A 72,089-nucleotide genomic window follows, 5' to 3' on the forward strand; every position below is an offset into this window, starting at 1 on the left:
TTCCGAGAAATACTTAACATGAAAGTCTTGAAAAGTTTTTTTTTGTGTTTGACTCGGTTTGACTCGTTGTTGGAGTCGGGATTTGAATTTTGAGTCGGTTTTTAATCTGGTATCGGTTTCTAGTTAGTGTCATTGCGACCCGTCGCCATGCATTAAACACTCCATGTACTTTTAAAAAGTTTTGAAATGTTTTGTTTTCGAAATCGTATTAAGTTTTCTGACGTATAGTTTTACAAAACTTTCGATCAAACGTTGAGATTCCTAAGCATGTTGTAGTCCGATAATCATCGGGTGTTTGTTGGAGACTAGATAGATACTGGGTATCTACAGTAACCTAGCTAAGAAAAGAGAGCATCAGAATCTATTTTCATTCTTGTCATTTGCACACCTCCTTTAAAAAAAAAAAGACAAATAAATCTCTAAAGCTACGTTCAAATCCCCAACGCTACGTTTTCTACGTAAACAAATTCTTCGTACGTGCTTACTTTCATGGTTCTTTATTTCCGTTCAAATAAATTACGTAGTGCTTGCCTTCTTGCTTCTAATTAAGATCGATCTTTTTCATATTTTCTTGCTCCGATTCAATCGTTCCTAGTCTTATTCTAATGTAACTGACTATCCTTTATTATTTTTTGCTAATTATTATTCTAGTTTAACAAACATGTGATTAATTCATATGTATACTGTTTTATTTTGAAGGATTTCATGACAATCTATACGAGGACGAATATTTGATTAATTCGGATAGCGATTAAGGTAACTTCGACGTTACTCGGTATTACACAATTTAGTTATTTTAGTTGCATGTGTTAGCGAATTTTTAATGCTTATGATGAATTATACTCTCATGGGATTTTCGAAATTATTAAGATTTGAAATTATGATGCTTATATATTATTTTGACTATTCATAATTTGATCTTGTCAAATCTCCTATTTACTAAATGAATAGGTGATTCTACGTTTTTTCCCGCCTAACTATATTATCTTCTATTTGGGCCTTTAATTTTGCATTCTTCTAAGCACACTATGAGCCAAATCTGCAAGCTCAAAAAATAAAATAAAAAATATAATGTAAACTGGATGAATCATCAATCAATACTATAATTAAATTATCACACCCCCTATATACTAAAAGAATAAAATTCTGCAAGATTCTCCCTCCAAAAGCATCAAATTAAATAAGGAAACGAAAGACTTATTCATTACATTATTATCATTTCATTAAAATATAATATTTTAATCAAAGAATAATATTTTCATTAAAATCTAAATTATAATCTTTTAATTAAACTAAGATAAATTTGCTATAATTTTATAAACTATAAATTTCTAAGTTTTTATTGTTGTTATTATTATATATTAGAGAATGAGCTAACACGGATATTATTAGTTTCGTAAAAAAAAAAATCATTAAAATAAATTGAGAAAAATTATAAATTGTAATCATTAGTTTTATGGTAAAGAAAAAAAAAGATTTTTTTTTCAGTAAATATACATTGTATAACTTTAATCTTCTTGATTATTTCATAGTTCATTTTTTTTTTCTCATATCAAAAAGTGAGATGTATGACAAATTATTGACGAGTCAATTCAAAATATAAATAATAACTAAAAATAAAATCTCTATGTATACCGCACATGTGCGGGATCTACACTAGTTGGGAATTATTTAGTTGGTTTATTGATTTTATGTTTTAATCGACTGTTTTGATAATAGGGATGTAATAATTCGTTTTTATATTTTAAAGTGGTGTAAATTATTTTTATGGAATGAATAATGGATTTTATGATATGATGAATTTTCGTGGTACTTAATTTGGAATTATGGTATTTATTTTAGATTTTATAGAGTTGTTGCGATGATTGCAAAAATAGTAATACTGAACAGTTTTAAATATATTTAAAATACTAAATCAAATGATCTATTCACGAAAAATTAGTATGTGGCAGAGACATGGAGTATTAGGTTGTATGTAAAATTTTATTTCTTTAAACCTTAATTTCAGTTTAATAAGTACTAGTTTAGATCCCGCGCGCGGTATTTATAGAATTCTTATTTTTATATTACTAAATCATATTAAATTAACATCTCATTAATTTTTTATATTTATGTACAAAAAAAAAAATCATATTTCACGTCATTATATTTTGATATAAGAAAAAAAAATTGAGCCGTAAAATTATTCAAGAAAATTGAGTAAAATTGAACATAAAATAATAGTGGTATCTCATTAATTGTTCATTTTTCTCTTTTATTTTGTTTCGAGCAAAAAAAAAAAAAATTAAAATTGAAAGTTAATCAAAGTGAATTGAGTAATGTGCTTAAATATATTTTTTTAAAATTTTTTTTCATACCAAAAAACTAATGGTTTATAGTTTTATATTGTGTATACTTTAATTAAAATATTATAGTTTAGTATTTAGTAAAAATTATATATATTGATGGAGATTAATTTTAATTTTAATGAAATATATAATAAAATACATTATAATTATTAATTTACTAATTTAGTAAATACAATTAAATTATCAACAGATTCCTTAATTAAAAAGATGCTTTTTGGAGGGAAAACTTGTGAGTTCACCTATTCATTTAGTAAATAGGGGATTTTACAATTTTTGGTGAAAACCGTCGCAAAATCTGTCAAATATGACAGTCTGTTTGTAAAAATCATATCGGCTGTTTTTATTTCGAATCTGCAAAACTGTTGAAAAGAGACTCCTATTATTTTTAAGTCTAGAGTCTACACAAAATATTTCATTAAATTCCGATGAATGATTTGCTCAGAATAAATTATTTGTGAACAGGTCGCCTTTAAACCGCATTTCTGACTTTTGCACAAAGTTTTGTTTGTAAAATATTTTTTCCTTTTGATACAATGGCTAATCCTTTTCTCACAGAAACTTCATAATGTCTAATTATGTTTTAAATTTTGCCTTGCCTTAAAATATTTTCTAAAACTGGATTTATGAACTGAAATATTATGGGTGACGTTTTCTGACAGTTTTTAGAAATGAATTTTTAGATCCCTGATACCTTCATCCTTTGAAGTTGGTTTTAAAATTAAAGTTGTAGCCAAGAGCTATAGAAAACCATGAGAGTTGGCCTTGTATCATTTCGATTATTCTGTATTTAATTATGAATTTTACGGTGTTGCTGTTCTGTTTTAGAAACTGTTTTAGAACTCCGTCTCATTAAGGCCTAAATAATATATCTTTACTAAAGTATTTTAAGTTATTTGTTAGTTTTAAGTTTTAATTATAGTGACTTATCTAAAGTCTTTGAATTAATTTTATACTTTTGGAAGTAAAGTTTAAACTTTCTGTTTTGAAGAAATAAAAGTGTAGTTCACTTACGAACATTTGAATAATATACAATGAATAATATACTATGCTTGGGATATTTTTAAGTTTGGAATAATTAAAGTAAGGACAAAGATTAATGAACTAAGGCATACGAGTTCTTATACAACTATATGATTGGGTATCCTACGGGTTGTACAGATTATCGTAGAGTCATGTACATGTACTTAGACTAGGACTTCGCATTGCGTGGTAAGATGTGTCCTATTATAGCTTGTTGTCTAGTGAGCGGACTTGGAGTTGACCACTTTGCGTGACACTGGGTTCCCGAAACTAGTATAGATGCTGCGGTATGAAAGAGTATAGCTAAAGTGAAAATCTAGCCTGAACTATATTATTTCCATTCTGTCATTTGAGGAATTTTGCTTTTAAGCATGCAACACGTTTATCTTAAGCGTGAGTTTGGTAATTTATTTTCGTTACATGTGTTTTGATATTTCAATCTATTTTTGATATATTATTGCTGTTGTAACATTTATATCATGTGATATGGCTGAGAGGACGTCAAGTTACTCCCCACTGATTGTGGCTGTTATCTTTATAACATGACAGGTGTTAGCTTTGCTGGGGATTTCTGTGTGAACTAGCGAGTAGTTTGCAGATCCTACTCTGGCTTTCTGCTTTCTTTTATGGTTTTAATAAGTTTGAACACTTTGAGGAATTTTATTTTCGCCCTTTTTATAAAAGTGGCAATTGTTTAGACTTGACCATTTTTTTTATCCTTGAGTATTTTATCCATTCTCATTTTAAAACAGTTAGAACTTTTATCTTTGTGTATTTAATCCCATTCGACAGCGTTTCCGCCACTGTTTTGCACTAGATTTTATAGGGGATTACACTTACTTTGTGATCTTGAACAAGATTACTAGGCTTAGGTTTTGCTTCGTGATCTCGTCTAAGTCATATCCTTGTTTCTTTCCTTGCATTTCAGCCACTTTTACAACTTGTTTTCGTGTCATTTCGAGTCCCAAAATTGAGTCCATCTTGTTTTAGTCCAGACAGGCTTCAACCTCACTCGAAGTGATCGAAACCATATCAGATCGAACCCAAATATTTTGTGGACTAAAATTTACCTGAGCGGAGTCTATGTTGGTATCTTACAGCAGTCATTTTTTTATAAGGTAAGAAAACTAGGTTGATCCATTAGGGTAGGACCAACCTATCTCATCTAGGGATAGCAGCCCCACCCTTACCCTGTGGATATCCATCCACCCGAAATTAAGTGGGTGGGATATGGATGACGAATTTTTTGACGAATTTAGGGTAAGATATGGATATGGGTGAATTTAAGGTGGGATATGGATTATCGTCTCTCACCCGCTTAACCACCCTGTGAATATCCGAAATTAATATTTATAATTAATTTTTTATTAAGTTAATAATTATTTAGGTCATTAATGATTTCCCTTCAAAAGTATATTTTTTTTTATCAGAAATTTTACTTAATTTTAATATCATACTGTTATTTAGAAAAAGTAAACCTTATGTTTATATGGATAATGTTATTTTCACTAATCAAAGTAACTTACTTTTGTTAGTTTAATCAATAATATAATGCGTTGGTGATTTCTTTGTAGTTGGCGTGGCGTATTTGTATGGTCACTTGCTTTGCAAAGACACTTTGTTGTTGGATATATACTGGGTTGCTATTTGCTAACACATATTGTTACTTGAATTATGTATGCCTTTTAATTTTATCGCCACACTTTTTTTACGATATCTTATATTTAAATTTTATAAGCTGTGAAAATATCCAACGGGTACCCGCTCCACCCGGCGGATATGGATATGGATGGATGAAAAAATATTAAATGGATGAGGGTGGGATATGGATGACCATAAAAGGATATGGATATGGCTCCACCCCAGCCATATCCCACCCATTGCCATCCCTAATCTCATCATTTCGAATGAGTGAGGTAAGTTGAAGCCACCGGCTTTATCACCTCGAAAGAGTTCGACATGAATGTCCAATAGACCCAATCATAGTTGTTGTTACTCCTAACTTGACATGATCCGAAATATGACCCAATAACAATTTAACCTAATGGATGACTTAATGAATCTAGCTATATTAATTAATTCTTTTTTCGGCAACCATATATTAATTGATTAATAACCACTATATTACATTTCCTCTTGAGGTTACTCCTTACATTGATTTTTCCCGTCTAACTCATACATGCTACATTGCTACTTAAAAATATAAATATGCTGTTTAAATATGGGAAATATCTTTAATCTAATATTATTAAATTAAGCAAATATAATCTTCATTACTAATGTATATCAACTAGTCAACTATCCACATACTTTACTTATACTACCACAAATCAAATACGGAAAAGATATTTTCCATATCCAGAAATATCACCCTAATTCCTCAATGGCTCACGCCTTTTTAGGGTAAGAGGCTCAGATGTATGAAGTTTCTCTTTGTGTTAAAGAAACATTGATGTCGTTTTCCCATTACTCCTAACGAAATTTGATTGTAAAATGCACCCATATTATGCCACTAGGGATGGCAATGGGTGGGATATGGATGGGGTGGAGCCATATCCATATCCATTTAATTTATGGTCATCCATATCCCACCCTTATCCATTTAATATTTTTTCATCCATCCATATCCATATCCACCGGGTGAAGCGGGTGGAGCGGGTACCCGTTGGATATTTTCACAGCTTATAAAATTTAAAGATAATATATCGTAAAAAAAATTGTGGCGATAAAACTAAAAGGCGTACATAATTCAAGTAACAATGTGTGTTAGCAAATAGCAACCCAGTATATATCCAACAACAAAGTCTCTTTGCAAAGCAAGTGACCATACAAATACGCCACGCCAACTACAAAGAAACCACCAACGCATTATATTATTGATTAAACTAACAAAAGTAAGTTACTTTGATTAGTGAAAATAACAATATCCACATAAACACAAGTTTTACTTTTCCTAAATAACATTATGATATTAAAATTAAGTACAATTTCCGATAAAAAAAATATACTTTTAAAGCAAAATCATTAATGACCTAAATAATTATTAACTTAAAAAATTAATTATAAATATTAATTTCGGATATCCACATGGTGGTTAAGTGGGTGAGAGACGATAATCCATATCCCAGCCTAAATTCACCCATATCCATATCCTACCCTAAATTCGAAAAAAATTCGTCATCCATATCCCACCCATTTAATTTCGGGTGGATGGATATCCACAGGGTAAGGGTGGAACTGCCATCCCTATATGCCACTGCAAGATATTGCATCACAGCGATCAATTTTGCAAAATCTATCGTATTCTAAAAATCGAAAGAGCTGGTCTTTTGCCTTGTTGGTAGTAGGAAAAAAACGAATGTCTGGAACAACTAAGAGGGCCTGAAGTACAAGATATAGACTTCAATTATTATTGCAAGTACACTGTAATACTTCGTATTTATATTTTGTAAAATAATATTATATTGTATTTATACGAGTTATATTTGAGACGAAATAATAATAATAATAATAATAATAATAATAATAATAATAGTAACAATAATAATAAGTTGTAATTATAATAATAATAATAATACGTAATACGACACATGTATAATATACGCATACATAACTCCACCCTATCTGAAACACCCCCACACACAAAGATGCCTTACCAAGGACCATCCCAGTGTATGAAGGTGTTACCATATCGGTTGCCTAAGGTAGTAGATCAAAACAGCAATAAAAGAACATTTATTAAATAAACTTTTAAGTCTTTACAACGGTGAGCAAGAGACAAGATACAACAAGACTAGCTATCAACACTACAAAGCTTGAGCGTCAAGGACTTCTACTTCGGTAGCGTGGTGACTCGAACCCCTTTCGAGCTCGTAAGCACATGACTAACTGTACCTGACAAAACAACTGCTCACCATCCCCGAATGGATCACCACAGCTTTACAAAACAATAACGAGGTCAGTTTACTGTATAACAAAATGAGATAAGTACAGAAAGGTAACCAACTGATCATCGTCCACCTCCGGTCTCCTGATCTCACACAGTAAACGACTACACACCAAAGTGTGTAGCCCTGCCAGAATACCCATCGCAATAGGTAATCCTTGCCGCCAGTGGGGGACCGTAGCCAATCCCCACCTAAGCCCCGCTTATCAACGAGCGATATCCCCATCCCTTAATGTGCACATCCTCTCCCGTGGCGGGTTCCACGGAGGGCGAACTAGGGTGTGAAGCCACTCCCGCAAGTGACTCCACCACAATCATCACAACACCAACACTCCCACAAAGATCAGCAGACAATCAATCGTACACAGAACAATATAATCTCAAATCAATTAAACAAGAACTGAGTAGGGAAACTCTACCTTATTGCCAAGCAATGAAAATGCATCCAACAAATAGCCAAGCAAGACTCCGAGACACATCCTACAAACAATAACCACTTCCTATTACAAGACTACCCCAGAATCCAACTGAAAGACGACGACAAAACAACGACTTACCTAGCGATGCTGACCGATGACGACAACGATGACATCCTTACTTGCATATTCCATGTATAACCCAATCCCCTTTCATGGTTAGTGTCGAGGCTAGATGAGAGGTTAGGGGAAAGGTGGGTGATACGTGAGAGAGGGATATATTAGGGTTAGAGAGAAATGGAACCGTCGGAAATGAAATAAAACTCACGAACTCACGTTTTTATAATTACGCGTCCGCAGCGGCTATACTCGATCGAGTAATCTCATACTCCATCGAGTAAGCCCTACTCGGTCGAGTGTTACCACCACTCGGCCGAGTAGTCCATACTAGGTCGAGTAACAAATACGTAAGTCTTTTCTCCTCTCACTTATTCCCTTTCTAAGGTCTTCCGTGGTCAAAAGGTCGGTCAAAGGGTCCTTAAACAGGGCGGGTATTACAGTCTTTCCCCCTTAAAAGGAACTTCGTCCTCAAAGTTCAACCCATACATCCCAACCACGGTGACGGAACACAAGAGAAAGGCACATCATTCCACAAACAAGACACCTAAGATATACAAAACCCGACCACTACAAAGTGTCACCACCACCCCATTATAGCATCCAATTATAACAACGGTTACAAACATTATATTTGTGACAACTCCCAGAATGAAAGTTAAATGAATGAAGATGAAACACAGAAGGAAAAGACGAACCTAATGGAATTTTAGTCAACTTGTAAGGACTTTTAGAGCTTTTATATCACGATATTATCTACCCCTCTAAAAAGAAACTTCGTCCCCGAATTTCGTTCTACCCATTCCCAAAGGTCAACCAAAAGTAGGATAACAACAAGTATAAAACCTATCTTTTAGTACCAAGCAAACACAACACCTCCACCCATAAGTAACAAACCACTGTATGAATGCAAGTCAAGGAAATAATATACACAACACACCTAAATAATTGCAAGGAGTGCGAAAACGCCATTGTCTTTGATTAAAAGGACTATTATTATAACCCACAATCACGCCACATATTACCTTCACCGTCGTACTTTAGACTGTTCCATATGTCATGATCACATATACAAAGCACCATACAATAAGGTCCGGAACATTGGCAAAGTGTTGAAGCATACGCAGAATAAAAGAGCTATACACTTAAGGTTATAACGATTCTAAACAACGAAGGGTGCATTTTTAGGATGCTCAGCCGAGTATAACAGTGTACTCGGTCGAGTAAGCGATATTCGTCCGAGTATGCCGTTACACTCGGTCGAGTTTCTTGGAGCAAAATATAACTTTTCGACTCTAGGCACATAATCACCAAGCGTCATACCTACACACAATCACATACTCTAGCATGAATGTGAAGAGTAAACTAGCAAGGTTTGGATGCTGTGCAGATGAGCTGTGTCTTCTCTGTCAGTTACAGCCTAAAACAGTGGAGCATCTGTTCACAACTTGTGTGTATTCTGTCAAAGTTCAGTCCTATTTAGTACAGTGGTATGGTGGCTGCTTCCCCACGGTGAATGATTTGATTGCAGCTAACAGGAATTGCATTCAGTGGAAGGTAAGGGTTGCTGTGTTCAATGCTTTTAATTACTCTATATGGCATCAAAGAAACAATGCAAGGGTTAATGAATGGCAGTTGAGACCTGAGATAGTTGCAGCACGAATAGAGGAGGATATTAGGAGGAAAGTTAAGCTGAAATGTAGGGCAGTTGATGACCAGACAGTTCTTGTTTGGTTGCATTTAATGGGTGTGACTTGAATTGCTTGTAATGGGATTTGATCCCTGAACCTATTGTAATTATTTGATTTGTTATGATATATAATATACTCACATTACATAAAAAAAAACATAGTATGCGAAAACAAATAGCGGCCTTATGGCCAATTACAATCATCCAAAAGTAAAGAGTACGATAAATAACGATAAGTATCCATCAACAAGCCGAAAACAAATCCAGAAATACAAAGAAATCACACATCTGGACCCTCCTCCATCTCCTCACCACCACCTGCATCGGATGTACCAGCTCCTGATGTGCCTGCTCCCTGAGACGCTCCACCTGAGTAGCCTCCAATGCCTAGCTGACTGCCGTAGTTGGCTCCGCACAGTCCCGCGAGGCAACCAAACTCGGTCTCCTTAGGTGGCCTCCAAAAACCGGGATCAACTCCGTAACTGTGGAAGACTCCTGTGTCCACTCTAGGTCCCCTCCACCAAACGGGTTGTACCAACTCTGTCCCTATACCCTGGTTATGGGCTATCTCATGCATATTTCGGAGCACCAAGGTAGTAGAGATCCGCTCAGTCAAGTCACTCACCTGCATCCTAGGATCATGAACCGTAGGGTAGGGCGTGTACTGCGTTGGGTAGAAGCTCAGTTTAGAGTAAGAAGGCTCAGTCTCACCCTCATCTACCTTAGACGCTCTCCCCCTACGACGATCATATGGTGGGGGAGGAACCCGTTGTCTCTCAGACGCCGTGGTAGGCTCGGGTAGGTCTAGGAGGATGGTGGGGTCGATCAAGTAATACTGAGGCCCGGTCTAGGTTCACCACTCCCTGGGTCATACACAACCAAATGGTCAATCACGGGTAGGCACTCGAGATCACGAAGTACCATCTACCAGGATCCTCTCACTCTCCAAGCATATGACCCATCCTCCAACGTCCTAAGCCATCTGTTGTTACACCAATACTTGGCATTCATAGTAGGTACGGTCTCAAACAACCCATCCCCAGATGGTGGTGGAGCCTCAAAGTCAGTTAGTTACTGGGCTAAACGGGTCACTATGGCCCCACATGAAATGTGGCGGTTCGGAGACCGCGCCATAAGCTCTAAACTGGAGCACACAACCCCGGGATCACTATAGTAGAAAGGCTTCCCCCGATGAAGGTTAAGACAAGACATCAGCAACATGACCTCATGAGAGTTTAGCTTACTCACATCGTCCCTCGCGTACAAAAGGCAGGTCATCATCCTAAGAAACATGCGAAGGGATACATGCTGAACGTCATTGATCAGCATGGCACTAGTACTAGGAGCAGGTCATCCGGTCAAGTACGGTAGGTAAAGAGGTGCCCCACTGTTCTTTTCTACATCACTAAGGTATCCCTCCTCCTCCGCCTCTAGGACCAGGTGCCCGGCAAACTCATCAAGAGTCAACTCATGATCCTCATTCATAAGGCGGAAAGAAACGATTTTCCCTCTCACATCATACACAAAGGAGCTTAAGAACTCCAAGGTCAGATAGGAGTAGGACTTCTTTCGTAAGTGGTAAAGCCCTTCCATTCTCAAGGTCTCAAAAATATGCACTATATCCGCCTTACCCTCCAAAGTCTCCAAGATGTCAGGGTTCACACACCGGGTAGATTTTATGGTCCGACTCATCAGAGCTACAAAGGCATTACGCTGCTTGAAGTACAAAAATATTACCGATGGATATTCTTCCACCGGAGGAACGACGGGGTCTTAGCTAGATTGACCCGTCTCCAATTGAACATTGGCACGAGTCTGCTTCTTGGCTGGGGCTTTTGCTTTCGGCATGCTGCAAAACGATGAATTTTAACAAGAATATTTCTAAAATATTTGCCATAGAGCGGCCTATTTTTTTTTCAATTCATACACTTTTAAGACGAAGTTTTAAGACGGATCTTTCTTGCAAAACACAAAACATACTATCCAAGAGAAGCAATTTTATCACTAAATAATACTTTAAAAATCATCCTAAAACAATCTAATGAACCAAAAATCCAACTTAGGGCAAAACCCTAGAAAAGTTTTTCGTAACATAGAAGGAGCAATTTTAATCGTGAAATCGTCTTTGTGAAAGCATATGTGATGTTTATAAACAAATTAACCCAAAATATCAAAATAGAAACGCAAAATTCAGATTATACAAGCTAGGGATTCGAAATTTGAGCAAGTTCTACCATAAATTGATAACAAATTGAATAAATTGATTAAAGACTTTACCTTGATTGAAGTTTTGAGCAAACAAGAGTGAAAACTCACAAGAAATTACCAACACAATCACCCCAAGAGTTTTGAGAGAGAGAGAGAGAGAGAGAGTGAGTTTTGAAGGTTTATGAGTGAGAGAATGAGATGGGAGGCGGAAATAAGAAGAAAGAAGAAGTTATAGGGTTTTTAGAACAAACCGGCCTGAGTCGCGATAAATGGATACTCGGTCGAGTATCTGGTTTACTCGGCCGAGTATAGCTTACTCGGTCGAGTATTTGGTCTGCTCGGTCGAGTATCCAGAGGTCACTAGCACGTCTATTTTGACATTCCAGGTACTCAGTCGGGTGCCTTACTACTCGGCCGAGTGTGGCCTACTCGGTCGAGTATAAACTTTACTCGGCCGAGTTCAACAAAACAGAAACAAAGTTTTTAGATTTTTAAAAGTTTCCTGCAAAACAAATAACAACGTTTGGAGTCCCATAGGATCGAGCTTGTCACCGTTAGACCCTAATTATATCACATCAAAGCGCACCACAATTATAACCGTTATTAAATTATTTACGAGTAATACATGTTTCTTATACAAAACCGTAACAAACAATTTTACGTCACACTAAGACACACGACTAACTTGACCACACAAAAGGTAGAACCAAGCTATGAACTTACATCATCACACCTCATTAAGCACTCCTACACACGCGCCACACTTCATTATGTTCACGGAAGTCACATACATCACATATTATGCACGAAGCCTATCATGCGCAATTACGAAAATCTCTGGTCACCCATTACCTTACTCAATTCATATCCTCCTTTTGTTATTCATCCAACAACTCGCAACTTACTCATGCACAACATTAAGCACACATTACCACACAAGTTACTACAAACAAGTACGTATGACACGCACGCTTAACACAAAACACTCCTATCATCTACCCTTCTATAATGGCTGGCTCAAGCATGATTGGGTCCGGGATTTTGAGATGAGGGTGCCTTTTCTCCCAAAACCGATATAAAGAGCTCCCAACATACATACACCAGGTTCATTTTAATTGACGTCCTATGTTCATTTTGTTCATTGGTTCAGGTTCCAAAATCGTCGCTATGATACCACTTTGTAACACCCCCGCACACAAAGATGCCTTACCAAGGACCATCCCAGTGTATGAACGTGTTACCATATCGGTTGCCCGAGGTAGTAGATCAAAACAGCAATAAAAGAACATTTATTAAATAAAATTTTAAGTCTTTACAACGGTGAGCAAGAGATAAGATACAACAAGACTATCTATCAACACTACAAAGCTTGAGCCTCAAGGACTTCTACTTTGGTAGCGTGATGACTCGAACCCCTTCCAAGCCCGCAAGCACATGACTAACTGTACGTGACAAAACAACTGCTCACCATTCCCGAATGGATCACTACAGTTTTACAAAACAACAACGAGGTCAGTTTACTGTATAACAAAATGAGATAAGTACAGAAAGGTAACCAGCTGATCATCATCCACCTCCGGTCTCCCAATCTCACACAGTAATCGACTACACACCAAAGTGTGTAGCTCTGCCAGAATATCCATCGAAATAGGTAATCCTTGCCGCCAGTGGGGGACCGTAGCTAATCCCTACCTAAGCCTCGCTTATCAACGAGCGATATCCCCGTCCCTTAATGTGCAAATCCCCGTGGCGGGTTCCACGGAGGGCGAACTAGGGTGTGAAGCCACTCCCGAGAGTGACTCCACCACAATCATCACAACACCAACACCACACCAACACCAACACTCCCACAAAGATCAGTAGACAATCAATCTTACACAGAACAATACAATCTCAAATCAATTAAATAAGAACTGAGTAGAGAAACCCTACCTTATCGCCCAAGCCATGAAAATGCATCCAACAAATAGCCAAGCAAGACTCCGAGACGCATCCTACAAATGATAACCACTTCCTATTACAAGACTACCCCAGAATCCAACTGAAAGACGACGACAAAACGCCGAATGGTGGTAACACTCGACCGAGTAGTCCATACTAGGTTGAGTAACAACTACGTAAGTCTCTTCTCCTCTCACTTATCCTCGTTCTAAGGTTTTCCGTGGTCAAAAGGTCGGTCAAAAAGTCTTTAAATAGGGCGGGTATTACACTATCCACTCATAATCTTATTCTAACATAATCCACCAAAATCCACTCAAAACATGAGAGATAAGGGAAAGAAAGAAAAAGGAATAGAAAAGAAGATTTTGTCCCTCTGCCTCGAGATCGTAATGTAAATCGTCTCACACTAGCTTATATATTATTTTATAAAACCGCCTCGACTTTGACCCGCCTTAGACTACCGTTGACCACCCAGTTGACCCACCGTTGACCACCCAAAATGGGTTTGACCGTGTATTATAAGGATTATTGTTGTGTTGTTTTATACCTTCTTAAGGCGTATTTTTGACCCATAAATCGTGGCTGAACTGGGGGTGGCAAGGGCGGTGGTTATTGAGGGTTGAGTGAGGAGTATAATGTTTATCCTAGGTGGTGGAATGGGAGGTGGGTAGTGGTCGGAAATGGGCTGCAAAAGGGATGAGCACGGGTGGTGGCTTATGCGGTTAGGGCTTTGTTTTTAATAAGGGTTTGGGGTCAGTTAGGTCTAGACTTGGGCAGATATGGGTTGAAGGTTGAGGGGCGAGTTAAAGGGTGGTCATGGGTGGCGTTTAGGGTGGTTGTAGGTCGCGTAAATGGGGGAGAAAGGAGAGGTGTCAAGTGGTTTGTGTTGTGGTGTTGTGTCGTCATTGTTGCTGTTGTGTCGATGACTACCGTAGGGGCTACCGCAATGGTGGACATGGGTAGTTGGGTCCACCGTGGTGAGGGCGACACCTTGGTGGTGGTGGCAGCCACGGTGGTGTCGGTTTGTGCGTGAGGAGTGGTACGGGTGGTGTTGGTTGGTGTTTGTTGGTGTTGTTGCTTGGTGTGGTGGTTGGGACGTAAGGTGGGTGGTGGCCAGGGCTAACAAGATGACCTGGCCACTATGTCTAGGTGGTGGTCACGGTGGGGAGAGTAGTGGTGGTTGATGAGTCGGATTTTGGGATAAGAATATAAGGCGAATATTTAATTAGTCGTATACATATTTGTATAAATATATTAGTATATTTATACGTATTTGTATAAATATATTAGTATAATTATACGTATTTGTATGATTGTATTAGTATATTTATACGTATTTGCATTATTATTGTATTTTAGGAAATGGGTTTTGTGAGACGGATTTACGAGAAGGGTCTAGCTTGTATGACGGTTTGCTTATGCGGATATGCTATGAGGTAGGTTTATCCTACCCAGTTTCATTATCGTATTTATTTACAAAATGAGTCTTTATCATTCATTTGCATTTAGTGAGTCGGTAATTGATATATAATATGGTATATCATATTTGTTGTCTTGTCTTGTATGTCGTAGGACATGGTGGTTTGATTGGTTACTTGTTTTGGAGACGTAAGACGGTTGGGAGACCGTCTTATGCTTGAGCCGCCTCTTGGAGCTTCCACTCCAAGAGGTATGTGCACATTGATGGCTTGAGTTTGGAGGGACGCGTGTAGTTGAGACATGACGTCTGGCAGGGGATCCGTTTGGCTTCCGGACCCGGTACGTCTGGGTGTGTCCCGGTACCTGTTTCTGGTTATCGGTATGTCTGGGCGTGTCCTGGTACTAGTGTGGTTTTTGTTATGTCTGGGCGTGTCCCGATACCGTGGTGGTGGTTGTTGATGGTGGTTCATTCATCTCATAGTCATGTTGTATGTTCACACTCGAGTCAAGTCACACTTTATTTAATTAAATGAAACTGACGTTTGTTGTGTCTGTGTAATTATCACCTATATCTGGGGTGGCCTGTGTCGATCCATATGATATCTTTTGGTCAGATGGGGAGCAGGTTAAGTACATGTTTTTTGGATAGTACGTGGGAGACGGGACGAGCTTGATGATATCATGAGACGAGTCTAGTTGGCTAGAAGAGTATAGATGTCACGAGTTGTATTTTATTTATTCATTTGTTTATGTTTATGTAATTCATTAAACCTTACATTTATAAAATGTTCTTTGATTGGAGTTTTGAAATCCTGCCTCGGGAAACTGAGATGTTAACGCTCCAATTATCTTGGCCAGATAGTTGAGGTATTACAAAGTGGTATCAGAGCGACGATTTTGGAACCTAAACCAATGAACCAAAATGAACATAGGAGTGTCTAATAAAATGAGCCCGACATGAGTACAATAGGAGGTCGGTTTTGGGTAAGAAGGATTCCTCACTTCAAAACTAGATCCTATTATTTCGGTTGGTCACTACGCGGGTGGTTATGAGTCGGGAAATGCGAAGTGACATGTTGCATGATTGTATGCGTGAGATAAATTTTGCTTAGCATCTTGCATGATTTATTTACTGAAATGAAATGTTGCTCGATTACATATAGTTGTGATCGTAGTTTAATTCCTTGCCTTATATATATGGGTCCATTCGACACATGATGATATGTGAGGTGGCGTGATTACGTGTTTACTACAACAAGTCGATAAGTTTTGCATGATATCGTTATTTATAATGTGGTGCATCTATCATGTGAAAATTTGGATGAAAGTATTGATATGTATAATATGTTTTGATGAATGGTTATTATGTGTTAGAATGTGATTAGTAGTGATTGTTGATAGATTAGTCGTTAGCATAAATATAATGTTTGTGAGTCGGGAATTGCAAACCATAGAGAGGCACCCAACCGAGTACGAGCTAGTACTCGACCGAGTACCAGTCACTCGACCGAGTGAACCCTACCACTCGACCGAGTGGATCAATTTCCAGAAACTTGAAAATTTATGGAAGTGAGTCACTCGTCCGAGTGGAGAAGGCACTTGACCGAGTCGACCGAGTACCATTTTCTGGGTTGTGAATTTCGCAAAAAAAATTGTGTTATTACCTTATTTTATCTATTTTATTCCTCCATTTAAAATCATTTTCTTGCAAACTTTATTGTTGCTGGTTTGTTGCCCGAATTCCAGTTTTGACCCTATTTTTAATCCCTTAAATTGACTTATTTCACAATGAGGTGACATTTTCTTTCCTCTTATTTTTCTCAATTTGATTTTGTTAAATATATGTTAATCCCTTTAAATTTTGTCATCTAATGGCATGTTTTGTTTGATTCACGATATTAATTACCTTTTTCATCAATTATGATGACAAATATGAAATTTCATGTTGAATTTTGCCCAAATTTTTCTTTTTTTATGAACTCGAAAATATACGTTCCTGAGTCGATAATTTGATTTTATATTTGTTGCTTAGTTAATTGTTTAACAAAGACTAAAGCTTTGTTGTTATTGCTGACTCTTATCATACATTTGAAATTTTATTTTGAAAATTTTGTCGCAAATTTTTTGAAGCTTGAATGTTCATGTTTGAGTCTTGATTTATTCTAATGCTTAAAACTTAGTTTAGTTGACTAATGAAACCCAAAAATCTTGTTATGCTTAAGTTTTAACTTTCCTTTGTCAATAATGACAAGTATTATCTTGAATCGGAATTTAATCTTAAAATGTTGTCCAAAACCTTTTGGAATTTTATCTTAAAATGAATGATTATGATATTGTACTCATAACACTATCTAACTGTTTCTTATGTCACATAAGCCTAGGAGCTTTGCCTCACAAATAACCTCTCAAATTTTGACATGTATGGTAGTTGTATCGAAAATGACCTAATCTTCATTTTCATACTTCATTCTTATCTAATGTTGTAATAAGGATTCAAATGCTATTTAATGAGGTTAAGCATGGTCTCAAAATTTGAAAATTTTGCTTTTAAAGATTTCTTGAATTATTTGAGTAATAATACTTCAATTTACATTAATAATGCTATGTAATGTCTTAAGTTGGTAAAATTCCGCCTAAAAGAATCATGACCAAATTTGGATTTCCTTCTTTTATCTTAAACTTGCCTTAACAGTGTTTTAATGCAATAATTCTTTTGAGTACCATTGTAATAACATAGTTTAAATCAGAAATTTTCGTTTTATAAGTGGGCCAAATTCTTGTTGGGATTTCATGTGTACATCATTAAGTCTTGATTTTATATTTCAAATATGGCTGAATTGTCTCATATTGCCCCAACCTTGTTAATGGTGGTATGTGTGGAAAATTATAGTGTTGATGCTCAAATTTTATTTCGTGCTTAATACTTGGTTTTATTGTGCCGTAAGCTTACAATTTTGTTAATAATGCTAGGTATTGCCTTGAATCGAGAACTTTACCTTAAAATCTTGCCAAAATTCCCTTTTGATATACCATAACTTATATGATTGAATTCCAATTTTGCATTTGGAACATAGTTTCATTGTTCCATTGCGTTACAATTTTATTAATGATATATTATTTTGCTTATATATGTGTTAATGCTTAGTTTGCCTTGTGGGTTATATAGTCGTGAGGAGTAAAGACGCGTAGGTATATATGGTTGTGTTGGAGAGGATGTAAAACGGGCGTGAGTCGATGAGCTATGAGGATAAAGAGTAAAGAGTTGATAATGTGTGACGGGTGAACATGGTATCTTAAGAGTTATGGTTGTGAAACAAATGTTTTATTGGGCTTGAGGTAAGTTTTATTATTTTATGTGGATTTGAGACACGTTGGTAGGTAGGTATATGATGGTACATTTAGTATTACAAAATTTGATTTTTGCGGTCATGAGAGTAAGAGTGTGGTGTGTAATACTTGAGGACTCAATCATATTGTTAAGGTAGTTGTCGTGTTAGAGTGTGTAATCGTTTAATTTAAGTGTATATGCATGAAGTGTGAAAATGGTTATGTGGGAATCTGACCCTATGAGTGGTAGTATAGATGTTATATAGTTGCCTCCCAATGGTCATGTAGAGCGTTTATGGTATAAATCCTGATTGTTTTGTAGTGTCCATTTGAGTGATGATGTTTTTGTAATTCCTTGAGAGTAATGAGTGGTTAGGGCCGTGTCCATGAGATAGTATAAGTGTTGTAGCTACTGACGTGACTATTGTGGTTGTTAATGATGGTATGGTGATACCGTCGCCAGGTATGGGGATAAAATAGAGCGGTTGCGAAAAGAATTATGAAATAGTATGTTTGTGTCGTAGTGTGTCTCGGATGTTCTATCTTAATTGTGTAATAATGACGGTTGTAAGGCCAAGAGTTTATGTTTAAATTTAGTTATTTGGCGGTGTATCAATCACCATCGGAGTCGATTAGCATTTATGTGATGAAATAGGAAGTTTGGAACTGAGTTGAGAATGAAAACATTCAGCCCCAGGTGACACTCGACTGATGGTCTCTTACTCGGCCGAGTGTCCTCCTACACTCGACCGAGTGGCATGCCTTGACCTTTTTTTTGTGGATATTTGACTAAATATTGAGTGAGTACCCTTATTACACGGATAATATTAGTTGACTTGTGTTTGCATGACCATGATTGACCTTACATGGGTGCTATTTTGTGAATTGTTTACATTTGATTATATGGTGTAGATTTTGCAAGTAAATGGAAGTCGTTGATTCGACATGAGTGGATTAACAATAGAAATGATATAATGATCTTGTCTGATGTGTGTTGCCGGACGTGATTTTATTTTATTGTGAATAAGTAAGGTGAAAAATGCGAATTATGTGTTGCATTATGGTTATTTGCATGGTTGAGTACTATGGTCATCCGTATAAGCGGAAGTGTCGATGATGGATGGGAATGGATATGGAAACACATATGTGATCACGTGGTGGATTTGACGCGGTATATGCGTGGCATGATGTCCGGAAATGGAAGTGTTGTCATGGTTGAGTCACATAACGAGGAATTTCGCATTGTTTAATTGTCCATGGAGTCCGCATATTCTTGATTGACGTGCATACATGTTAGTGTATGAGAGTTAACGTGATATAAATACATATTAATAATCGAGTCATACCTCGCGATTGATAAGTATACATAACCAACATAAATTGGAAGTTGTTTATGGGTTTATAGACTATAACCGTGAGTTTGACCTGACACTTGACCTTTGGGAGGCATGTGGATGGTTGGATTAGATCCATAGAATTATAACTATATGGGGTTTGATTACAGAATTACAATGATTAATAGAGAATCTTGAACCCATAACATAGTCATTTGTGGAATTTAGTAATGAGCGTATGAGAGCACACTGTGAGGTTTGGTAGTTGAACTTTGGGGACAAAGTTCTCTTTTAGGGGGAGTGAATGTAACAATTTGGAAATTAAGAAAAGAGAAAGTACGGAAGGTGGGGAAGTATGAGAACTTTGGGATGAGTGTGATATTTATAAAGGAGCGTATACGGTAAACGGGCATGTGAGGTGAAAGAAAGTACATGTGAGTCAGTGATAAGACTCGAGGAAAGGAGATAATGGGCGAACTTCGGGGACGAAGTTCATTTTAAAGGGGGAAAGATTGTAAGATTCCGTATTTACATTTTGTAAAATAATATTATATTGTATTTATACGAGTTATATTTGAGACATAATAATAATAATAATAATAATAATAATAATAATAATAATAATAATAATAATAAGTTGTAATTATAATAATAATACGTAATAAGACACATGTATAATATACGCATACATATACTCCACCCTATCCACTCATAGTCTTATCCTAACATAATCCACCAAAATCCACCCAAAACATGAGAGATGAGAGAAAGAAAGAAAAAGGAAGAGAAAGGGAAATTTTGTCCCTCCGCCTCGAGATCGTAAGGTAAACCGTCTCACACTAGTTTATATATTATTTTATAAAGTCGCCTCGACCTTGACCCGCCTTATACTACCATTGACCACCCAGTTGACCCACCGTTGACCACCCAAAATGGGTTTGATCGTGTATTATAAGGATTATTGTTGTGTTGTTTTATACGGTCTTAAGATGGATTTTTGACCCATAAATCGTGACTGAACTGGGGGCGGCTAGGGCGGTGGTTGTTGAGGGTTGAGTGAGGAGTATAGTGGTTGTCCTAGGTGGCGGAATGGAAGGTGGGTGCTGGTCGGAAATGGGCTGCAAAAGGATGAGCACGGGTGGTGGTTTATGCGATTAGGGCTGCGTTTTTGATAAGGGTTTCGGGTCAGTTGGGTCAGGACTTGGGCAGATCTGGGTTTAGGGTTGAGGGGTGAGTTAAGGGGTGGTCATGGGTTGTGGTTAGGGGGGTTGTAGGTGGCAGAAATGGGGGATAAAAGGGAGGTGTCAGGTGGTTTGTGTTGTGGTGTTGTGTCGTCATTGTTGCTGTTGTGTTGACGGCCATGGTGGTGTTGGTTTGTGCGTGAGGAGTGGTACTGGTGTTGTTTGTTAGTGTTGTTGCATGGTGTGGTGGTTGGGACGTAAAGTGGGTGGCGGCTAGGGCTGACGGGCTGACCTGGCCACCATGGCTAGGTGGTGGTCACGGTGGGGAGAGTAGTGGTGGTTGATGAGTCGGGTTTTGGGATAAGAATATAAGGCGAATATTTAATTAGTTGTATACGTATTTGTATAAATATATTAGTATATTTATAAGTATTTGTATAAATATATTAGTATAATTATACGTATTTGTATGATTAGATTAGTATATTTATACGTATTTATATTATTATCGTATTTTAGTAAATGGGTTTTATGAGACGGTTTTACGAGACGGGCCTAGCTTGTGTGACGGTTTGCTTATGCGGATATTCTATGAGGTAGGTTTATCCAACTCAGTTTCATTGTCGTATTTATTTGAAAATTGAGTCTTTATCATTCATTTGCATTGAGTGAGTCGGTAATTGGCATGTTATATGGTATATCGTATTTGTTGTGTTGTCTTGTATATCGGAGGACATGGTGGTTTGATTGGTTACTTGTTTTGGAGACGTAAGACGGTTGGGAGACCGTCTTACGCTTGAGCCGCCTCTTGGAGCTTCCCACTCCAAGAGGGATGTGCACATTAATGGCTTGAGTTTGGAGGGACGCGTGTGGTTGAGACACGGCGTCTGGCAGGGGATCCGATTGGCTTCCGGACCCGGTACGTCTTGGCGTGTCCCGATACCTATTTGTGGTTATCGGCATGTCTGGGCGTGTCCCGGTACCAATGTGGTTGTCGGTATGTCTGGGCGTGTCCCGGTACCGTGGTGGTGGTTGTTAATGGTGGTTCATTCATCTCATAGTCATTTTTTATGTTCACACTCGAGTCGAGTCACACTTTATTTAATTAAATGAAACTGACGTTTGTTGTGTCTGTGTAATTGTCACCTATCTCTGGGGTGGCCTGTGTCGATTCATATGATATACTTTGGTCATATGGGGAGCAGGTTAAGTACATGTTGTTTGGATAGTACGCGGGAGACGGGGCGAGCTTGATGATATCACGAGACGAGTCTAGTTGGCTAGAAGAGTATAGATGTCACGAGTTGTATTTTATTTATTTATTTGTTTATGTTTATGTAATTCATTAAACCTTACATTTATAAAATGTTGTTTGATTGGTGTTTTGAAACCCTACCTCGGGAAACCGAGATGGTAACGCTCCAATTATCTTGGCCGGATAGTTGGGGTGTTACATACACACTTGTTAAATGTTGGACTAGAAAAGCACCGGTAATTAACATATTTTTCTGAAACAAAACTTTTATATGAAACCTAAAAAAGTGTTCTCTAAAGTTGATAAAAAAAATCCCATCTACGAATAGTATAATCGTAGTTACCACAGAAAACCCATAAATTATGCTCTTTACAGTCAATTAATCTTGGAGATAACCACATAGTAGAATAACTTTAACATTAAACCAAATGAACTTTACTAGACAACAACAATTTTCGTTCTAAATTGAAAAGAAGCATTATACCTCTCCTCCGAATTTCTTCACCCTAAGATTTTTATGTTTGGAATCTCTTCCATTCTTTGTGGATCCACGGATTTTGTTTGTAGCCCAACATTTAAAAACTAAAGGTAAGCCTACTCCAGAGAATCTAATTTTAAAGAGAAAAAAAAACAGCATCTATTACAAACCAAGTATTTCCAAACAGCAAATAGATATTAGAATAAGACCATCTGTATAGAAAAGGTATATGAGGTCAATAAAAAGCCAATATCTGTCGCACTAGCGTCAGCAGGAACGCTCGTGACCAGATCTCTGAGATTTACTCTTTTGCACACCGATGCTGCGAAGATTGTGCAAAAGAGTAGATCTTGCACAATTGCAATAACAAAATGGAGTGAATGCTAGTTAACAGGGGCGGACGCAAGATTTGAGTAAAGCGACGACACACTAAAAAAAATTAACTGCCAAGTGTCCTAAAAGCGAAAATACAGAAATTGGACTCAAATAAGTGTCCTAAGAACCGAAAGTAATTGCTAAGCAAGTGAATGATTTAATGTTTGAGAAAAATGAGATAATTAACAAATCATTCAATCTAAACTATCACAAATCAACAATTATACAAATAGATTAAAAACTAATAATCGGGGTAACAATTAGCAAATTAACCAATCATTCAATCAAATATTCAATAATCTAATTTGGTGAAAAAATAAATAAATTACCGAGAAGGCGAGAATGAAGAGAGATCAGAGGTAGGAGACGACCAGTAGGGGCTAGGGGAGCAGGTGGTGACGTTATATTTTGGGAAGATAAGCTTTTTGTCTTCCTTGGTCACATGGTATATATGACATAGACAATTAATTATCAATGAGTGTAACCCCCATTAATTAGGTAGCCTTTAGAAAGGCCTTCTGATGAGACGGTTTTAGTATGTATTAAGAGGGTCGAATTGGTGAAGTTCAAGTGTCAAAAGCAGTACTTTTTAAGTTATATCATGTAATTACCGATTATACTTGTTCTTTGGTTATTTGGTAGAGTTTGTAATGGGATTTGAGAAACCGCTGTCGAGTTGAAGTAACAATGGTGAACTTGGATCCCAAAATAGAAGATGAAACTTGAAAACGATGAAAAAGAGCTTGTGGGTCGCTTTTGTGTGTCAAAGACGGTAGCCAAGTCCGGGAATATGTTGTGACACCCCTCGATAGGGCATCAAAAGAGAACTAATAAATCTAAGCGAAAATACTATATTTTTAAAACCTTTTTAAAGTTTAAAGCGCGAAATCCACCATTTGCGATCAAACGGAAATGAAAAGTAGGATAGTTAAGTTTTACAATTAAAAACAAAGTGCGTTGGGAAAAAGATATCCCACGAATAAGCACAAGTCTAAGGATAGGTGAGTCTATGAAAACGATAACTAAAGTCCAAGGGTCAACGTTCTCGCTAGCTCAAACGCCTTCCCCATATAATCTGCATCACGAACCTGTCATTCATGTAAACATGAACGCCACAGTCAGTGGGGAGTAACCCAGGGTTCTCCCAGCCACAATATGCCAAAATGTAAGTAATTAAGAACTCAATTACGTAAACCAATATAAATAAACAATCACATGAGGTAACAAGAGATTACAATTGATAGGCATAGTGTAATACTACAGTTTTATAAGTGGATTACTTGGCCAAATATGGCTTACTCGGCCGAGTAAGTGTGTCGTGTGTTTTTGGACAGTTTACTGCCCAGGAATACTCGGCCGAGTATGGAATACTCGACCGAGTAGAGGATACTCGGCCAAGTATACTCTATACTCGACCGAGTATTCGGTCTGACGGGTTTAATTCCGCGGTTTGGTTAAGGTGATTAGGGATTATTATAAATTACACTTTTACGGTTTCTAAATCATTTTACCAAAACTCAACGCCGCTCATATCTCTCTAATCACCCTAATCACTCTCAAGGCTAATTGATTGATCGCAAGTCTATACTTCCGTCTCTTGTCTCGATTTCTTTGGTATGTCTCTAGTTCTTTGTAATCAACTAATAGGTTGTCTTTTAGGGTTTGGCCCTAATTATTGTTTTGGGTTAATTTGAGAGTTTAGGGTTTTGGTCATCGTATGTATTGTTGATTGTTAATTATCGTGTTGTAGGTGATGATGTGTTACTCCTTGTGCATTTCTATGATTGGCTGCGGCATAACAGATTATGAGAAGGTAGGGTTTCCCTACTCAGTTTTACTGTTTAATTGAATAAAGATTTATGTGGTAATTGTTGTATGATTGGTATTGTGATCATCTGTTGGTGTTGGTGTTGGTGTTGGTATTGTGATGATTGTGGTGGAGTCACTTATGGGAGTGGCTTCACACCCTAGTTCGCCCTCCGTGGAACCCGCTACGGGAGGGGATGTGCACATTAAGGGATAGGGATATTGTTCGTTGATGAGCGGGGCTTAGGTGGGGATTGGCTGCGTCCCCCACTAGCGGCGAGGATTACCTGTTGCGATGGGTAATCTGGCAGGGCTACACACTTTGTTGTGTAGTCGATTACTGTGTGAGATCGGGAGACCGGAGGTGGATGATGATCAGCTGGTTACCTTTTGTACTTTTCTCACTTTGATTATTCAGTAACTGGACCCGTTGTTGTTTTATCTAATCTGTGTTGATCCATTCAGGGATGGTGAGCAGATTGTGACAGGTGATGAAGTTCTTTAGCTATGGGGCAGTCATGAGGAGTCATCACTCGAGTCTAACTTCCGCCGTCAAGAGACTTAGTTTTCATTTATAGTTGTTAGACTTTCACCGTTGTACTTTGTTTTTTTGGTTTTGGAGAACATGTAAACTTTATTCATTATACATTAATAACCATGTTTGGATTGTTAACTTTAATATACTAACCTCGGGCAACCGAGATGGTAACAATTTTTCATGCTAGGGTGGTTCTTAGTAAGGCACCTTGGTATATAGGGGTGTTATAAAGTGGTATCAGAGCGACGATTCTGGCCCCTAAAACTAATCAACCCAGTGAACTTAGGGTGTCTAAATAAAATGAACCCGGGGAGAGATGTTTGGAGCTACCGCAAAGACTTGGGAGACGTCCCGAAGTCCCATTGAGGCCCTTACGATCTCAAGCCGGTCACAAGAGAGAGTCTTAGGAATTATTGTATGTTGAGTCATGTGTGTGTGATACCTATAACTTGCATCTTGTGAAGTTGTTGGATGAATGGTGAAAGTGTTGGAACATGGTAAAATATAAAAGGTGAATTGCGAATTCGTATACGGTAGATCTTGAGCATGAAATATGTTGAGCATGTTACCTGTTTAATACGTGACTTTCAAAAGGGTAGTGGTACATGTGTATATGATCATGATGATGTTAATGTTTGGTTTGTTGGTAGTAGCATGTGATTAAGGCCATACGTCTATATATATGAATGTCGTATTTAATTTTCATGTGGGTATGATAAAAGTTCAACTATGTACTGATTTTTTAGAAGTATTGAGCTGTTATTGTTTGTCTTCTTCATATTTAAGTTGTGTTGTTAAGAAAAATTGATTTGTATGAAAACCGATTATGGAAGGGTTGTCTTAAAACTGTCATAAGTCAAGTTCTAGAAACAATATTTCTATGAATCCAATTGGAGGTGATAGCTTGTCTTCTTACGGTTCTAACGGTAAGTCACACGCTCAAAATGACAAAGTAACGAGTAAGATATGACTGTTTTACGAAAAATAAATGATGCTGAGAACTGAGTTGGTACTCGACCGAGTAAGGTAATACTCGACCGAGTAAGGGCTACTCGGCCTAGTATTCCCAATACTCGACCGATTAATCCTTCTGTGATAATTGGGTCAGCTTCTGGAGTCGAAAACTCGGCCAAGTAATATTGTTACTTGACCGAGTACCCTGTACTCGATCGAGTATGCCATGCACTCGACCGAGTACCTCATTGGGTGGTCATTTTGAGTTGGTGGCTATGTTCTTACATTTGTTTTGAGTCGTGGGGTATGTGCACACGTACGCTTTGGGTCTTAAAGCATTATTTATGTATGTGATGGTCTTGATACATAAGTTACCAGCTACTATGATGTGGAGAATGTCGACTTATGAAGGATATATGTTGGGTAGAGAGGACATGAGTATACGGGATTGTGATTGATAGTGGAAAGAATAAGTGAAGTTGACGTGTTATTGAGAAGAGGAGCACATTCTGTGAGCTATGGTGAGTGAATTAGTCGTTGACTTAAGTGGTGTAGTGATGATTGTATATGGTCAAGCGATGATAGAGCAGTAATGTAAATTCGAGGAATGTTGGAAACAAAAGTTAAAATGAGGGATGTGAAAATTATGTTAATTTGGTATATATATAGTGATTCTGGGGAAAGACGATTATGACGATGTTGGGTAAGGAGATGAAAATGGTGACCAGAGAGCTTAGATCGAGGGATGCCGCAATAAGGATATATGGGTAGTAGTCGTTATGGAGATTTCTATTACTAGAAGGTGAACCTAGTGTATAATCATTTGGGAGGTCACGGGATGAAGCGAGGCTTGGTTATCTAGGATTATTGGAAGAAGATGTAATGAATTAAGGAGAAATCATTGAGTGGGTGGATCAATCGGTGGAGAGTATGAGTGAAAAGTGTGATGAGAAGGATTGTTGATAAGAAATGAATGAGAAATAATGACATAGGCTTAAGGAATTTGATTTTTGGATGTAACGAAAAGAGAAGGATGCTGGTAAGTTGATTGAACGTTAACAAGAATTAGGGGACATGAAAGTCAGGCATCATGGAATCGTGTGAAGCTACCATGAGGGCGTGAGTTAAAGGAGTATATATATAAATTGCAGGACGACTTGTCAGACATGAGTTTGAGGCTTTAAAGAAGTAGGAAGTTGGTAGGGTGTTTGTACGGTAGGAGACTATGGTGGTGAGATAGATGATTATATAATCAAGGATAAAGGTTGGATAGTTGTTGAGGTAAATTTTGTTGATGGACTTAATGTTCGTTATTTGGGGTGATAACCAGGAGAGGAAATGAATTGTTATATTTAGAGATGATGGTAGGAGAGTAGTCACACGAAGAATGGTGGTGTCGTAGTGTTGCCACTAGTGGTTGAAGATGATGTTACATAGGGAAGTTAGTTGTTCTAAAGGGGTTGATTTTGTGAAGAATGATTGGTATGTATGGTCATGAGGGAGTATAAGATGTGGATATAGGAGGTGTTTGCTTGTAGTTGGGTACTGACGATATGGTTATACACTTGTCAGAAAGTGGTAGTTATGCGAGTAGGAGAATGTGTTAGGAGGGGCATACGAGTTAAGCACAAACGAGAGGTAACTTTATCAGGTTGTAACTTACGTGATCAGGATTGGCTAGTTACATTCGATTATGGGTATATGATATGTGTAAATGTTGGTGTGAGGTTCTGACCTCATGAGTCATGGTATGGATAATATTCGTAAGGCTGGTATTCGTAATTCTGTGTAATATGTTGCATCGTGACCTAGTAGAGCGGTTTTAAGAAAGTCATCTGGTCAAGGAAGTTGTACTGGGTCAATGTTATGAGACTGTAAAAGTTGCGATGACTATCGATGTGGTTGTTGTTCACTGGGCACAGTAATTCGTGTTGCGATACGAGTATTTTCGTGTTGTCATAGATTGTGGTTTGTTTACTGTTGTTACCTGTCAGTGTCGGTCGGGGCATATAGACCGTTGTTTTGTTTCCCGATGAATTCTTACCAGTGTCGGCTTGGGAGTGAGAATAGAGTATGATATGAAATAGATTTGGGTATGGTTCTGTTGTCGTCATGGTATAGTACTATTTTATTAATGGGACACAGTTGTGAGAGGTTGTTAGAGTACTTTTAATCTTGTTTTAGATAAGGCGTTGGTGGCCATAGTTGTGGCAAGAGAATTGTGGAACATGTGTGGTATTGAACTGGAACTACAAGTGGTTTATAACCCCTTTTATTGGGACTTAGTATCATGTTAAGCTGTGGGTGAGTTTTTTGGTAATAAAAGAAACGAACTTGAGAAGCTTATATGAGTGTGTATAACAGTTGTGGATCGTGAGTTATGATCGTGGAGATGAGTGTATATATATATATATATATATATATATATATATATATATATATATATATATATAAATATGTCGTTTTGCGGGAATGTTGAAGAGTTGGGGTAGTGGTTATGATGAGGATGTTATGGTATAGGGTATATGGAGTGCAGAATGAATTGAGGTATAAGGACTGTTAGAGAAAGAGAGCCATGGATATAAGAATGGTTGTAGGTGTGGAGCTTATGGTGGGTTGTCGTTGTCATGCGGTAGTAATGAGGATTACGGGAGGTATAGCAAAGGACCTAGTATTAGTGAGTTACGAGGACGTAACATTTATCTTAAGAGGAGTAGGATGCGACAAGAGAGTTTGATGGTCATACAGGCTGCAATTGGAAGTTTGAGTGTTGGTGTAGAATAAGGATGAATTTGTGTGAGGGTCGATTTTATTACAGGTAATGGCAGTGCTCGTAGTAGTATGATGTTTAGGAGTGTGAGTAAACTTCGACAGTGTTAACGGATTATGTGATGATGTTTATGTGTGAGTAAACTTCGAGGACGAAGTTCGTTTTAAGGGTGATAGAATATAACATTCCTTTTTGATGGTTGATCTTGTCTGGTGGATTGTCTTGGTATTGAGTTTGCTGGTGAGCATTATGGAAGTAAGACAGAGTTGGCAACATTTATGTTGTGGGTATTCGATAGTACTATGGAGTTAGTATTGAGAGACTATGCTGTAGTTGGGACGATATCGTGAGCCATGTTGTGGAAATAAGCGTGGTTGGTAGACTTAGTGTTAGGTGTCCATGTTTTATAGGTTAGGATGGAACTTCGGGGACGAAGTTCTTTTTAAGAGGGGAAGACTGTAATACTACGGTTTTCTAAGTGGATTACCCGGCCGGCTTACTCGGCCGAGTAAGTGTGTCGTGTGTTTCTGGACAGTTTACTGCCCAGGAATACTTGGCCGAGTATGGGAATACTCGACCGAGTATAGGATACTCGGCAGAGTATACTCTATACTTGACCGAATATCCGGTATGACGGGTTTAATTCCGCGGTTTGGTTAAGGTGATTAAGGATTATTATAAATTACACTTTTACGGTTTCTAAATCATTTTACCAAAACTCAACGAAGCTCATATCTCTCTAATCACCCTAATCACTCTCAAGGCTAATTGATCGATCGCAAGTCTATACTTCCGTCTCTTGTCTCGATTTGTTTGGTAAGTCTCTAGTTCTTTTTAATCAGCTAATAGGTTGTCTTTTAGGATTTGGCCCTAATTATTGTTTTGGGTAATTTGGGGGTTTAGGGTTTTGATCATCATATGTATTGTTGATTGTTAATTATCGTGTTGTAGGTGATGATGTGTTACTCCACGCGCATTCTATGATTGGCTGCGGCATAACAGATTATGAGAAGGTAGGGTTTCCCTACTCAGTTTTACTATTTAATTGAATTAAGATTATATGGTAATTGTTGTATGATTGGTATTGTGATCATCTGTTGGTGTTGGTGTTGGTGTTGGTGTTGGTGTTGTGATGATTGTGGTGGAGTCACTTGCGGGAGTGGCTTCACACCCTAGTTCGCCCTCTGTGGAACACGCCACGGAAGGGGATGTGCACATTAAGGGACAGGGGTAATTCTCGTTGATGAGCGGGGCTTAGGTGGGGATTGGCTGCAGCCCCCCACTGGCGGCGAGGATTACCTGTTGCGATGGGTAATCTAGCAGGGCTACACACTTCGGTGTGTAGTAGGTTACTGTGTGAGATCGGGAGACCGGAGGTGGATGATGATCAGCTGGTTACCTTTTGTACTTGTCTTACTTTGATTATTCAGTAACTGACCCCGTTGTTTTATAAAATCTGTGGTGATCCATTCGGGGATGGTGAGACGATTGTGACAGGTGATGGAGTTCTTTAGCTATGGGGCAGTCATGGGGAGTCATTACTCGAGTCTAGCTTCCGCCGTCAAGAGACTTAATTTTCATTTATAGTTGTTAGACTTTCACTATTGTACTTTGGCTTCTGGTTTTGGAGAACATGTAAACTTTATTCATTATACTTTAATAACTGTGTTTGGATTGTAACTTTGATATACTAACCTCGGCAACCGAGATGGTAACAGTCTCTCATGTTAGGGTGGACCTTGGTAAGATACCTTGGTATGTGGGGGTGTTACACATAGTAAGATATGCATAGCGAAATAAGAGAGATTATGCACACATGATAGAAGAATGATTAGGTCATCCATTTATATATTGACTCGTTGAATAATAATGAATAAGGGAATGTAAATGATAATCATAAACATAGACATAATATGTTGGTAATGAAGTAGGCATGATACATTAAAAATAGATATGCATCCAAGAAAGTAGAATAACTAAGTAAACCAATTTCATATTAACTCGACTCAACTATTCATGTGAGATAATTAAATAATATGAAAGACACGAATACGGTCGTTTATACAAAAGCAAGCATTTAGAGGAAATATAACATAGATATGAGATTAGACATTGAATCATATCAAGAAGATAAATAACGGATCAATTAAATAGAAAATACATGGATGGAAACCATAGCCATTACTTTAAAAACCTCTTAACAAACATTGCACGGGACTTGGCTACAAATGTCGCATTCATACTTATGGCTTTCATCTCACCATAAGAACGGATGAGAGCATCGATCCCGGCGATCATATCGCAACTAGAGGCTTGCATCTCACCTCTAATATCCAATAGGACAAAGACTCTTACAAACAATTATATAAGACATAAACTCTCGTATATAAGGACATGCAGTGACCATAATCAAGAAAGACATTTACGTAGCATGGACTCACAAGACAAACACCTAGACTCTAGCCTCTTGGTAGGACGACGATAATAATACGGTCCTAGTCTAAACCTGGATCCAGACTCTCGGGATGGCGTCACCTAATTCGAAAAACGATATCCAATCGCATCCAAGACTCGAAACATGGCACACATAGCCGTAACCAAAGGTTAAGTAACCTCAAATCGGAAACATGGCACACATAGCCGTAACCAAAGGTCCGAAAGGGGTAAATGAGGAATGTCAAGTCATCACACAATGTAAAACGTCACACTTGGGTCACAAATAAGAGTAAAAATGATTGCACAAATATAACGTAAACAATTCATGTGAAGCATATATAAGTGAAAGAGTAAATCAAATATCAGGTGCTCCCTGCCGGTGTTGGCACCGGCTGCCGGTCCACCGGCAGAGGACACAAGCCAAGGTCAAAATAAATTAAAACAGTAAATGTCTTCTCTGCCGGTTGGGTCACCGGCTGCCGGCCCACCGGCAGAGGATACATGCCAAGGTTAACAAAGTCAAAGCCACTCAGTGTGTTCCCTGCCGGTTGGGTCACCGGCTGCTGGGCCACCGGCAGGGGATACACGCCTAATTAAAATTGCATAGTAAATTCAAGTGCTCGCTGTCGGTTGGGAGGCTGGATGCCGGACCACCGGCAGAGGCACACATACTATTTTACCAATTTGCAAGAAACACATAGGTGCTCTTTGCCGGTGTGGGCACCGGCTGCCGGTCCACTGGCAGAGACACACTGAAGCATATTTTTAAGATTTTGCTAACATAAAAATACAAAGTGTCGCTGCTGGTTGGGAAAGTTGACATCTTTATAAGATGATAATTTCGAAATATGAGGAAAGTTGAAATCTTTCTTACTTAGAAAGAAAGAGAACGAGACGAGGAGGAGAGTGGCGCGAGAATGGACGAAATTGGCGAGGAAATGAGTGAGATATGAGGATTTTAGGGTTGAGTCGAGATGGAGTAACAATGGTGGTGTGTTTGTTGCACAATTTTAGAAATTATGAGTGAAGAGATGAAGTTGTGGGGGTTTGTGAAGAGAAAAGAGAAGGGAAAAGGTCCATAAGGCATACTAGGCCTAACAACTCTAAATGAGTCGATTTGTACTAGAAATTACGTCTTAAGCCCACTATAACTCAAGACGGAGAATATTATTATTATTATTACTATCCGACCAAAAATATTTATTTTTATATCAGCTAAGCTTTAAAAATATAATATTTATAAAAATCATGCATAAAAATGAAATTAATTAAATTAAATAATTTAAAATATAAATAAAACAATAGAATGGTTAACTAAATTATAAATGTCAAAATGGAAAATTTGCGGGTGTTACAATCACCCCACCTTTTAAAAAGATTCGTCCTAGAAACTTGAAAGTAGAAAATTAAAGGTTATAAATATAAAGTCGGACTTTTGAAATTGGCAACCAAAACATTAAAAGGTTATTTATTGCAAGAATTAAAATTCCTTCAAAAGTTTCAAGTAGAGTTTTCCAACAACACCAGATTCTCATCAGAGGAACGTAAGTGTTCTCGTTGTGCATTCAAGAACATCACATTTTAAATCAAAGACAAGACCAAATACCAAGTCACTTGTAGAAATTCGAAATCAAAATACTTCCAAAAATATTTATGGAGAGTTTTCGAAGGTACAAGTCTTCTTCATGGAATGAAATTGCTCTTGTCGTGCACACAAGAGCGCTAACTTTCCAAGTTAAGGACAAGTTTAAAACAAAATCATTCGCCGATAAATGTAGAACAAGTTATTAGATGCCTTTAATAACGAGTCCTAACATCCCATCAACGTTAAAACCAAATGAAAATGATAATCCACTCAATTTTTCTTTTAGAAAAGTCAAATCAAAAATAAAAGTTTCATTTTTAAAGTTAAAAGGGAGTCAAGCAGTTCTTGAAAGTATAACTTCAAACTTTGACAAAGAAATCATAAATAGATCAAAGTTAGTTAGAAAGTGAGCAAAATTTAAGCAATCTCGATTTTAGCAATCAAATATCATGATAAGGAAGTCTATACTCAAAGAAAAAAAAGGAGACTAAATCAAATTTTCATTTTCAAACCTTTAAAATAGTTAAAGTTTTCTAAAAGTTACATAAACTTTTAACAACGAATCAAAAATGGTAGCTTGAATTGTTTAGAAATTGTTTTAAAAGTTTCTTAGACATCGAAATACAAAGTACACTAAGAGAATCCAAACTTAACCAACAAGAGAGCTATGATGAACTTCCTAAGGGTAAGAGTCAAAGTAAGGTCAACAAGGATGTCAAAGATAGAGTTTCATAGGTTACGAGTATCAAACTTAAAGGAGGAGCACGACGAAGAGAGGAAGAGAGGTATGAATGGTAACGCTTATGGTCAAAGAAAAAGGGAGATTAGTGGTCGGACTCTCGAGGAGGTTTAGTTTTCGGTACTTGTCGTTAGGAGCACCTAGACCAAAACACAATTTATAACTTCACAAACAACTCTACAATTAGTAAAGAGGCAAGTAAAGGTCGGATCCCAAGGGACGGGAATTGAGATGAGATTTTCTATTGCAACTAGTGGTGTCTAAGGGTGTCACAATTTGGGGTTTGAAGTAGAAGATCACTAAACTAAATAGCAATGAAAGTGAACAAGCAAGATGATTAAAAAGGGATGTAAACAATTGATAAAAGGCACTAGGGTGTCATGGGGTCATAGGGGATTCATGGGAATTGATCATACAAACATATTCTCAAATTATAAGCAAGCAATTATTGTTGTGATGGATCGAGTTGGTTTATATCTTACAATCCTAGGAAATTTTGGGTCCCGGAGCCGAATCGATTAGATTGTACAACACCTACAAGTCGACTTAATCTTTCCTACTCAACTATATGCATGGTCTAATGAGACTCGAGTTGGTTTATGTCTTACAAGTCTCATTGAAAAGGTAGGTGATGGGTAAAAAATGCAAGGATTCATAGGCTCGCATTTCATCAAACATAACATGTGCATAAGTTGAGATCACAACAAGCAAGCAAATAAACTATGAAAACATATTAGATTAAGCATGAATCATTCCCCATGTTGGTTTCCCCTAATTACCCATTAACCCTAGCTAAGGAAACTACTCAATCATTATCATGTTGAACATGCTAACAAGGTTGTCAATCATACCAACAAAGTGAAACATGATGAATAAATGAAGGTAATTAACAATAATTAAAAAGGAATTAAGAGAATTATACCTACTAATGATTCCAATAATAAAGCAAAGAATAATAGAAGTACTTGATGCTTGATTGGAAGGTTGTCAATCTCCCAATAATAACCCAAATAATCTTCAATTACCCAAAATAAAGGATGAACAAGAGAGAGATTAAGGAAATGAAACTTGTATTAAAGCTTGATTAAATGTTGATTACAAGATTAAAGAGAGATTTTATTGATATTAACTACACTAAAGATTGCTAAGAAGAACATGCTCTTCTAATTAGACTAATGGGGTATTTATAGTGGGGATTAGGTACATAAATTAGGGTTAACTAAGGGCTTAAATGACGATTAAGTCCTTGAGGAATCGCCGGTCTCTAGGGAGACTCCGGTCTCCTTTTCGCCGGTCTTAGAAAAAGATGCGCATCCTTCTTTGAAGCTTGTAGAAGACGAAAAGACTGTATGGGAATCCGGGCGTCTTAGGCACGGGACGGGCGGATTTAGGTGTTTCTGGACGGGCGTCCAGAAGGGGAAGACGGGCGGATTGGTGGTGTTTTGGACGGGCGTCTTGTGGAGGAAGATGCTTGGATTGTTGGTGCTGGACGGGCGTCTTGAGGACAATCCGCCCGGATTGTCTTACAGTTTCGTTCCTTCTTCTTTTCTTCCTTTTTCTTCATAAAATCCTTGAGGATTTCCTCGGGGATGCAATGATCTTTTCTCATCATTGCCCATCTACTATAGTATGTACAAAGGCCTTATAATCTTGTATCTCCTTGATGCTTGGTCATTGAATTCAATCAATTTAGCTTCATTTTGCCATGAAAATGCAAGGTTTGCACTCCTTTCCTACCAAGGACACAAAACCTCAAAGAATATGCAAAACAAAGGACTAAAGACAATAAATAACCCAAATATGCACTAAAAAGCATGGGAACAAGGCTAATTTGGGGACTAAATGTGCTTAAATTATGGTCACATCAAATATCCCCAAACCGAACCTTTGCTCGTCCCGAGTAAAGAGGTGACAAAGACTAGGACCGTTATTTAAACTAACCTAATAGCATAGCCGATATGAGACAATTAGCGGGTCTCACTCCGCCCCTTCAACTCACAACAAGACAACCATGAGGTAGGATGCCTTCTTGCAAGGCAAGGTGGGTCTTGCCAAAATGGCGACACATCCAAACATTAAGCACACAAAATCAAGTAATGGATGCATCTACAAAAGAATAGCCACTTTCCTCATCTAAGTGGCGGAAATTATCTACAAGGGAAGCAATTCAAGGGTACACACTCCTTCATAGATGCAATTTCTTCAAAGTACTAAGCCTAGAAGGATACCAATAAATCACCTCCAAATTGTGTCAAGCTAGGGTACCTTTGTCCTCAATCGTTAAATGCTTTTGTCAAGAGTAGACTCCCTATGGTGTTAGAAACACTGGAGGATCGCGGAATTCCCCCTCTTGCCTAGACAAGAAGAAGGGTCGTCCCCTCTCTACCATGCACAAAAATGGATACGATGGATAAAGGGATCAATATACATTTGAGTTTCATTTTGGGAGTTTGCTTTGTTGTTGTTTTTCCCCCCAATTTCTTGTGGCATATAACATTTGAGAACACTTTCTTGCCATTTCTTTTGATGTTTGGCATTCCAACACTTGACAATATTTCAACTTTTTACATTTCTTTTTGAACATTTTCAAAGTCACCCCATATGTAGCGAGGGTGGCTTATATTTGAAGCTTTAGGAGTTCTATTTTTGCTCCTCTTTTCATTTGATGCATTTTGCAAACTTTCTTTCACTTTTCATTTCATTGAACTCAAATCAATTTCTTTTTGTGCCCATTCCCTTTTGTGACAAAAATGTGGTAGAACATGGAAGATGGATGCATGGTTTCAAGGGTCACCTTGGAATAAACGGTAGCCAAGGAGTTATCACACCACAAGGTACTCTTGACTAGGCCTTAATCCATGAGTCAAAGGATACTAGCATGACACATCCTAGGGTGTTTTACAAGTATTCTAACAAGCAAAGTCTTAAGAAGAAAAAGCATCTACTAGGGCCTATATACACTTGTCAAGCTTCTCAAGTAGACGGTTTCGCAAAATTTTTCTAACATGCAAACTATATGCCATGATGCAACTAACATTTATATATCCTAATGCATATGATTCTACCAACTAATATGACATATAAACTAAATGCAAGTCCTAGGTTCACATTGTTTATACCGCATCAATCAAAATAAAGCCACATAGTCATTAACATAAAGAGGAAAAAGGAGATTGGAAAGATCATACCATGCGGTCTTCAATATCCTCATGTCTCGGATGTGGCGTAGTCGATCAATGTAAACAAGGGTAAAACAAACACAATATATACAACAATATATACATGACTATACTACAAAGGAAATGAACTTATTTTTGGTTTTTCAATTTTTCAATTTTTTTGGATTTTCGAAATTTTTGATTTTTTTGGATTTTTGAATAAAAGTTAAGTTAGAATTCCCCATCCTCACACTAATATGGGCATTGTCCTCAATGGCCAAAATGATGGGAAATTATGCAAGTATGATGCATGAATTCTACATTAAATGCAAGCTATACTAATCTACACTACATGATGCATGGGTTTTTGTTTATGACGGAGAGCGTAATTTAGATTACCTCCCGTTGCGTATGCATGTACTTCCCCAAACCGAGATAGACATTATTTCTAATGTCCTAAAGTCGGGGGTAGTTCATGCACACAAGATGCAATGCATGAAACTAAATTGTCATTTTGGATTTTCAAAAGTGGGAACAATGAAATAAGAACACCTCAATGGGGCCGAGGTGTTAGTCCTCTATGTTGCTAGGACTCTCCAACCATAGACAAAGTCAAATATTGTACAAGTTAACAAAACATAAACTTCTTTCTTGAAAATTGAAATTAAAGAGAGGAGATGAGGAAACTTCACTTGAGCTTGAGATGGGTGCCTCACGCCCGCTCCATCTAGCTTATGAAGAGATCTTCTATAGATCGCCGTCATCTCCCTCTAGATCACTATCCCATATTTCTTTTGATGCATCACTTGTATTCGGGTCTATGAACTCGTCCTCTTCGCTTCCAAGCTCCACCATGTCCTCTCCGCAAGAATTGTTGCTCCCTTCCTCTTGTCACCCGTTGGCCCCCTCATTTGCCCTCTCCGAATTGGGGAAGAGTAAATCCAATTGTGCCCAAGAAGGAAATGCTCCCTCCTCACTAATATTTCCCCTTTGAATCATATCGTGGTATTGAGGGTAGAGTGCATAATAATTGTCCACGGTAGCTTTGTATTGTCGGAAGTGCAAATCTTGTAGAATTCCTGTTACAAAGTCATCACGGGGAAGGATAAAGGGGTTGGGGTGGATGTACGGTTGATAAGGAAATGGGTAGGGAGGCACTTTGATTTTCTCATCTTGAGGTTGTTGCTCTTGTTGTTGTTGGGGATTTGGAGGTGGTGGTGCTTGCCTTGCTTGGGTTGGGTTTGGAGGGATGAGGTAGGATGGGATTGGTGATAAAGGTCCCCTTCTTGGTGAGATTCTTGGTAGGCCGGTCATTGGTAGGTAGATTGGATCACTTCCTTTCGTTATCCACTTGATCCTTTTATCAACCCCCTCAAGGGTTATCTAATGATGATGGATAAGAAGGAGGTCTTCATTTATCCTTGTATTTCCGGAAAGAGGAGCATACTCATTATTCTCATTGAATTTTGGATTGAAATGCTTTGCAATCTTCGTAATGAGCCCTCCATTAACAATGTGTTTCATCCCATCATCATCACCGTTCCTAAACCTTGCCCATTTTTCGAGTAGCACAAGAGGCGCATTAAAGTGGTATCCACCCCTTCCTTGGATATTGAAATAAGACTCCATGAACACAAGGTCAAGTTCGTTCACTATTGCCGGGTCTCGGCAAGCAAGTAGAGTGCCGGAAAGGAACCAGTAAGTAAGTCTCAAAATAGGATTTTGAATGTCGAAAGCTAGACACTCCTTGATGTACATGAAATCTCGACCGGTCATGACCCTCCATAGGGGTGCAACACTATATCTCTTTGGCTTTGATATCCGGGTAGGCGAGACATCGAGACCAAGCACATTAGCAAATTCCACTAGAGTCATCATTCTTGAAACACTTTCCAACCTAAATTCTATGCATATTGTTCTATTCAAGGTTCTAATTTTAAAGAAGCTCAAAAATTCAAGCACAAGGGATCGGTAAGTTTGCTCGTGCATGTGGAATAGGGTAGATAGACCAAACACTTCAAAAAGAGCTTCCATTTGGTGATAAATCCCAAGTTTCTTCAAAGTACTATGACATAAAAATTTAGTAGGGAGAATGTTCTTACGAAGAAGCCGGTGGAAAACGAGCCTTTGCACATCATTGACGAATTCAACATTTGAGAAATCATCAAGCCTTGTAAGATCCACAATTTCTTCATGCTCTCTCCTTAAGGTGTTGAGGTGAGAGGTAGAAGAGCTTCCTCTTACTCTTGGTCTTCTCCTATCCCTAAAGGAAGATCCCTTTGGTGTCATTCTTTGATTACTAAGCTGGAATTTTTGATTTGTTAAAGTATAAAGATGCTCCTTGTGGATTGAATGTTGCCTTTGAAACCCTAGAAATTTGGGGCTTTTTGATTTTGTGGAGTAAAAGAGTATTTGGGATATGCTTTGGAGTCATAAGGAAGTGGGTTTTTATAATACAAGTGGAAAGAAGGGTGATGTGTCACAAATTGTACGGTGGGGTGTATTAAAATTAGGAAAAATCGGGATTGATTAACGCAGGAAGACGAGCGGATTCGAGCACAAGACGCTCGGATTCCAGCATTTCGGGACGAGCGGATTTAAGGGAAGACACCCAGATTCTGTTACAGTTAATTTTCCAAAAATTTGACGCAGCCAAGACAAGCGTCTCGAGCCCAAGACGCTCGGATTTTATGAAAGGAGAAGGGCGTCTTTCCTCAAAGACGAGCGGATTCTGATACAACAACTTTTGGTTATTCTGCACAGGTAAAAAGACGGGCGGATTCATCTTCAGACGCTCGAATTCTCGCCGGCCGAGCGGATTCTCAAAAAGACGGTCGTCTTTTTACAAACCGAGCGGATTCTTTCTTCAGACGCTCGGGTTGTTTGCTGCGAATCTTTGATTTCCTTGGCTTCGATAAATGCTTCCCCACACTTGAAAATTAGTTCCTTCCTTCATTCAAAATTCATTAGTGACCCTCCCTTACTTACTCTCATGGAAAGAATTTATGTTTATAATTAAAGGAATGCAATAAAATTATAAATACAAGTTAGAGGGTTAGTATATTTACAAGTGGTGGTTTAGGCAGGACTCCACCAAACTCTCCCTTTTGATGATTCTTTCAAGGATGAGGAGGCCTGAGGTAGGTGACCTCGACCTCTCCAATAAATGCTCCCTCATAGTATGGCTTCAATCTTTGACCATTGACTATGAACTTGCTTCCATCTTCCGTCTTGATTTCAAAATCCCCATATTTTCCAACTTCGGTTATCACATAGGGACCCATCCATCTATAGTTCAACTTTCATGGAAAGAGTCGATAGCGGTAATTGAATAGAAGGACTTTATCCCCTTTGTTCAAGGCTTTTTGCTTAATCCTCTTGTTATGGAGCAATCTTGTCCTTTCCTTGTAGATCTTGGCATTCTCATAAGATTGTAGTCGGAATTCCTCCAACTCTTGAATTTGAATCATCCTCTTTTGACCACTTAATTTGAGATCAAGGTTAAGGGCTCGGATTGCCCAAAAAGCTTTGTACTCCAATTCGATTGGCAAGTGGCATGCTTTTCCATAAACAAGCTTGTAAGGGGAGGCTCCTATGGGAGTCTTATAGGCCGTCCTATAAGCCCAAAGAGCGTCATCAAGCTTTGTGCTCCAATCTTTTCGGGTCTTGTTCACAACTTTCTCAAGGATTTGCTTGATCTCTCTATTTGAAACTTCAACTTGACCGCTTGTTTGAGGATGGTATCCCAAGCCGGTTCTATGTTGAACACCATACTTGGTCAAAAGAGATGCGAGTTTCTTTTCATGAAAATGCGTTCCTCCATCACTTATGATTGCTTTAGGAACTCCAAATCTTGGGAAGATTATTTTCTTGAAGAGCTTGGTGACCGTCTTTGCATCATTGTTTGGAGTGGCAATTGCCTCCACCCACTTTGAGACGTAGTCTATGGCCACAAGGATATACTTATTCCCATTGGATGTCACGAACGGGCCTTGGTAGTCGATCCCCCAAACATCGAAGATCTCCACCTCTAGAATGCCCCTTTGTGGCATTTCATTCCTCCACGAGATATTCCCCGTTCTTTGACAAGCATCACAATGAATGATGAATTCCCTTGTGTCTTGAAACATTGTAGGCCAATAGAAGCCCGATTGAAGAATTTTGGCAATGGTTCTCCTTGCTCCATGGTGCCCACCGTAGGGTGATGAGTGGCATCCTTCCAAGATTCCTTGGACTTCCCATTGAGGGATGCATCTCCAGTAGAGCCCATCACTACACTCTTTGTAGAGGTTTGGGTCATCCCAAAAGTACCTCTTTACTTCGAATAAGAACCTCTTCCTTTGGTTATAGTTCAAATTTGGAGGGAGTACTCTTCCAACGATATAGTTGGAATAATCGGCAAACCATGGGGTGATGTACCTTTCAAGTTGTGTTTGAATGGCCATCAAGATATCGTCGGGAAATGAGTCATTGATCGGCGTTTCTCCTTGTTCATCATGAAACCGGATCCTTGACAAGTGATCCGCCACTACATTTTCGGCTCCTTTCTTGTCTCTTATTTCCAAGTCAAATTCTTGAAGAAGCAAAATCCATCTCAACAACCTTGGTTTTTCCTCCTTCTTTACCAAGAGATGTCGGAGAGCACGGTGATCCGAAAAGACAATTACTTTGGATCCAAGTAAGTAGGAACGGAATTTGTCCAAAGCATAAACAATAGCAAGAAGCTCTTTTTCGGTGGTATCATAGTTCACTTGGGAGGGATCAAGAGTCTTTCTTATATAATAGATGGCATGAAGAGATCTTCCTACCCGTTGGCCAAGAACCGCTCCAACGGCGTAGTTACTAGCATCACACATAATCTCGAACGGTAGTTCCCAATTTGGAGGTTGGATAATCGGTGCCGAGATTAGTGCTTCCTTGATTCTATTAAAGGATTCAACACACTCATCAGTGAAAAGGAATTAGGCATCTTTAAGCAAGAGTTGAGTGAGGGGTTTCGCTATTTTTGAAAAATCTTTTATGAAATGGCGATAAAAACCCGCGTGACCGAGAAAACTTCTCACCCCTCTAACATTCACGGGAGGTGGGAGTCTTTCTATCACCTCAACTTTAGCTTTATCGACCTCGATGCCCTTTTCCGAGATTAAATGACCCAAAACAATTCCTTCATTGACCATGAAGTGACACTTTTCCCAATTTAAAACAAGACTAACATCTTCACATTTTTGCAATACAAGAGAAAGATTATGCAAACATGAGTCAAAGTACTTTCCAGAAACGCTAAAATCATCCATAAAAACTTCCATTATGGTCTCTAGGTAGTCGGAGAAGACACTCATCATGCATCTTGGAAAGTGGTGGGGGCATTACATAAGCCAAAAGGCATCCTCCTATATGCAAAAGTACCATAAGGGCATGTGAAGGTGGTCTTATGTTGGTCATCCGGGTGTATAGGGATTTGAAAGAATCCCGAATACCCGTCAAGGTAACAAAAGAATTTGTTGGAGGCTAAACTCTCAAGCATTTGGTCAATGAATGGTAAGGGGAAATGATCCTTTCTTGTTGCGGAATTCAATTTTCGATAGTCAATGCACATACGCCAACCGGTGATCTTCCTTGTGGGTATTAACTCATTTTTTTCGTTTGTCACCACCGTGGTACCTCCTTTCTTAGGTACCACTTGAACGGGGCTAACCCACAAGGAATCCGATATGGGATATATGATTCCCGCATCAAGTAATTTCATAACCTCTCCTTTGACAACTTCTTGCATGTGGGGGTTTAATCTTCTTTGAGGTTTAATGGTAGGTCTATGGTCCTCTTCTAGATGAATTCTATGCATGCAAAAGTTGGGACTTATCCCCTTAAGGTCACCTAGACTATAACCTATAGCCTTTTCATGTTGTTTCAACACATCAAGCAATTTTCCCAATTGGTTCTCATCAAGTCTATCATTAACAATCACGGGTTTGGTCTTTGATTCATCAAGGTAAGCATATTTCAAATTTGGGGGAAGGGGTTTTAAAGTAGGGGTTTGTACCACACTTTCCTCCTTTGAAGGTTCATTGAGAATTTGCTCCATCTCCATTAGACATTCCATTCTCATGGCATATTCCACTTGTTCTTCACTCTTATCAATCTCATTATATTCGAATTCCATGACGGATTCCTCTTGCTCTTGAGCTTGTAATATGTCTTCTAGGATGGATTGCTCATCTTCTATAGGTTGACATGCTTCCACAAGGATGTTATGTACTAATTCGGATTGTGCATGAGTAAGTTCTTTGTTAGCTAGAGCGGCCTCAAAAAGATCTACCTCCAATTCCCAATACATATTTTTACCCTCACTTGCTTCCAAGGCTTCCAATGCTTGCATGGGATCTTTGAAAAAAGGTATACTCAAGTGGTCCTCTACAAAACAATCTATAAGGTCCATCTTGCAAAATATCGAACAACTTGAAAATAATTAGAACAAACCTTGAGGAGTTTTACTTCCCCAAGGCAAAGAAAGACACAACTAATAACAATATAAGAAAATCTAAATCAAGTTAACACCGTCCCCGAATCAAGAATCGCGCCATTTTTGGTCGGACTCTCGAGGAGGTTTAGTTTTCGGTACTTGTCGTTAGGAGCACCTAGACCAAAACACAATTTATAACTTCACAAACAACTCTACAATTAGTAAAGAGGCAAGTAAAGGTCGGATCCCAAGGGACGGGAATTGAGATGAGATTTTCTATTGCAACTAGTGGTGTCTAAGGTTGTCACAATTTGGGGTTTGAAGTAGAAGATCACTAAACTAAATAGCAATGAAAGTGAACAAGCAAGATGATTAAAAAGGGATGTAAACAATTGATAAAAGGCACTAGGGTGTCATGGGGTCATAGGGGATTCATGGGAATTGATCATACAAACACATTCTCAAATTATAAGCAAGCAATTATTGTTGTGATGGATCGAGTTGGTTTATATCTTACAATCCTAGGAAATTTTGGGTCCAGGAGCCGAATCGATTTGATTGTACAACACCTACAAGTCAACTTAATCTTTCCTACTCAACTATATGCATGGTCTAATGAGACTCGAGTTGGTTTATGTCTTACAAGTCTCATTGAAAAGGTAGGTGATGGGTATAAAATGCAATGATTCATAGGCTCGCATTTCATCAAACATAACATGTGCATAAGTTGAGATCACAACAAGCAAGCAAATAAACTATGAAAACATATTAGATTAAGCATGAATCATTCCCCATGTTGGTTTCCCCTAATTACCCATTAACCCTAGCTAAGGAAACTACTCACTCATTATCATGTTGAACATGCTAGCAAGGTTGTCAATCATACCAACAAAGTGAAACATGATGAATAAATGAAGGTAATTAACAATAATTAAAAAGGAATTAAGAGAATTATACCTACTAATGATTCCAATAATAAAGCAAAGAATAATAGAAGTACTTGATGCTTGATTGGAAGGTTGTCAATCTCCCAATAATAACCTAAATAATCTTCAATTACCCAAAATAAAGGATGAACAAGAGAGAGACTAAGGAAATGAAACTTGTATTAAAGCTTGATTAAATGTTGATTACAAGATTAAAGAGATATTTTATTGATATTAACTACACTAAAGATTACTAAAAAGAACATGCTCTTCTAATTAGACTAATGGGGTATTTATAGTGGGGATTAGGTACATAAATTAGGGTTAACTAAGGGCTTAAATGACGATTAAGTCCTTGAGAAATCGCCGGTCTCTAGGGAGACTCCGGTCTCCTTTTCGCCGGTCATAGAAAAAGATGCGCATCCTTCCTTGAAGCTTATAGAAGACGAAAAGGCTGTATGGGAATCCGGGCGTCTTAGGCACGGGACGGGCGGATTTGGGTGTTTCTGGACGGGCGTCCAGAAGGGGAAGACGGGCAGATTGGTGGTGTTTTGGACGGGCGTCTTGACACGTCTGTCGTGTACCTGTCATAAATACACTAACTAAACTAACTATATAGCTAGGGAAGTCAGGTCAATCTCCTCAGGGAGGCAAGATATCAGTAGAAGTCCGTCTATTTGGTCACAAATGAGGGGGTTGTTTAAATTGGTTTTCTAAACTAAAAGCTTAAAGGAAAGAGAAGCAGAGAAAAGAGCAGTAAAGGAAGAGAAAATGGGATTAAACTATCAGATAGAGAGGGACATGTCGGGAATTCGGTTCACTACGGTAGTCCAGTGACTCAGCTGTAAACAAACCAGACGAATTAATGCGAGACGGATACGGGAAAGGTCCTTTCGGTCCACTTTCTGTCCTAAAATACCACTAACTTAACTTTCATTCTCGTTAGGGTAGTCTACTGTTCATAGCAGGCCTATTTAGTCCAATCTTTCGATCTAGGATTAATTTTAGCCAGATTAAAGAGATGACTCAGAAGCGTGCACTCAACTAAGCCGATAAATACAATTAAATTGCTAGGGTGACAGAATCTCACAATTCATTCATCTATTTCATTTACTACATCGTCACATTCCTACCGCAGATCCCCTAATCCCAACATGAAAGGGGTTTAGCTACTCATATCGCTAATTAAACTATCCACATTAACAATAAACAACGAATTAACAATAGACATAATGAAATAAATAATAAAAAGCATGAAAGTAAATTAGGGCAAGGAGGAAAACGAAGTAAAATAAATAATTAAAGCAAACAAACGATTGATTATTATTAAGAGAAGAGAAAGGAATTACAATCGTGCGAATCCGGCGTAAAGAACACAAAATCCGAGCAAAGTAAATCCGAGAACAAGGTTACAATGAAAGGGAAAAGCAACGTAGTAAAGTTCTCTGTGTAGAATGCTTAGAATAAAAGATGATAATAAAAGATGCCTAAAAACCTAGTTAACGTAGGTTTAAATAGGAAAATAGATAAGTTTAACGAAATAAAACAACTCACGGGCTAATTAAAGCCCATAACAGCGAAAACCATTCGATCGAGTGGAATAAAACCACTCGATCGAGCAAAACCTCAGCATAATCTACTCGATCGAGTAGATAGTTACTCGATCGAGTAACTTCCTTTTCAGCAACTTCTGGATCGAGTAGAAAACTACTCGATCGACCAACTGGGGACGTAAAAACCACTCGATCGAGTGGTAAAACTGCTCGATCGAGTCCTTTGTCTTCAAATCAGCCCAAGTCCACGCCCGACTGCCTCGTAAACCGTGCCTTGACGCTTCCCAACGCAGTATCTCACTCTGGAAAATCCCGTCTCCTCTAAATGCATGCAAAAATGACGAAAAAGGGTACGATTCCACTACTTTCGCGTTCATTTCTACAAAATGGACAAAACGAACCAAAGTAGCCAATTCGGGGCAAAATACTATAAAAACAGTATAAAAATGCATGGAAATACATGCTGAAATAGGCTAAAAAGACTATATATTATGCACGTATCAAATCTCCCCAAACCGAACCTTTACTCGTCCTCGAGTAAACTAAAATGCAACTAATGGAACGGGAATGAAAATTCAGAGCTAGCTTAACTTGTCTACTTGAACCAATTTAATGCAACAAAAGCTAACAGTTAAAGCTAAGCAGTCAATACGCAAACGAGTTATAAGCTGTTCAGAAATATAGCCAACATATCGACCTTGCAAGACCAACAAAATCGGACTCTCTCGTGGTCACTCTTCTCTCATGAAGCAAAGGGTGAATATTATATGTAAAATAGAGAAGAAAAGACAGTCACTCACCTAACTGCGACCTACATAGCATGCATGCAACAAAAATGAAAGACAATTCAAGTACTAATGCACACACTCCAACCAATAATGTCCGTCACAGCCGAGGGCTTGCAAATAATATGGGAATAGTGAGGTTCAAGTGAGAAAAGGCAAAACAAGTTATGGAAATGTGGAGGTAAAAGCGTCAAGCTAGTTCCTAACAGGACCATAATAAACCATCCGAATCTCAACTGACTGAAAAACTAAGTGCAAGTGCCCTTCATTTGGCATACATCTCACTAAACTCAAACACAATCTCCTCAAAAAAATATAGAATAAGAATGGAGGACTCAGACGGTCACAAACTTCCCTTTTTTAATACCGTCTGAATGAAACAACAGAGACAAATTAAACTTTTTTTCTTTCCAAACTTTTTTTTTCTCTTCCACATGATTCAGCTTCGTTCTTTTTCATTTTTTTTCTCTTTTTTTTCTCTTTCTTTCTTTTTCTCACGTTTTTCTATTTTTTTTCTTTTTCAATTCGTTTTTTTTTCTTTTTCCTCCTTCCTTAATTTCCACCAACTCCATACAAAGAAATACGGGCCAAACTGCAGCCGTAAAATCATACCACAAAAGACATACTAACTAGCTTGACTAGGCAGGCTTAGTTTGGGATGTAGCTAATGGGTCAAAAAGGCAGGTTTTGGCTTATGTGGAGCTAAATGGGTGAAAAATATAAGGAAAGGGAAAATTTGCAAGCACCTCTCTGCATGTGACACCAACCACAAACCTGAATATGTGCATTTGACAAGAAATTGAATGTCATAAATGTGCAAAAAAGATGAACATGCTATGCAAGGAGTACTACTCTCAATTCCTAATGAACTGGTCATGAATGTCACCAGTTATGGCTCTAAAACTCAGAATTTATCAAGTAGTTTGCCAATTTATCAGGTCAAGTCTAAACAGTCAGCTATGTTTGAACAGAAACTCGTAAACTATGCGTATGACAAAGCTAAAAGCTATAAATAGAAGTGCAAGGCTCAAGTAAATTGACAAGTTATAGTGCATTATCATCACGGAAATCTACCGTTCCGACTCAACCTATATGCAAAAATAAACGTGAATATTTTTTTGAATTTTTTGAAATTTTCTAATTTTTTTGGAATTTTTGAATTTTTAATGAAATAAACAACAATGCAAAGCTGAAAAATAAACGTGAATGCAAAACAAATGTAAATGCAGACTCAAAAGGATGCAATACCCTCCCCAAACCAAAACGGACAACGCCCTCGTTGTCCTCCAGCATACACCAACAGATATATACAGGGGAACGGGAATATACAACCAAAAGAAAATAAAAACAATAAATAAAAGGAGACAAAATAAAAGAGTAAGATATATATACAAAACACGAACTTCCCCAAACCAGCCAGAAAACTGGGGAAGTGAGTAGACCAGTAGCTACTCGTCAGCGTCATCGCCATCGTCGTCCACCGCCGTGTACTCCGGATCAGCCTCCTCTTCTCTCCTCCTCCGCTCCTCAGCTCGAGCTCTCTCCACAGCCACCTCTGGGTCCTCGTCCTCGTCCTCCTCCTCAGCAGACTCCGGATACCTCTCAGGTGGGTACCGGTAGAAGGAAGGGTGTGGCCAGCCCTCTGGGATCGGACGGTGTCGCCTCAAGTGGTACTCGTACAGAGGGTGCAAAGAAAGAGCTATGTCCCTCTCCATACGAGCCTGTCGCTCTGCAATCTCAAGCAACAAACCATCACGGCGCCCTTGGTCCATGACCGCGAACGCCACAAAGGGTGGAGGTGGTACGAAAGTAGCCGGTAGGACCGGCTGAGCCAGTGTCTGGTCAGTAGGAGTGGGAGTAGGAGTGGTAGAAGTAGTGGGAGTAGGGGTCGGGATGGGAGTAGCCGTGGAAGGCTGGGTACTCCCTGAAGGTGTGGACCCCTCTCCAGTCTCATCCCTACGCTGCTTCTTGGCGGCGGGTGCAGTGGGAGGTGGTCGTGGTCGGAGTAGAAGGTGAAGGTCAGGCAGTGGTGGCAGACGGGCACCCCGAGCAACAGTGGGCAAGGGCTCTAGACGGGGGAGAGTGTCACAAGGTAAGTATACAGACAAGGAACCGTCTATCTTCCATGTCTGGTAGTCTGGGGTCAGCCAATGCTGAGAAAGCATGGCATCCAGACTCAGTAACCTCTCTCCCTCGAGGTACTGCAAGTCACGAGGCCAAACGGGGAGAAGGGATCGGGCAAGAATGGTGGCTATGCCACCGCAAGCAATAGTTCTCGTCTCCTTCAGCCCCTGGCCCTGAAAATACTGGGCGGTCAAGTAAGCTATGTTGAGGGTAAAAGGACCCTCACAGTCAATGTTCAGGTAACCGCCCAGGATGGAGAGCTCGGTGTTTGTGATGTTGTTCGGCTCCTTTCGGCCGAAAATAGTGCTCCCCATCAATCTAAGAAAACAACGGACAAGGGGAAGGTGGACCTGTTGGAGCTTTCGCTCCCTAAAACTGGTCTGGGCCAGGGTCCGCCAAAGCTGACGAAAGACCCTCCTAGGGGTGGCAGTCTCGCCCATAGAGGTAAGGCCAAGTCTCCTACCAAACTCCTCTAAGGTTATCGGAAAAGTGCGGTTAAACAACCGGAAGGACACTGAAGAACTAGTGGGGTCAGCATCGTGTGCCCCGGAGGAGAAGGTAAAGGAGCTGAGAAACTTAAGGCTCAGCTCTAGAAAGGTGCGGCCGCTCATAGTGATGAGTCCGGCCATCCCCGTGCCCCGTAGTAAATCACAAACCGACTCGTAAATGCCGAGTCTCTCAAGTGCCGATTTTTCTAAAAATCGGGAAGGTACAAACTCGCAGCCTAGCAGGTGATAAAACTTCTTACGATGTAAAGCGTTAACAAAATGTACCTGCGGATAGTCTGGGTGAGGGTCGAGGGAGGTGTCCCCTCGAACAGTAACCGTGCCTGAAGTAGAAGGAGCAGCAGCTGAGGTAGAAGGAGCATTAGAGGTAGAGGTAGCAGGAGCTGACGTAGAACGGTAACGTCCACGACCTTGGCCTCGGCCTCTGTAACCCAAAGTAGAAGCCCGTGCAGTGACGGTGTGAGGAACCAGGGCTGCTCTAAAGGCAGCTGCAGCTGCAGGCGAGTCCGCCACAGGTGTAAAAATAGCGGCTGGAGTAGAAGTAGTGGCTGCTGTGGCCACCACTGAAGAGAGACTAGCAGCAGTGCTAGAAGTGGTGGTGGCCGTAACTGAAGTGGCAGCCGAAACTGAGCTAGCAGCAGAGCTAGCTGGGGTAAAAACTGTACCTGCAGCTGAAACTAGGAACACTGGGGCTGCGGTACTAACTAAAGCGGAGGCGGTGGCAACAGCAGGGGCCACCGTCTCAGTCAAGGATGGGCTAGAAGACGAGCTAACAGAGGGTAGAGAGCTAGACTCCATCCTGTAAACAAGGGCAGGGGATTTTATAAGAAAAACAGCGGCTAAAAGCATGAAAACCAGCAAGATACAGCATGCAGTCCCCAAATAGTCGAAAAAAAATCGACTGCAGCCCAAAAATTCCCAAATTCCTCCAAAAATTTCGAATAACAGCATGTAAATGGCGATAGGGCGGGAATAGCAGTCAACAACAGCAGCATTTAAGCAACAAACGAAGATAACTAAGCATGAACGCATGAGAACCCAGTTGACAGTCGAAAAATTAGACTGAAACAGCCCTAATCGCAAAATTCGTGTAAAATTCGAAATAGATCATGCAACAACAGTGGGGAATGGGGATTGATCACTAAGTAAGATAAGTAAGGGCAAAAAAAAGACAATTAAAGTCGAAAAATTCGACCAACAGTGGATTTCGAACCCTAATTCCAAAATTCCTCATAGAAATTCAAAATAATCGAAATTAAAATGCATAGAGGATGAAGGAATCACTTACTTGATGGGAATGAACCTACAATATGCAATTAATCTTCAATTAAAAAGCAAAAATGGCGGTTTCTTTGTTCGAAAAAACGCAAACCCTAAACCCGCTTTAAAACCGTGAAACGTGCACAAATCAAGGGGAAAATAAGGGGCTTTGAAAGATTAATTGGCAAGAAAGAGAATGTAGGTGACGGATTTGGTATTTGAGCAAGAAAAATGGGGATTTGGGGGTGATTTTGATCGCAATAAGGAGGGGTTAGACGAAAAATTGGGGGAAAATGAAATAGAAACCAAAAGAAAAGAGTTTAAGGAAGAAACTCCCTGCGTCTTTTCCCATTTACTCGATCGAGTGGTTTTAAACTCCTCGATCGAGCACTTTGATGGTCCATTCACTCGATCGAGTAGAATTTTACTCGGTCGAGAAGTCCCCTTTGATGCTTTACTCGATCGACTGAAAAAGAAGCACTCGATCGACCATTTTTCACTCGATCGAGTACAAAAAGTACTCGATCGAGCTCTTTTCTCGCATAAGCTCTTTAATTTCGTCATTCTTCCTTTGTATTTGCGTAAAACTTCCCCAAACCTGCATAAAAACACGTGCAAAAATATCCCAAAATACCAAATACGTATAAGAACAGTCTATAGTCTTAAATCTACGCTAAAAACTGTCTAAAAGCTAATTGTCCTAATTAAAAGCAATAAAAGAAATCCAACGAGAAATTCAAAAATTGTTTTTACAAGGTGTTACACGGGGCATTTCCCCGCTCACTTCCCAATACAATTCAGTAGTCCTTTGGTGGGCTCCTGACTGGAGGACGTCATCTCAGCAACATTGACTGTCCTCTTTAGCTTCCATGAGCTTGAGTTTGAATCATTTAAATCTCTAGGAGGGGAATAGTTCACATCCACATAAGCACGAACTTTCCTCACCCTTGCTCCTTTATCACCGTCTTTAGCATCCTCACTTCCAATTTGATTGACATTAATTGCACCATGTCCCTTGACAGCTCCCTCATTGCTTTCATCTGTACCTGCAGCAAAGAAAACAGACGAACTTTCCTCCTTTTTGCTCTCAATATGAGGCGGAGGGGTAACAATGGCAGCACAATACTCCAAATTTTCATTTGGAGTGTCAATAATAGGGTCAATAGAAGAGAGGGCATTGCAAGGCTGAGCTTGCATGGGAGCCCTCCGGAACTTAGACTGATGGAATATCAGCTCCTCGTCCCCTACCTGAAAAGTCAACGTCTTACCCCCAACATCTATTACTGCACGAGCAGTAGACAAAAATGGTCTCCCTAAAATAATAGGGGTGTGTGCATCTTCGGGGATGTATAAAACAACGAAGTCAACGGGAATAAAGAACCTCCCGATCTGAACCGGTATGTCTTCTATTATACCTAGTGGCCGTGATATACTACGGTCCGCCATCTGGACAGTCATGTTGGTACAACTCAGCTTTGTCAAACCAAGTCTCTTAGCCAGAGACAACGGTAGGACACTCACGCTAGCGCCTAGATCGCATAACGCGTTATCAATCAAATGGGTACCGATATGACACGGAATTGAAAAACTACCCGGATCTGACTGTTTGGGAGGTAACTTATTTTGAAATAGGGCTGACCCCATCTCAGTCAAAGCTACTGTCTCATTATCACTAATATTCCTCTTACGCGATAAAATTTCTTTCATAAATTTAAGGTAAGAGGGTACCTTTGTCAGCAACTCGGTGAATGGCACAGTGACTTCTAAGCTTCTCAGAAGTTCGACAAATTTGCCGAATTGTTGATTAGCTTTAGTACTCTGCAGACGCCTCGGGAAGGGAACCGTGATAGGTATCTCGAGTCCCTTGTTTCTCTCTTCCAATGTGTCACCCGGAGCAAGTTCTGTATCCTTTGGACACTTCTTACCTCTCGAACGAGGTCTTTCTGGTGATTTATCGCTTAATCGAGCACTAGCAGGCTCTCGATCAAGCTTCCCGTCATCCAAACTACTCGAAAGACCAAAATGCCCATTCGATCGAGTAGAATCTTCAACAATATCACTCGATCGAGTGGAATTTTCACTCGATCGAACAACTTCATTTTCCTGTTCACTCGATCGAGTAGAAAAACCACTCGATCGAGCACTTTCATTACCAAATCTGCTCGATCGACCTCCAGAAACCAGTCGATCGAGCACTTTTTTAGCCGTCAGCTCATTTTATTCGATAGAACACTGTTCACCATCAGTTATAGCCTTCTCGGGTCTGATTTTTGCATTTCCGGTCCCTTATATGAATGACCGCTTCTCAAATTGATGAACTTTACCGTCTCATGTGGATTCTTCTCATTTTGAGTCGGTAATTGACCCTGCTTTTTTTGTGGATTTATTCGTGGCTAGTTGGGCAACTTGAGTTTCAAGTGCCTTAATGGACGCATCTTTCTGTTGATCACTCAGCTGCCACTGCTTTGTGAAGGACTGCAACATAGACTTAAGCTCACCTATTTCACTCACCCCACCGGAAGATGATGCACCGTGATTGGGAGGAGCAAAGGAAGGAGGCTTCTGATAGCCTTGTTGATTCTTATGTGGAGGAACATATGGCTGCTGCTGGTGCGGAGGAGGGATAGGATTGAGCATATTTTGAATAGTCCACCTCAGATTGGGATGGACTGCCCCTTGGTTATTGTAATAGGAACCCCATCCTTGCCTATATTGTTGAAAGGCAAGGACTTGTTCCTTCTCCACAAGACAGCCAACAGCAGTGTGGCCATCATTACTCCCACATCTCTCGCATGTGACGGTCTCTCCTCTAGTAAGAACATGGACCGTCTGAGGCTCCCCAGCAGCTTGTAACTCCAACTTGTCAAATCTAGCATTCATGGCTTCCAAACAGCCACAACCTCGCTTATCGATCGCATGAACTGTTCTAATCCCATCCCTCGGGTTTCCATACTCAGCACTATGATTCGCCATCTCTTCAATAAGGGACCATCCCTTATCATCATTAGTATTTTCCTGGAATCTCCCACTAGATGCCGCATCAAGTATGGCCCTGTGGTCATCATACAACCCATTGTAGAAGTGATTAGATATGAACCATGGGTCAAAACCATGGTGAGGGATTGACCTCACCAATTTCTTGAATCGGGACCATGCCTCATATAAGGTCTCATCGGGAGCATGCCTGAAACTGGTAATCTTGGCCCTCAGCAGATTGGTGCGTTGTGGAGGGAAATATCTCTTGTAAAAGGCAAGAGCAAGAGACTCCCAATCAGAACCCCTACAATTTGTGCGGTCCAAGTCGATCGACCACTCCCCAGGCTGAATCGGCTAAAGAGAAAGGAAATAAAACCTCCTTAATCTTATCTTGAGTTACCCCCTTAGTGGCGGGGATAGTAGAACAGTTGTCTGTAAAGACCTCCATGTGCTTCCTCGGGTCTTCACCAGCCACACCTCTATAGATATTTCTCTCTACCAGATTGATATAAGAAGGACGGATGTCAAATGTATTCCCATCCTCAGTCTGGAGGTTGAAACCTTTTGGAATAGAGGATGCTTTAGGCACCGAATGACTGGAAAGCTTTGGCATCTTTACTGGTTGATCGGCAGAAATAGGAATGTCTTCTGCGAAAAGAGAATGATCTAGCTCTGGCTCGAAAGTACTCAAGTCTTCCTTTCGTGATTTTCTCTGCAAACGGAGTCTATGCCTGAATGATCTCTCTGGCTCTGAATCAGCTGCAACTAACTCAAACCTGTCTGACCTGGGCATAAACAACACTGAAAGAAAATGAATAAGAGTTGCCTCAAGGAATAAAAATTCCCTGAGACGGATAAAATAAACGAAACGAAAACAGATAGGGCAATTGCCTCCCCGGCAACGGCGCCAAAATTTGACACGTCTGTCGTGTACCTGTCAAAAATAAACTAACTAAACTAAGTATATAGCTAGGGAAGTCAGGTCGATCTCCTCAGGGAGGCAAGATATCTGTAGAAGTCCGTCTATTTGGTCACAAATGGGGGTTGTTTCAATTGGTTTTCTAAACTAAAAGCTTAAAGGAAAGAGAAGCAGAGAAAAGAGCAGTAAAGGCAGAGAAAATGGGATTAAACTATCAGATAGAGAGGAACATGTCGGGAATTCGGTTCACTACGGTAGTCCAGTGACTCAGCTGTAAACAAACCAGACAAATTAATGCGAGACGGATACGGGAAAGGTCATTTCGGTCCACTTTCTGTCCTAAAATACCACTAACTTAACTTTCATTCTCGTCAGGGTAGTCTACTGTTCATAGCAGGCCTATTTAGTCCAATCTTTCGATCTAGGATTAATTTTAGCCAGATTAAAGAGATGACTCAGAAGCGTGCACTCAACTAAGCCGATAAATACAATTAAATTGCTATGGTGACAGAATCTCACAATTCATTCATCTATTTCATTTACTACATCGTCACATTCCTACCGCAGATCCCCTAATCCCAACATGAAAGGGGTTTAGCTACTCATATCGCTAATTAAACTATCCACATTAACAATAAACAACGAATTAACAATAGACATAATGAAATAAATAATAAAAAGCATGAAAGTAAATTAGGGCAAGGAGGAAAACGAAGTAAAACAAATAATTAAAGCAAACAACCGATTGATTATTATTAAGAGAAGAGAAAGGAATTACAATCGTGCGAATCCGGCGTAAAGAACACAAAATTCGAGCAAAGTAAATCCGAGAACAAGGTTACACTGAAAGGGAAAAGCAACGTAGTAAAGTTCTCTGTGTAGAATGCTTAGGATAAAAGATGATAATAAAAGATGCCTAAAAACCTAGTTAACGTAGGTTTAAATAGGAAAATAGATAAGTTTAACGAAATAAAACAACTCACGGGCTAATTAAAGCCCATAACAGCGAAAACCACTCGATCGAGTGGAATAAAACCACTCGATCGAGCAAAACCTCAGCATAATCTACTCGATTGAGTAGATAGTTACTCGATCGAGTAACTTCCTTTTCAGCAACTTCTGGATCGAGTAGAAAACTACTCGATCGACCAACTGGGGACGTAAAACCCACTCGATCGAGTGGTAAAACTGCTCGATCGAGTCCTTTGTCTTCAAATCAGCTCAAGTCCACGCCCGACTGCCTTGTAAACCGTGCCTTGACGCTTCCCAACGTAGTATCTCACTCTGGAAAATCCCGTCTCCTCTAAATGCATGCAAAAAGGACGAAAAAGGGTACGATTCCACTACTTTCGCGTTCATTTCTACAAAATGGACAAAACGAACCAAAGTAGCCAATTCGGGGCAAAATACTATAAAAATAATATAAAAATGCATGGAAATACGTGCTGAAATAGGCTAAAAAGACTATATATTATGCACGTATCACGTCTTGTGGAGGAAGACGCTCGAATTGATGGTGCTGGACGGGCGTCTCGAGGACAATCCGCCTGGATTGTCTTACAGTTTCGTCCCTTCTTTTCTTCCTTTTTCTTCATAAAATCCTTGAGGATTTCCTCGGGGATGCAAGGATCTTTTCTCATCATTGCCCATCTACTATAGTATGTACAAAGGCCTTCTAATCTTGTCTCTCCTTGATGCTTGGTCATTGAATTCAATCAATTTAGCTTCATTTTGCCATGAAAATGCAAGGTTTGCACTCCTTTCCTACCAAGGACACAAAACCTCAAAGAATATGCAAAACAAAGGACTAAAGACAATAAATGACCCAAATATGCACTAAAAAGCATGGGAACAAGGCTAATTCGGGGACTAAATGTGCTTAAATTATGGTCACATCAATTAGACAACAAGGAAATGCCAGATACTCAAATCTCAAATAAAAACATCATCCTAAGCGGTCCCAAAAACTTCATAACAACAAAACTCATAACCACATCACTCCCAAGGATTTCCTCAAAACACTTGCGTTACTTCATTCTAAGCTATTTCATGAAATGAGGTACTTCACTATAAGTATTATTTCACCACTCCAAATCATCAAACATCTACTAACAACCTCCACGAGATCAAGGTCAAAGCTTCTAACAAAGCTATACTCACTAGTGTCAACTACGAGTTTCTCAAAATGATAAAACCCTCAATCAAAAATCTAAATTCAAAAGTTCTTTTGTACATTCTATCATCCCAAAGAGATCTTGTTATACTCTCGAAACCTAAAGCATATATGGTGACATTCTCCAAATTACGAGACAACCACCCAAAACATCTAACTCGTCCCAGCTTATAATTACATCTCAAGGACTCTGGCTACTAATCCTCATTACCGCAAAGTGAATACCCAAATGAGATTCCAAGACTAGCAACAACTCTCGCCTAACATGGTTCTTACGTAGTCATCACAACACTCACAAAAGTATACCGACTATGCTAACCTCGAGCTTAACTCAAACTTCCAAGTAACACTTTCATCACCAATGGCCAACAATGTCCTATAGGTGTTTACTTCCGGGCTCTCATCATAAACTCTACTCCATGTCAAAACCTCAAGCAACAATACTCGGGTCACCAAGTTCTCAAATTCCAAGTGTAAACAACAAGGTCAAGTTCCATAATCCTCGTAAAGTGTACAACTCACACTTTACACAAAGAATTCCACTAATCATCCACACTCTCTTCATATCAAGAAACTACGCATAAGGAACATCAAGGTATGTCTCATCATACTACCTAAGCCTCTCCAACAACACAACCTCTCAAAACAAAGATCATGGGTCAACCACAAACAATCTCCTCGAAAACCAACTTATCTAACCAAAATTAAAATATGGTGTCGATTATGAACATTAAAGCAAGATTTATTCATGTAATTATTTGAGAATTTCATTAACACAACCTTATACTTCACCATAATATCACAAAACATAAAATTACTCATTAAACATGTGAGAATTGTCATACAAGCACTTAACTCAACACCAAATTACCACAAGTCGTGAAAGATACTAATTTTATCATTCACATGAGTCTACTAACACATAATTCACACAATTTTAACATAAATGTCAAGTAACCCATCACCATTACCTTTTTGCACTTCAATCTTCCAATGAGTCGTCAACAATGTAGCTATCCTCTTCCGGGTTGTCTAAACCTTCCCCTAAACACAAAAATGAAAGAGTTAAGTTAAGAATCCACATCCTTATAAGATGAGAATTTCGAAATATAAGGAAAGTTAACATCTTTCTTACTTAGAAAGAAAGAGAACGAGATGAGGAGGAGAATGGCGCGAGAATGGACGAAATTGGCGAAGAAATGAGTGAGATATGAGGATTTTCGGGTTGAGTGGAGATGGAGTAACAATGTTGGTGTATTTGATGCACAATTTCAGAAATTATGAGTGAAGGAGATGAAGTTGTGAGGTTTATGTGAGAGTTTGTGAAGAGAAAAGAGAAGGGAAAAGGTCCATAAGGCATACTAGCCCAACAACTCTAAATGAGTCGATTTGTACTAGAAATTACGTCTCAAGCCCACTATAATTCAAGACGGAAAATATTATTATTATTATTATTACTATCCGACCAAAAATATTTATTTTTATATAAGTTAAGCTTTTTTTTTTTTTTTTTTTTTTTTGGGAAAGTGTAAGCTTTTCATTAAGATCAAAAACTCCTTACAACCATACATATTAAAGGTGTGTCACAAAACGACCACCTTATGAACTGCTAATGACTCTTACCCATTCAAGGACCCTATCATTCTTACATTTGATTCTACAACTCAATAATCGAGCCTGCACAGCATGTATAACTTGTTTAGTTAAAATATCAGGCCTGCAGACGAATTGTTCCTGCCAACTCTTGTTTCTAGCCATCCACACATGATATATTGAAGCAGCCAAAATCATTCCAACTATCTTCTTTTGACATAAACTCCTGCATCTCAACTTTATCCACCAATACAAACAATTTTGGTCTGGGAACTGAATAGCACACCAGTCAGAAATTAACTTCCTGCACCTACAACTGTACTCACAGAGAAAGAAGAGGTGCTCATGGTTCTCGGGAACTAAACCACATAGATAATAGCAATTGGTTTGAGTAATATGCATCATGTTCAGTCTGTCTTGAGTTAATAGGTGCCCCTGAGCAGCAAGCCAACAAATAAAACCATGCTTAGTGTGGACAGCGGGGGCCCACGGGGGCGCTTGGGAGGAAAAGAGAAACAAGCGTTTGCATTTTTGTTGGAGTCGCCACCAATTTTTATGGGAAATTGGAACCGTTCGAATACCTCATGTCATGTCAAGACATAAAGTAGAGACATGAACACTAAGCAATCGTTACCCTTAGCATTCTATGTCTAGAATGACTCTCGTGGATGCCAATGAACACGGGTGTTCACAGATATCTGGAGTAAGGGGTGAGGGTACGTATTAGGAAGCTCTTTTGATCGAACACCTAATCCCGCCCGCCTCGATAGCAACCTCTACTAATGATTAGGGAAGTTATTCGTACTTGATATATCGTCGGCTATATGCATGCAATGCAACATCCAAGTTTTAATCCTAGCATGTGAAGATTAGACTAAGTCGGTTGACACGTAATTAACATACAATTGGGTCGAAGTTGGATTTAATGTTGATTACATGTGAGAACATACAAATGATAAAAGAAATACAATAATTATGAATTACAATAATGAAAATTACATTAATTACATCGGAATAGGCGATTTATGTCGAAAATACCTTTAAAACGGATAATTTGAGAAAAAGAATAAAAGAAAGAAAGAAAGAATCAAATAAATTAACGAACAGGAATCAGCGTGATATTTTCAATAAAACGATTTGAAAAATATACGTGGCCTCGCTCTGATACCATTTGTTGGAGATGTGTCCTCCAGTTAGTGCGGATAACGTTATTACACATACACTTGTACGGACAAGTGGGAGCTTGTTGGGGCTGGTGTCCTCTACAGTTAGTGCAATAACATTTAAATCTCTAAAAGGATCAAAGGTTATACTTTTGTATTATTATCAGTTGGTCCACGTTTATCAATAACGGTTGGCTTGCTAGATAAGTTTGACGTTATTGTCATACAGATGGCGGTGATCAACTGGTCCCTAAAAGTCACACCTATAGGATACGTTTGAGAGATGTGACGGTATGAAAATACAGTCATGTTGATGCCTAATATGACTAAGCAGTTAGTCGGAGTTATTGACTAGTAATTAGTCAAATGCGATGTTGAGATAATTATTTAATACAGATTAAATAATAATGGCTAATATGAATTAAGCAGTTAATTCGTAAATTAAATATAGACGATTATATTTAATTGATGTATATTGAATTAATTATACAATATTGTCTTTGTCGGACATGTGTTAATATGTCGACTAATGTTACTAGTCGATGTTTTAATAACCGATAACCGATGACGATTTATAATAAAACCCGTCATATGCATTTTAGCGAAATGAGTCGGACCACGAGTTTAATAAGGAGGAAGTGGAAAGCCCACTCCCTCCCTAAGCAAACCCACGGTTTGGCCGAGCTCAACAAAAGGAGAGCAATTCTCTCCTTTTGACCTAACTGATTCATTTTGAAACAAAACTAGGGTTTTGGAAAAATTTCCTCTGAAACCTAGATCTCACATCTAGCAAAACTCACATAAAATTCTCTCAATATTGCAAGGCAATTAGAGAATACTTTCTAGCACAAGGGGCATAGTCTCAGACGGTTTTGGGTGCAACAATTAGGAGGAAATCTACGTTGATTTCTGTTCATTTTGCCGAATTGCACTAGGACCCGAGGTTGATTCTTTACCTTTATCGTTTCTCTTGTATTTTAGTTTTATAACGTAGATTTAGCATGTGGGCTTGCTTAGGGAGGGAGTGGGCTTTCCGAATTTTTCCAAAACCCTAGTTTTGTTTCAAAATGAATCAGTTAGGTCAAAAGGAGAGAATTGCTCTCCTTTTGTTGAGCTCGGCCAAACCGTGGGTTTGCTTAGGGAGGGAGTGGGCTTTCCACTTCCTCCTTATTAAACTCGTGGTCCGACTCATTTCGCTAAAATGCATATGACGGGTTTTATTATAAATCGTCATCGGTTATCGGTTATTAAAACATCGACTAGTAACATTAGTCGACATATTAACACATGTCCGACAAAGACAATATTGTATAATTAATTCAATATACATCAATTAAATATAATCGTCTATATTTAATTTACGAATTAACTGCTTAATTCATATTAGCCATTATTATTTAATCTGTATTAAATAATTATCTCAACATCGCATTTGACTAATTACTAGTCAATAACTCCGACTAACTGCTTAGTCATATTAGGCATCAACATGACTGTATTTTCATACCGTCACATCTCTCAAACGTATCCTATAGGTGTGACTTTTAGGGACCAGTTGATCACCGCCATCTGTATGACAATAACGTCAAACTTATCTAGCAAGCCAACCGTTATTGATAAACGTGGACCAACTGATAATAATACAAAAGTATACCCTTTGATCCTTTTAGAGATTTAAATGTTATTGCACTAATCAGAGGACACCAGCCCCAACAAGCTCCCACTTGTCCGTACAAGTGTATGTGTAATAACGTTATCCGCACTAACTGGAGGACACAACTCCAACAAACTCCCACTTGTCCGTACAAGTGTATGTGTGATAACCGATTCTCATATTCATTTAAAATTTCTCCCACTCAATGTAAAACAATTTGCAGATCCGGATCCGCAAAGGTCGTATTTTACAATCGATCTGTATCAAGAGTGGTTTCCCCGACTAGAGAGTAACTCAACTGATAAAACGAATTCGTATTCGAGCATGGCCATGCATTTCGATTCTGACTCCTCGAGTGGCCCTGAGAAATATCGAGTACCTGATAAAGGCTGAATATTTCCTTCAACTCGACTCCTTCCGATCTAAGCACAGCATGAAATGACCCAGAAAAAATCTACTTGTCCCCCTGTTACGGATGACCGTGAGAAAGAAACCAAAGTCACCCAAAATCTGCCTTAATCTCAAGAGACAGTCGATAGTCAAAAGAATCGACTCTTAGGATCACCATGGAGGTCCAATCCACGACCTGGCACCGAATGTTATCAAACATTTAGGACTCCACGTCGATGTCACAATTGTGTCCTACGAGATATCCGTATAACTCGCCTCTGTGATTGGTCATCCAACCGTTTGACTTATGGCTCGTTGAACCCACCATCAACCAACGTCACAAAATAATTGCCAGAGTTATCAGCTCATGTGGGCAATTAAGGACCAAAATATAATGTTTGTTCAGTTCACTTTGTGGTGTCCAAAAATTGTAGTACAATTCCACATGAAAAACAAAATATATAAATATCAAAACGATGATGTCGTATAGAGTACAAAAGAGAATGAATCTAATCCTTAAAAGAGTACTACAACTCAGGAACACGTTTAATTCCCATGGAATTAACATGCCCTTCATGCTTATCTTGTCGTAATGGTTTAGTAAGAGGATCTGCCATGTTATCATCTGTAGCAATCTTTTCTATCACTACTTCCTTTTGCTCCACGTAATCTCGGATTAGATGAGCTTTCCGTTGTACATGTCTAGACTTGTTGCTAGACTTAGGCTCCTTAGCTTGGAAGATGGCACCTCTATTATCGCAATAGATGGTGATCGGGTCATTCGAACTAGGCACTACAGATAGTCCTTGTAAGAATTGACGCATCCATATCGCTTCCTTTGCGACTTCGACGCGGCATAGTACTCGGATTCGATCGTAGAATCTCTTTGTAACACTTTGTTTGGAACTCTTCCACCGATCGCAACGCCATTAAGAGTAAAAACGAATCCAGACTGAGATTTTGAGTCATCTCGATCCGTTTGGAAGCTAGCATCTACGTAACCGGTTGCGCATAGCTTTTGTTCGCCTCCATAAGTCAATTCCCAAGCTTTAGTCCTCCGTAGGTACTTAAGAATGTTCTTGACAGCCATCCAATGTGATTCACCTGGATGCTGTTGGAATCGATTTGTCATACTCAATGCATATGCCACATCTGGACGTGTGCATATCATGGTATACATGATTGATCCTATAGCCGAGGCATAAGTAATCCGTGTCATGCGCTCTTTCTCTTCCGGTGTCTCTGGTGCCTGAGACTTGCTCAAATGCACCCCTGGAGCCATAGGAAGAAACCCCTTTTTGGAGTTAGTCATGCTGAATCTCTATAGGATCTTGTCTATGTAAGACTCCTGTCTGAGAGATAACATCCGACGTGATCTATCTCGATAGATACGGATGCCCAAAATTCTTTGTGCCTCACCCAGATCTTTCATCTGGAAATGGTTCTTCAACCATACTTTTACCGAAGTTAAGAGAGGTATGTCATTCCCAATCAGGAGTATGTCATCGACATACAATATTAGGAAGACAATCTTGCTCCCACTCTACTTGATATATAGACATGGTTCCTCGACCGATCGAGTAAATCCATTTTCTTTTATCACTTGGTCGAAGCGATGATTCCAACTCCTAGAAGCTTGCTTAAGTCCATAAATGGAACGCTTAAGCTTGCATACTTTCTTAGGATGTTCAGGATCGATGAAACCTTCGGGTTGTACCATGTACAACTCTTCCTCCAAAAAACCGTTTAAGAAGGCGGTTTTCACATCCATCTGCCAAATTTCATAGTCATGAAAAGCGGCAATCGCTAAGATAATCCGAATGGAACGCAGCATGACTACGGGTGCAAAAATTTCATCGTAGTGCAAACCTGGCACTTGGGTGAAACCTTTAGCAACTAGTCGTGCTTTATAGATATCTTGTTGACCTTCCACAGAATGCTTTATCTTGTAAAGCCATTTGCATTGAAGGGGACGAACCTTAGCAGGTAAGTCAACAAGATCCCATACGTTGTTCTCATACATGGAGTCCATCTCGGATTGCATGGCCTCAAGCCATAGCTTTGAGTCAGAACTGGTCATGGCACCTTTATAGGTTGCGGGTTCACTACTCGTTAAGAGTAGAATGTCATCTATGTCATGTTCCTCGACCATACCAATGTATCTGTCCGGAGGAATAGAGACTCTTCCCGACCTCCTAGGTTCCTCAGGAATATCCACCGCAGCCGGGATTGAAGGAATAGGTTCCTCCAATGGTTGCTCGGTATTTGGTTATGGAACCTCCGACAGCTCGAAGGTTCTATCACTCTTTGCATTCTCGAGAAATTCCTTCTCTAAGAATGTCGCACTAGCCGCAACAAAAACCCGTTGTTCGGTTGGCGAATAAAAGTAATGACCAAGTGTTCCTTTAGGATAACCTATAAAGTATGTCTTGACCGATCGTGGGCCGAGCTTATCCTCGTGTCTCCACTTGACATAAGCCTCGCAACCCCGAACCCGTATAAAGGACAAGTTAGGGACCGTTCCCTTCCATAGTTCATATGGAGTCTTGTCAACAGCTTTAGACGGACTTCGGTTAAGTATTAGAGCAGCTGACAGAAGATCATAACCCCACAATGAGTCAGGCAACACGGTGTGACTCATCATGGATCGAACTATATTAAGTAGTGTTCGATTTCTCCGTTCGGACACACCATTCAACTGAGGTGTTCCAGGTGGAGTTAACTATAAGGCAATCCCACAGTCTTTGAGGTGTTGATCAAACTCGTGAGAAAGATACTCGCCACCACGGTCTGATTGCAGTGTTTTAATCTTTCTACCCAGTAGGTTCTGTACCCGATTCTGGTATTCCTTGAATTTCTCAAAGGATTCACTTTTGTGCTTCATCAAGTAGACATAGCCATATCTACTTAAATCGTCCGTGAAAGTGATGAAATACCTATAGCCTTCTCGTGCGGTGATTGACATAGGTCCACACACATCCGTATGTATGAGTCCTAATAGGTCAGTAGCGCGCATTCCAACACCTTTGAAGGAAATTCGAGTCATCTTACCAATTTGACATGATTCACACGTGCCAAATGATTGAAAATCAAAGGCCGAGATAGCTCCATTCTTTATGAGCTGTTTTACGCGTTTCTCATTAATGTGTCCCATACGGCAGTGCCATAGGTATGTTTGATATTTGTCACCAACCTTTAACTTCTTATTCATTACGTGTAATATTTCGGTGGTCTGATCTAAAACATAAATTCCGTTCATGGAGACTGCCTTGCCATAAATCATATCGTGTAATGAGAAAATGCAAGAATTATTCTCTATTACAAATAAAAAACAAAGTTTGTCAAGTGCAGAAACTGAAATAATGTTTTTAGAAAGACTGGGTACATAATAGCAGTTATATAAAAATAACTCAAATCCGCTAGGAAGCTGGATCACGTATGTTCCCCTCGAGACGGCAGCCACTCGTGCTTTATTCCCGACACGCAGGTCCACCTCACCCTTTACGAGGGGTTCGATGTTTCGGAGCCCCTGCACATGATTACACAGATGAGAACCACAACCAGTATCTAGTACCCAAGTTCCGTAACTTGCGTGGTTAATCTCAATCATATGAATAAAAGTAGAAGAGGAAGAAGACATACCAATAGGTTTAACGCGACCTGCTTTTATGTCCTCATGGTAAACAGGACATGTACGCCTCCAATGCCCAGTCTTGTGGCAATGATGGCATTCCATGTTATCGGTCTTGCTCTTTGTCATGCCTGATGAGTTGCTCGACTCACCAGGCCCACTCTTACCTGATCCCGACTTCTTAAACTTCGGTTTACCTACTGCTAGGCCTGGCTGAACTTTGCCCTTTCCCTCGCCCTTGCTTGACACAACGAGAACATCCTGTTTCAGGCTCCCACTGAACTTCATGTCCTTCTCGGTCTGTACGAGAAGGGAGTTTAGTTCATGAGGACTTTTCTTCAAGTCATTCATATAGTAATTCGCTCTGAAGAGCGCAAAACCATCGTGGAGTGAATGAAGCATGCGGTCAATCACGATGTTCTCGCTGATTTTACAATCAAGCGCCTCCAGTTTCTCGACATTCTCAATCATGCTGAGAATGTGTGGGCTAACCGGTTGGCCCTTCTGGAGTTTCGCATCAAAGAAGCGAGTGGTATGCTCATAGGTCACGATTCTCGGTGCTTTCGAGAATTCCTTGGTGAGCGTGGTGAAAATCTTGTTTGCACCTTGGGCTATGAAGCGTTTCTGCAAATTGGATTCCATTGCAAAAATGAGTACGTTTTTAATCGCACCCGCTTCCATGACGAAATCGTTATACTTGGCGATCTCGTTAGCTCCAGCCGTGGGACCTGGGTTTGACGGGATAGGCTCTGTCAGAAATTTGAGCTTCCCATCAGCTGCGGCAGCATTCCGTAATGCCGCCTCCCAGTCCGCGAAGTTTGATCCATCATTCTTCAGTCGAGTTGACTGATTCATCTGATTCATGAAGATCCGAAGCCAGGACTCACGGTCCAATGTGGCACTTGGCATTGGGTCGTCAGCACGGCCAACCATTTTGTTATTAGCAGTTTAAGTGATCGTGATCTACACTGAAAAAGAAAGGAAAAACAAAACGAAATATGCAACTCATCGAGGTGATTTAAGTCTATTAAAAATTCATTTTAATCGTGTAGACTCATTGCACTTGCATAATTGATCTCCCTCAAGAATAATACAAGTGATCCCAAGACTCAATTTCCGTAAATTGATAAGCCAACTATTTAGCTAGTTCTTCCGTAAGAACTCTTGGTCGATAGATTTCCGTAAATCCTATCTATAGTCCACCATAATCACAGGATCGTACGAGTGACCATAGTGTTGAGATAAAATAAGTCAATCAGTTCCAACTTACCCGACGTAGAAGGGGTCATATTATGCCTACCGACGAAGAAGGGATTCATTGGAGTTTGACCTATAAAGACTATTCTCAATTTTTGGTTATACGAGGAAGATCCCATCAACTTAGTTTTAATTCATTTTAAGTGAACGAAAAACTAGCATTACGTGAATGAATTAATTTAGGTGATGGCTTAAAATTGATCGTGTGACATATGAATGTCAAAGAAAACTAACGCGTGACCTCTATATGAGTCAATTTTCATGCAATTATTAGGTGGTTTGGTTTTAGGCGGAAAATGATGCAATCTATCGTTACGATAAAATAAATAAAAGAATGCAAAACGTAAATAAAAATTCCTAGTGTGGCCTATCCTAGTAAAAAGAACATAATACAACTTTGGAATCCACCGTTGGACCCGAGAAGCTTGTCTTGATGTTCCATCTTTTTCATGCAGCGGGAGTGAGCATCCGATCTCCATCTTTGGTCTTCTCAAAATTACAATTAAAATTTACAAAATATAAACCTATTTACATTCTAAATAAAAACTGTAATTACAAGGAAAAAACAAAAACGGAGATACAAGATCTCAAAATACAACCAAGACCGTGTTCCATCATTACGGTAACACGTTCTACTAAGGCCACACTAAGTTACAACCGATTGTAAAAATTAAATACGTAATTAAAAGCATTCAAGGCATTCAACAATAACGATAAATAAAATGCATCAACTAAAACAAATTTATTCGTGACATAATTCCGTAATTATGTTAAATTTATCCAAACCACCTTTTAACGATTAAAATTATGTGACAAAACCGGTTCTATCAACTTAATTTTAATCCATGATAATCCATTACTTTAAATTGCTTTAATATAAGCTAAATGGTACGTGTGTGAACCGTTTCACAATCAAGCGAGCGTACAATATCCGTATAAAGTACAGTTTATGGCCAAAAGAAAATTTAAACAACAAAAAATTAAATTTTCAACGCTGCCAAAACAAAAAGGGCTCGATCGACTGAAACTGCAAGTCGATCGAGAGGATTGCCAAAGAGAAAGTGCTCGATCGACTGAACTCGAGCTCGATCGAGGACTTATATCAGCAAGACTGTTCGATCGAGTACAAGGAGGTCTCGATCGAGCAGTCAGGGTTTTAAAAGTGGTCGATCGAGTACTGCAAGGACTCGATCGAGTAAAAACAAGACAGGAAACCTCTCGATCGAGTAGAAATATGCTCGATCGAGAACAAAACATATCTGAAAACTTAAAACCCTCGTGAAAACATTTGACAAAGCAAAATCAATGGCAATTTTGATCTCGGGTCCTAGTGCAATTCGGCAAAATGAACAGAAATCAACGTAGATTTCCTCCTAATTGTTGCACCCAAGACCGTCTGAGACTATGCCCCTTGTGCTAGAAAGTATTCTCTAATTGCCTTGAAATATTGAGAGAATTTTATGTGAGTTTTGCTAGATGTGAGATCTAGGTTTCAGAGGAAATTTTTCCAAAACCCTAGTTTTGTTTCAAAATGAATCAGTTAGGTCAAAAGGAGAGAATTGCTCTCCTTTTGTTGAGCTCGGCCAAACCGTGGGTTTGCTTAGGGAGGGAGTGGGCTTTCCACTTCCTCCTTATTAAACTCGTGGTCCGACTCATTTCGCTAAAATGCATATGACGGGTTTTATTATAAATCGTCATCGGTATAAATCGTCATCGGTTATTAAAACATCGACTAGTAACATTAGTCGACATATTAACACATGTCCGACAAAGACAATATTGTATAATTAATTCAATATACATCAATTAAATATAATCGTCTATATTTAATTTACGAATTAACTGCTTAATTCATATTAGCCATTATTATTTAATCTGTATTAAATAATTATCTCAACATCGCATTTGACTAATTACTAGTCAATAACTCCGACTAACTGCTTAGTCATATTAGGCATCAACATGACTGTATTTTCATACCGTCACAACTCTCAAACGTATCCTATAGGTGTGACTTTTAGGGACCAGTTGATCACCGCCATCTATATGACAATAACGTCAAACTTATCTAGCAAGCCAACCGTTATTGATAAACGTGGACCAACTGATAATAATACAAAAGTATACCCTTTGATCCTTTTAGAGATTTAAATGTTATTGCACTAACTGTAGAGGACACCAGCCCCAACAAACTAATTACACTACGTGAAGGCAGAAACGGAGTTCAGGGATAGAACTCAGCCAGGAACAGGCGCAGCAGAGCTGCGTCCTTTGGAATAGGCGCAGCAGACACTGCGTCTGTTCCTTGGCTCAGTTCTGGTTGTGAAGCCGTAATTGCAAGCCGTTAATGTTAATTGGTGATTTAATGATCAATTGGTATTATTTACTAGGATGGAAGTGATTAGCATGTTTATTTAACATACGAATGGGTCATAAAAGCAATAAACATGGATGAGACGGAATTATGATGCATTAATTACAGGAGTGAAAAATATTAACAAGTGAAACAAATTAATTCAATTAATTAGGTTAAATACGATGGATTAATGACGAATACGCGATAGATGTGACAAATAACAGATGAAAACTATATCAAAGACGAATTCCAGAAACCCAATATTGATGAATTGAATCTCTATAACCCGGAATTGAATTTAATGACGAAAACCCGCAAATATTAGATTACAAGGGATTTAAGTCGGATTTGCGATGATTAAAACATATTAAAGATGATGAATTAATATACATGTGAAACTAATGCTATCACGATGAAGAATTGACAAACAAACGAAACAAATAAAAGAATTTTGACGAATAACAGAGGACGAACGAAGAAGAAAGGAAGCAGGAACTGCGGCAGCCTCACGAAGAGGCGCAGCAGGAACTGCGCTCCTTCGAAGAGGCGCAGCAGTTGCTGCGTCCTTTCTCGGCGGTTATCTACTGGAAATCCGTAAAAAGAGGTTTTAAAGCATGGTTTTAGAAATCGGTTTTAATGGTATTTTCGACATAAACCTTACAATTGACGATACAATAAATAAATACAATAAATAAAAGAGAGATTACACCCTCAGACTTACATGTTGACGAAACGAGAAGGACTAAGATATCAATTAGTGATGCTCGACGCGAATGTAAAGAAAGTCCCCTCGTAAGAGGAAAACGATTAGATTAATTAAGTTGATTGATGTGTAGTTGGTCAAATTGGTCGGTCATGCAAACGGGGAGGCTGGTACTCAGAAGGATCCGAGCTTATGTGGTCGAATGTTCAAGCACGTAGACGCCAAAAAAGTAGGAACAAAGTCTAGAATGCAAAGGGAGAAGAGAAGGGCGGACACTCGCGTGAGAAATATGAGGAACGAAGGCTCCTATTTATACTAATCACGTGGAGGAATTAGGGTTTCGGAGACTCTTTGGAAGTGAATCTCGGAAAGATATGAAAAAGATACGAGAAATACGCTGAAAGGGCTCACTGGGAAGAGGCGCAGAGCCACGCGTCTCTTGGAAGAGGCGCAAAGACTGCTTGTCTGTTCCTAAGGGGTTTCCTCCTGTGGAAGAAAGATTTCCGTGTTTGAGTTATGGTAGGACGGAAATAATTCGGTTTTCCTTAATATCTTATGTGAATATTACGGGAAATTGTTTGCCAAAAGATAAAATTTGTGAAATATGGAATAGAAATATCCGGAACATTCCAGAACATTCTGACTCGGGATTTAACGGTTATCAGAAAATGGAGACGGTTTTAGGCCCGGACTCCGAATGTACTCTAATTACTGTCAAAACGACCGTATCGGAACGTAGATGACAACTAAGAGGTAGACATTAATATTTGAGCAATCACTTGACGATAATCTTACGAACTGTCACAAATCGTTCCGCGTACCAAACATGCGACCCAGTCATCACCGGGTGGTTTGCGGGAGGTGCAGAAATGAGGTATCTACAGAGCCCCCACTTTGACTGAGGCTTGGACAAGGCGAAAGTCAAAGTATAGCCATCAGGTCAATCGAAGATTACAACCTGACGACTATGGCGACGCGAGGCGGCTCAAGGGGTCTGAACCAAGGACCTATCGTCGGGAACATTTTAGAGTCTGTCGACTATCGGGGAGGGTCGTTTAAAGTCTGTTAGACTACGTAAGGAGGCTCGCCAGCCATAAGAAGAGATCATACCTGAGACTTCTTCTCGAGATGCTTCCGGGGGTGCGTAGGAGCTAAGGTTAAGACCTAAAAGATACATAAGGATTGTGCTAGGGTATGGGGCCCTAAAGGAAAGCATCGACGGGAAGGAGGCCAAATATAAATTCGACGTAAGGGTAACTAAAGCTTGGGTATAGGAACTTTATTGGTTTGGGAACTTCTGGAGAACGACTCCTTTGTCGAACTCCGCAGGGAAACACGAAATATTGCGAGTAGCAGGACACGGGCGGGAGCTGCTGAGAGAAAACTGCTTGGGTAGTCTTCGAGAAATAATTGCGAGTAGCAGGACACAGGCGGGAACTGCTGAGGGGAAATCTACTTAGGTAGATGTCAATCCTCATGTCTTGAGAGGGACAGTACGTCCGCTTACTCTCGCTGGAGACATGATTGGGAATTATTCTTCTTGTCATGAGAGGGAAAGTTTATCCGCTTACTCTCGCTGGAGACATAATGAAGGTGTGTCGAATTCTGTGAAGGAATAAATGCTCGTTGCGACAAGCTGCTACTGGCTTGGAAATGCGGGCCGGAACGAAAGAAAATCGTCAAACGGACCAAAAGGATAAAATAGCATCGGGGAAGAGGCGCACCAAAGATGGGCCCACAAATAACGAACTCATAACGAATTTTTGAAAATCCGTATGGAGGGAACACAGGGAAGAGGCACAGAAAGAGCTGCGTCTCTTGGAAGAGGCGCAGCGCCTGCTGCGTCTATTCCCCAAAGTGTTCTTTCTGCGTAAAAACGCGATAATCAGAGGTTTATGTTCATTTGTTCGAAACATAAATCACACAATTTCTCTCTCAAATCTTCACCATTTCCGCCAAGGTTTGATCCAAAAGTTTGCATTAATCATGACTAATCGAGGTATGTGTCTCATTCTTGCATTAATCGTCTACATTTGTCCAATTTTGAGCCGAAAAAACTAGGGTTTATGACCCATTTGATCGAAATTTTGGGGCTTTTCCCCCAAACGCATTTGCCTTGTCAAATTGACATTAGAAATGGATAGTAGGTAGTATAAGAAACATAACCATGTATTTGTCTTGAATTTTTGTTTAGTTTTGAGCCTATGAGTGAAATTTGAGACGGTTTCACGGCTAAACCGTAAATTGCTTCGAAAATAGCCTTAGGATTGTCCATTTGCGATGAAACTTGATATTTGGGATCCTTGAATGATGGGTAAGCTTTCTACCATCTCGGAATTTTGGTTTGTGACGGCTTTTTCAGGACACTTTTCTGGGGCATAATCGCCGTTATAACGAAATGCTGCCGAAATTTCGACTCGAAACCGAGACTAGGCTCCAAATTAGACTTGACTTGACCCAAATTACCACATGAGTGATCGGGTTGGTAGGAATATGGCCAAGGATGGCGAGAAAAGAGCGATTTCAGGGCTTCCGAAGGCTCGAAAGTCCCTTAACCAAGGCTAGTCGTCACGTGACGCGACCTAAACTTGCTTTAATGTTGCAGGTGATGAGGCTTCT

Source organism: Silene latifolia, chromosome 11 (genome assembly GCF_048544455.1).
Source record: "Silene latifolia isolate original U9 population chromosome 11, ASM4854445v1, whole genome shotgun sequence".
Classification (NCBI taxonomy): domain Eukaryota; kingdom Viridiplantae; phylum Streptophyta; class Magnoliopsida; order Caryophyllales; family Caryophyllaceae; genus Silene; species Silene latifolia.